At 39.6% G+C, this 70964-nt stretch overlaps 5 protein-coding genes and 1 pseudogene across 9 annotated transcripts in view; 4 read left to right on the top strand and 2 right to left on the bottom strand.

The window, feature by feature from the left end:
- Nucleotides 1-2302, top strand: part of LOC115682217 (triosephosphate isomerase, cytosolic) — a 6807-nt gene extending 4505 nt beyond the window's left edge. Inside the window, exons 7-9 of the mRNA XM_030606370.2 lie at nt 239-317; nt 1929-2011; nt 2092-2302. Of these exons, the coding sequence (XP_030462230.1) occupies nt 239-317; nt 1929-2011; nt 2092-2142 (213 nt within the window). The 3' untranslated portion in view covers nt 2143-2302. The remainder of the gene's footprint in view (nt 1-238; nt 318-1928; nt 2012-2091) is intronic.
- Nucleotides 2303-8733: 6431 nt separating this feature from the next.
- On the top strand, nt 8734-12960 carry LOC115682240 (receptor-like cytoplasmic kinase 176). 2 transcript variants are annotated; one of them, XM_056313436.1, is made up of 6 exons: nt 8734-9317; nt 9778-10106; nt 10949-11084; nt 11205-11347; nt 11439-11562; nt 12116-12960. In XM_056313436.1, the coding sequence occupies exons 1-6, from the start codon at nt 9266-9268 to the stop codon at nt 12565-12567; spliced, it is 1236 nt and encodes a 411-aa protein (XP_056169411.1). In that variant the 5' UTR covers nt 8734-9265; the 3' UTR covers nt 12568-12960. The 2 variants fall into 2 exon arrangements, with proteins under 2 accessions (XP_056169411.1, XP_030462263.1); XM_030606403.2 differs by having other exon boundaries at nt 8735-9317; nt 9778-10100.
- A 1640-nt stretch (nt 12961-14600) lies between these two features.
- On the top strand, nt 14601-18557 carry LOC115682258 (uncharacterized). Its single transcript, XM_030606430.2, has 10 exons — nt 14601-14867; nt 15083-15158; nt 15294-15391; nt 15911-16012; nt 16137-16223; nt 16373-16489; nt 16857-16960; nt 17274-17413; nt 17520-17656; nt 17762-18557. Exons 1-10 carry the CDS (start codon nt 14655-14657, stop codon nt 17936-17938), a joined length of 1251 nt encoding a protein of 416 aa, XP_030462290.1. The 5' UTR covers nt 14601-14654; the 3' UTR covers nt 17939-18557.
- An 8507-nt stretch (nt 18558-27064) lies between these two features.
- LOC115682208 (uncharacterized) lies at nt 27065-28817 on the bottom strand. Its single transcript, XM_030606362.2, has 4 exons — nt 28494-28817; nt 27627-27836; nt 27456-27524; nt 27065-27337 (listed from the first exon to the last, which is right to left on the bottom strand). Exons 1-4 carry the CDS (start codon nt 28815-28817, stop codon nt 27065-27067), a joined length of 876 nt encoding a protein of 291 aa, XP_030462222.2.
- A 7757-nt stretch (nt 28818-36574) lies between these two features.
- On the bottom strand, nt 36575-47466 carry LOC115666934 (uncharacterized; annotated as a pseudogene).
- Nucleotides 47467-61370: 13904 nt separating this feature from the next.
- LOC115682222 (serine/arginine-rich SC35-like splicing factor SCL30) lies at nt 61371-67046 on the top strand. 4 transcript variants are annotated; one of them, XM_030606378.2, is made up of 9 exons: nt 61371-61511; nt 61980-62174; nt 62328-62405; nt 63902-64063; nt 64142-64176; nt 65076-65142; nt 65301-65426; nt 66592-66714; nt 66812-67046. In XM_030606378.2, exons 2-8 carry the CDS (start codon nt 61990-61992, stop codon nt 66701-66703), a joined length of 765 nt encoding a protein of 254 aa, XP_030462238.1. In that variant the 5' UTR covers nt 61371-61511; nt 61980-61989; the 3' UTR covers nt 66704-66714; nt 66812-67046. The 4 variants fall into 4 exon arrangements, with proteins under 4 accessions (XP_030462238.1, XP_030462237.1, XP_056169202.1 ...); XM_030606377.2 differs by having other exon boundaries at nt 66583-66714; XM_056313227.1 differs by having other exon boundaries at nt 65301-65477.
- The last annotated feature ends 3918 nt before the right edge of the window (nt 67047-70964 follow it).

The raw sequence follows: 70964 nt of genomic DNA, 5'->3' as shown, positions 1-70964 counted from the left end.
CCAGAAAAGGATTTTTGTTCCATATCACCTACTTTAGTTTTCCCTTTGAGAGTTATATTCATGTAGGGACTCAGCAGGTATGGCAGAAATTACATGCCAAAACCCTCCTTGAACAGCCTGTGAAAATTCTGCATCACGATTGATTATGACTTTTTAATTTCATTGGCTTTGAATCTTGATTTGATGTTTCTTATTACCGATTGGCACTGCTATCTAATTAAGTGGTTACTCACTGTAGGTTCATTTTGAACTAAGGAAATGGCTACACGCAAACACTAGTCCTGAAGTTGCAGCAACAACCCGTATAATCTACGGAGGTATGTTTGTTGTGCCATGGTTGAATACGCATCATTTGACATGATATATATATTCTCATATAGTCTATAGAGATGTATCGCATTTCAAGGAAGAGAATACATCACTCTTAAGGCCTTTGTGAGGAAGAATTTTGCAGAGCATGCAGTGATGCAATTTTTGTGTTTTGACTCAATTCAAGAAGAGACATAGGATTTGATTTAACAGTGTGAGTGAGTCATAGAAGTGCTAAATTCACTTGGGATGTAAGCAAATAAGGCTACGACAGCCAGTTGAACTACATCCTGGTTGCTATGGGGACTGTGAAGCTTAATGTTTGACTGATGTCTGGCTTAAGCTGAATAGTATCTGATTGAATAGCTTGCCTGACTAAGCTTAATGTTTGACTGCTGTTTCCTACACATTTTATATGAAATGAGTATCACTCCTCCTAAACATATGGAAAGAAAGAGGGGCAAAAAGGTTATGCAGGGAGCTTTTATCTCATTATGATTGATTCAACACTTTGTTTGGCTTAGAGGTGAGTTAAAATTGGACCTGTTCATGGTCTAGACTTAGGCAGGCTTGGGCAGGCCCCATGAGATCTCTAGGCTCAAATTGTCAGTTTGGCTGCTCCCGTATTAGGCCTAAAAACTATGTCACAAATGAGACGAGTTAAATAGCCAAAGTATTGAGCTAGGCCACGTGTCATGGGGGATGCCACTTGCTGAGACCCCTGCCTTAGTTTGATGAACCAAAATGTCGTCCAAGCCTGCCCAAATGTGAGCAGATTGGGTGGCCCATGAACACCTCTAGTTAGAAGCCAGCCTACGCAAGCCAGGAAACTACTCCAACACCCTCCTCTTCGGGGCTGCATTTGAAGTCCAATATTTAAGCATAACATACATACATACTTAGGAAATTCTTTATCATATAGTGTAATATGCAATTAGACCATAACTTATTGCCAAAAGAAAACTAATAACAAAATCCATATTAAATCCAGTGACCAGTACATAGCAAGTGCAAAATCATGTGCGTTGTCCTCTTAATGGCAAAGATGATTAATTGTATTACCTCATTTACCATATTTTCTATGTGTCCATTTTTCTTCAACAGTTCACATGTGCACAACTTGAATTAATATTGTCACCCCATCCAGTCTTTTCCTTCTCTTAGAAGTGTGGCATTCCTGTTACTGTTGTATTCTCGGTGACTAGCCATTGTGCCAAAGCAAAGTCCGATTGATAATGAGGCAAGAGCTACTGCCTTGGTAGTGGCACAACAAATTTTTCTTCTCCTTTGGCTTATCTTTTCTTTTGTTTTTTCCACTTTGGGGGTCCTTGTCAAATCCCTGTTATATGTCGCGTGAAAGCTTTTTATATGTATCTTTGCTTTCATATTGCTATAAACCTTTTAAATATGGTGGACCTTTACAACGTGGCTTTGCTGTCACAGTGTAGATACTACAAACATTGTGTGAGCCATTTAATATAGTTTTCCTCTGAAGTTAAATTTCACCAGTTGATTGGAGGTCTCTGCATTATATGAAGCTTGTGAAGCAGAGCGCATGATCTTGACTCCTCAAATATTTTTCATTGTAAATCGCTTTCATAACTGGGTGTTCTTGGCAGGTTCTGTTAATGGTGGGAACTGCAAGGTGTTGGCAGCTCAGCCAGATGTTGATGGATTTTTGGTTGGCGGTGCTTCGCTCAAGGTATTATTGTTGCCTTTGCATATTGCCCATCTAGTTTCCCATTCTATAATTGTTAGTCATGCTTTTGTTCTATTTTTCAGCCGGAATTCATTGATATCATCAAGTCTGCAGAGGTGAAGAAGTGTGCCTAAGCTCTTTGGTTCTAAGTCGCTGAAGTTTTCTTCTGGAGTGGCAGTGAATTCCTCTTGATATTCAAAAACATGTCTTTGAGGTCGTAAGCTTCCATAGATTTGGTTAGTGCCGTGACGGATACCGTTACTCATTAGTAATAATCATGACTCTTGAGGTTTTTATTACGCCTCTGGATGCTTAATTTTGCTTGAGCAACTCGAATGCATACTTATGTGCACAGTGAAACCTTCGTCGACTCGCAATTTTTCTCAGTACTATAAATCACGAATGGAATGCTTTGAGACACTGGATTTGATGGAACTGCAGAATCGTGGAATTTTTCCTACAGCAATAAAATTTCCCGCACTTCATAGGTTTCTGCTGCGGACTACTTCGTTGTTTTTAGGCCGATCTTCTACAGGATCTTCCTGTGCTTATTACAATTATAGGCTCCACGACTTCACTATTCCTACAGGTTCGTTTGCTGGAGGTTGGCCAAAGGACTTCGATACCTCAGGAAATCATTAAACTCGCGACAAATTCGTGCTATGCGCCATTCCAAAACCAAAGTCGGCGCTCTGAGTCTTGTTGGGATCGATCTCCTGGCGAGAGTTTCTTCCTAACGCGGCCTTTCTAAGTGGGGGTTATGCCTTTCTCAACATGCCCGCAACAATTCCCTACTCATCATTGCACGAGCCGGAGTTCATGCATGCGTAGATATGATTTATGTGATGTGTTGATGCGGTGTCGAGGAACCAAACCGAGTGTCAATTGCGTTGTCAATGGGCAAGATCATCTCCCTTACTAGACAAAAGATTTGGTGGGTACGGACTTGTGACCTCATCTTTTTACTTTTTAATGGGAGGAGAAACGTTGAACCAGCTTGTCCAACGACATCGCCGTATAGATGAAGTGCATCAGAGTCAAAGCATGCCAAACGCAGAGACGTACATTGAATTCGCAGTCTCCAAATGTGAACCCCTCGGCGGTCTGAAGAAGACGTCCTAGTCTCGCCTTAACCTCTAAATAAATATATGTGGCCGCAGAATCAATCCACGTGGGGTTTCTCCTATAATATCGTCCATCGGGATTTTAAATTTCTGCCTTAATTGTTTACTCGTGCAAGTGTGTATTTGTTATGATGATAGGAGCATATAACCAAGGAGAAATTGTACCAATCGTTTGCTGTCCTATGATGCGAAAAAAATAAATGTTTGAGCAATTGGGCTTAGGTCTTTTATAATTATTTTTTGGATGGATGTTCAAATCCATTAATAGATGGTTTGCCTTCAATAGGATTGAGGATATGAACCGAGTGCAAGATCCACCGACCATGGTAGTCCAGTGGCGAATGGATCAACATTGTCTTCGATGACCACGAGTCCGAGTCACATGTCGTGAACAAACCTTTGCCCTGTTTGTGCTTCGGACATATGTTACCTCATGTGGAGAGACTTCTCAAATCCGAGCACGTCGGTGAGGCTGGGGTGATGGACTTGTAAACCTGCGATCGGATTGAATAATTATGGCCCAGGTTGAATATCTGGTAGTGAGTGCTGAACCCTTATGGTAACATTCAGAGAGATAGCTGTGTGCTGGTCAACTCTCCCAGTGGATTCATACACTAACTTAACTTGTCGAGAGACATGAGAATTTGACACGGATGACTTGAAATTCACATAATATGTTTTCATCGATATATTCATAAGAGTAACTACCAATACAAAATGACACGACTTCAATTAGATCTGATCAATGGCTTGGTAACCCATAGGCCTTCTTGGGTCAACGCAATTAGAATATAGAAGTTAACATGAATAATTCGAAACTATCATAGCTTAGACATACTTCCAGAAATAAACTTTTCACTAAACAAAAGGGTAAATGACACAAATGGTCTTAACATTTGGTTCAATATGCAATGTGGTCTCTGAATTTTAAATTTATTCAATGTGTTCCATAAATTTTAGCTCAATGTTTAATATCGTTATGATCATTTAATTTGTTTAATATGATCTCTAGATTTTTTGTACAAGTTCAATTTAGTCCTTAGACAGTATGAAAATATTCAATGCTATCCCTGAAATTGAATTAATGGAAGGACAATATTGAATATTTTCATACAGTTCAGGGACTTAATTGAACATGTACCAAAAGTCCATGGACCATATTGAACAAATTAAAAGATGAGGGACGACATTGTATATTGGGCTAAAGTTCATGGATCGCATTTCATATTACACATGGGGTCAAAGTTCAAGAATCATCTGTATCCTTATCTCAATACGAAATGACCCAGCTTTGATTAGATTTGATCACGAGCTCGGTAGCCGATGGGCCTTCTCGTGGCCGCCCCCCGGAGAGCAATGTGGACAGGTTCTGGATAAGCGTGACAGCAGCACACCAAAAATTGTTGGAAAGTAAAACCATGAAAATTGAAACTACGTTGTTCTTTGCACACGCCATGCTTTCCTATTTATCGCGTCACCAAATTCGGACAGCTTCTCGATTACATCGGAGGGAGGAGGGATGAGGGTCATGCGAGCATCCACATTCACAAACTGACAAAACGAAGAGAGAGTCGGGGGACAAAGAAACGTGAAGACAGTAATGATCTTTTATTGCACGTTACGACGTCAACGTCGCCCGATAAGATCCTGAAAAAAAGGCAGCGATGGATGGATGGATAGCTCAAGTTTTGCTTTTGGAAAAGAAGTCAAACTCGACACCCTCCGACGATGAACAGCAAAGAGTCACGAGAGACTCACTCTCCTTTGTCCTGCATTTCTCTGTCGAATCCATTTTCAAAATCTTGCTGCGTTCCCACTTGCAAAACTCTGCCCAACTTGCCATTGTATTTGACTCGTGTCTCTCTCTCTCTCTGTCTCTGTCTCTCTCTCGCGCAGCAAAATCCCGAATTTTCTCGATTATATTAAAAGAATAGATTAATTGACAAATGGGTTTTCTTTTTATTGGTACGTAAAGTTGTATAAGGTTGAAATTATTGATCAACTCTTCATGCCGAACAAGTTGTGCTTTAATTGAACAAATGTGTCAACGTTGGAGGCTGTTGGATTGGAGGGTGTGAGCCTAAGGCTAATTTGGAATTAAAAGGCTGCGGAAATATTATTTAAATGGAGGATGAAAATTAAAGAAAAAAAATAAAAATGGATGGAGTTTTTCTTTGTTTGGGTTAATATCACAAAAAATCAAAACTGATACATTTTTGATAAATTTATTCCAAATTAATTTTTTGACCACTAAAAAATCTCAAATTAGTACACATGTGACAAATTTACTCTTCACCAGTTTTCGTTCAATTTTACTGTCAAATTACTGAGTTGGATGACACGTTACAGTTAATGGGTGTACCAGATTGGGGTTTTACCCTTCGTCTGTCATAGGTGTACCAGTTTGTGATTTTTCGTGGTATTAATCAAATTTAATGGAAACTAACAGACGATAAATTTATCACAAATGTACCGGTTTGGGATTTTTGGTGATAAAAAATTTAGTTTTGAGTAAATTTATCACATATGTACTGTTTTGTGGGTTTTTCATGGTATTAATTCTTCTTTTTTTTTGGCAAACAAAAAGTGGGTTGAGTTCAATTAGCTAGATTAGGTAAGTTAGCACTGAGAGATCGAATCAGAGACAGCTTGCTCTAGTTGCATAGAAAAAAGGGCATTGCCTCCTTAATTATATTTCAATGAATCCACCAACCGCTGTTTCCACCTTAATTTTGCCAAACTTTAGATTCTTTGTCTCATTGTTGTTTGCACTCACTTAATTTTTGCTTGGACATAAATATTCTCTTCGATGAAAATTAATCGGGTTAGAAAAAAAATGGACTTCATAGCCTTGCCTAAACATGACCTCGAAAAAAAAATTGATCGGGTACCTAAGTCTTATTCTAGGCAACAAAATAATGGAAACCACACAAACTTTGAGCCAAATTATTGTGTTTAATATGGTAACCCTTTTTTCGACCAAACAAAAAAATGGTAACCCTTTTTATTAAACATGATTATCCCTGTGATGCAAAATCATGTGATCTTTCCAAAAAGATTATTAGGGAGCAAATATACAATAAGAGAAGGTGGATGTGTCAAATTGAGAATCTATGGAACATGAGCTTTGTGAAACTCAACAAGAAGCAACTCAAAGTTAAGAAACTCACAAAACTTGGACCCTAATTTCCACAATTATTGGCATAAAGTATTAAACGAAATGAGAACTCGAAGGCAACAACTGACCTCGTTTAAGTTAAACGTGGCATAGCTCCGGATTTCTTATGCTAGTCGCATCTGCTGTCTCCACTGTGATATCCACGCATCGATCACACATCACTCCTCGTCGTACCTAATTCAAATCCCACTAAACCTTAAGACCCGACCCTCCAAACGGAGGAAATGAAAATTCATCAGCCCAATTTTTTCCTCAACAATTCTTCACCTGAGTTCTCAATATTAAAAACACAGTATAAGAGTCAGCCCGACCTATCTCGACTCATGAAGATATCAAGGGTTTCAAATTCATGGTTTTTTTTTTTATTTTTTATTTTTATGAATTATGGAAGTTTCGACATTGGCTTCTTAAGTCAGTACTCAAGTCGTGCCGTACCTTTCCATATCCACCATCCTTGGGCGGGCATAGGTATTGGGAAAGTGAGTTAGAATTCGTGGTCAATTAGTCGCAGCTCTCACAAGATATAGAGTTATGGGAAAAATTACCAAAAAAACCATTAACCTATAATATGGATACCAATTCAGTATCAAAACTTTTTAATTTAACTAATTTAATTATAAACCTTTTGACTAGGGAAGAGCAAAAGAACCAGACCGAATCAGCTGGTTCTGGATGGTTCTCGCGGGAACCGGTTCTGTTCTTAGTTTCTAAAATTTGTAACCAGTGGACATCAGTTTGGTTCCCAGTCCCAGGTGTGAGCCCACCCACCCGGACTAGACCAAAATTTTTTTTTGGTGAGATTTTTTTATAAATTGTTTGAGTACAATTTCTAGTAATTCTAATTTAAAACTAATGTTGAGTGATCATTTATCAATACTTATTGTTGTTTTGATAATCATGTTTAGCTTATCATAAGCTTGTTCTATTAACGTAACTCGTGTAGTAGTTTAGACTATGTAACAACATTTGCAGTCTTGCAGGGAATAGGGAAAAAAAAAAGGAAACATGGTCGGTTCTTGAAGTCACCCAAGAATCGGATCGGACCCATTGGTTCGGTTTTTAGGTGGGTCCATAACCACGTGGGCCGATTCCCGATTCCACAAATTGAGAACCGGTTTTTCTGGTTTGGTTCCTGATTCTAGGATGAGAACCGGCTCACTTTGAAATTGATTACCCATACTTTTGACGATTTGCTAATGCAATCCTTTTGGACTATTTTAGTTAGCAATTGCTGATGTGAACTCTGGCCATCTTACATGATATGGTCGGCGCTGATATGGATAATTTTTTATATTTTTTTAAATTTTTTGAATTTTATATAAATATTTTGAATTTTTTCTTTTCTTTTTCTTTTCCTTCTTCCTTTGCCGGCCTCTAGCAACCTTCGCCAGCCCTCCCCAATGGCCTGTTTCTGGCCATGGTGACCAGTGGAAAAAGAAGGAAAAAAGAGAAAAGAAAAAAAGGAAAAAATTCAAAAAGATTAAAAAAATTGTCTACTACAGTGCCAACCGCGCCACGTATTTGACCAAAAAAAAACCGTGCCATGTACAGTGGCCAGTGTCCACTTCAATAATCTGCTGAAAAATAAAAGGCCAAAAAAACGATTTTCTTTTTTTAACATTTTAGGGAGTGGAAACTGAACTTCCTTTTGGTTCTCCCATAAAACAATGTTCATTTTTTGAACACATGTTTATAAAACTAAGAAAAAAATTATAAAAGTGCAAAAGACTTCTTTTTTAGTTATACATATTTTAAAAGAAAGAAAAAAATGGGTCGTGAAAAACATTCTTAGTTTTCAAAAGGAATAATGAAAGAACTTTCCAAAAGAAACCCAATTCAATGACCGAAAAAGACCACATTGGTAAATTGTTAGGATCTTTAGGACTAAACTAGCAAAATTGACCCACCCATGGGTAGCTCGGTTGGTTAAGGCGTACTTGGGATTGTGTGGTTAGGTGCACTGGTCCCAAGTTCGATTCCCCAGCTGAGCACTTGTGATTTAAGTGGGGGGCCATGGTGGTGGGTTGCTGTGCTAGTCTCCCTCGAGGAACAGTCGAGGTGCGCGCAAGCTGGCCCGGACACCTCGGTTACCAAACAAAAAAACTAGCAAAATTGAAAGGATTTTTTTTTTTGGTAATTATCCCTATATGATTGGGAAAGTAACAACGCAAACCAATACAACCTTGATTGTGTATGTAATTCTTGATTAGGAAAAATGATAACGATCAAGCTGTTCATCTAAGTTTCCTAATTTACTTCACAAATCCTGCATAGAGTTTCGATATTTGATGCAAGGGAGAATCTTAGCAGCCACGCAATGTCTGTCTTATCGTCGTTGCATGAGAGGGGTTTAGACAAGGATAAGCCCCAACCTTATTAAATGCAATGGATGACACCCACCATCGTGCCATTTTCCCAACCCCTCTCTCTCTCTCTCTTAATTGTTCCAAAGTCAACCTGTACACTCTTGCATTCACAATTGAAGTTCTTTTCTCGTTCTTCTGGTTTTGTCTCTTTTGTGGTTGGGGTTGTGGGTAGGCGGGGAACTTCCCAAGGACAAAGTGACGAAGCAGCAAAAACCGATTTCAACTTTGTCCGCTGCTGGTTGGATGCTTTCAATTGGGTCAAAGCATTCAATTGGGCAGTTGCGTTCCTGGGTGACAGCTTCTCTTGAATCACAAAGCCCGCCCAAAGCTTTCACATTGTAGACGATAGACGTCCTCTCTTTCTTTGTTTCTTTCACGGGCTTTGCTTGTTTCCAACCAGAGCTCTCTTTCTTTGTTTTTTCACCCCCCCTTTGGCCTTTTTTTTCTCTCCCTTTATAGTTGTTTCCGAAATTGGGGAGCTTTTTACCGTTCTTGTTCTCTCCTATCTCTTCATCTCTGTCTGAAGAAGTGGTGGATGAGAGAATAGGGGAGATTGAAATCTGGGTCTGTGTTTTCTTGATTTCTAGTGATGGGTCCTTGCTTGAGTTCGCAAATCAAAGCCGAGAGTCCTCTTCATATAGGTATGCACGCCCGTTTGAAGCTTTTGTTGCATGATTTGAGCTGAGTTTATATCAAGAACAGCCGTCATTTTGGCTTTTGAGGAACGATTGCTGCAATTCTTGATAGGACATGCTGTTTTGCTTTCACTTTTTCTTTTGTGTTGATACATTGTATTTGATACTGATTTGGAGGGTCAAGAAGTAGAACTTAGAAGGGTAAAACCTGAAAACTGTATCCTTTAATAGTTGAAGTTAGAGATCCATTGCTACAAATAGCATGCAAAATTGATACCACATGATTGGCAGTTACTGACATCTCTCAGATTTCTTGGATATACATGTCCTTCTCTGGAATGGACTATTTGTAGCTTAAATTTTAGTGTAGTTGGAGTTCCAAAGAAAGAGGCACGGCGCTCACTGGTGCGTGGTAAAATGGTGCATTGTTCTGTTTGATAAATGGAACCAAAATCAACATGTGCAGGGGTGAATTTTTTTAATCGTGGAGAAGGAAACGATTCAAGTGATGCGAGCAGCAAGGCCTCCTCTCTTTCCGTACCTCAAACCCCTCGAACGGAGGGTGAGATATTGCAGTCGTCCAATCTAAAGAGCTTCACCTTTAATGATCTCAAGACGGCGACGAGGAATTTCCGTCCGGACAGTGTGTTGGGTGAAGGGGGGTTTGGTTGTGTTTTCAAAGGGTGGATTGATGAGCAGACTTTTACGGCTGCTAGGCCTGGAACTGGCTTGGTGATCGCGGTAAAGCGGCTTAACCAAGAGGGATTTCAAGGTCACAAGGAGTGGTTGGTGAGTGTCATTGTTAACATTCATTTTATTTATCCATATGTTCGAGAAATGGATATAGTTCTTTTTTCTTGCGAAATCTTAACCTTTCTGGGTAATAGAAATTAATTCAGAGCATCTTGGAATCAATGGAACGCCGCAAAAGTTTACTATTTACTTGTCCCACCGGAAGTAAATCGGCTTGCTGACTGCTAAGTGATAAAAGATAGAGGGGCAGGCCAAAAGGAGGCCTACCTCCACAACCCGTAAAAAAGGGCAATGAAAAGGGATAAAACAACGTATAACTCCAGTTTCAATTGAAGCAATATATTTGGAATGCATGGCTCCGAACTCTTTGACCAAGTGCAGAGTACTGTCTGTCAAAATCATGTTATGCATTTTCACAGCTAGCGAAGAGCAATGTACTTATTTGTGGGTAGTTCACGCGTTACAGAATACAACAGAGCTCTCCATTTAATAGTCAGTAACATGACATACTGTTCAGTAGAGATGGTGTCGCTGGATAAGTTTTATGAGTTATGAGTTACGATTTCCTTGCTTCGCTGAACTGGACCTCCTTGGTGATTGGACAAAGATCTCTTCTAGAAGTCCTAGTACTTGGATGTTTGCTAGTCAATTCTGTAAATATTAGATAGCACATTAGAAATTGTTTATAACAAAAAGGCAGAAGTCTGTCTGTATTGCTCAAGTGCCAAACACTGCACGAGTGTCTTGGAACCGATTTCTCTACCTCGCTTCATTCCGAAAGAAATTCTGCTTTCAAATAATTAGACAATGAAGTTAATGCATCTACTGTTAATTTCAATGAGACGATGAAGTTTACTTATCTGCTGGTGAATTACAAACTGTAGGCGGAAATCAACTACTTGGGCCAGCTGTATCATCCTAATCTTGTGAGGTTGGTCGGTTTCTGCTTTGAGGATGAGCATCGCCTTCTCGTATACGAATTCATGCCTCGGGGAAGCTTGGAGCATCACTTGTTTAGGAGTGAGTTTGTTGATGTACTTCCATGTGTTCATCTTTTCTTTGACCCAACGACATAATTATTCTGCCTTCAAAACAATTTTGTCAGATTTATAATTTGAAACTTTTAGTATTGATGAACAGGGAGTTCCTATCATCATCCGCTTTCTTGGAAACTGCGTATCAAGGTTGCTCTCGGTGCTGCTAAGGGACTTGCATTCCTCCACAGCGACAAAGTGAAAGTTATTTACCGAGACTTCAAAACTTCCAACATCTTGCTGGATGCGGTATGCCATTGTTATGGAATTGTCTGTTTTTGTTGTTTTGCACACTGGATGGTTGTTAATGTTTTTCTTGTCCTACTTCATTGAATGGCAGAACTTTGACGCTAAACTGTCAGATTTTGGATTGGCCAAGGATGGGCCGACAGGGGGTAAGAGCCACGTCTCTACAAGAATCATGGGTACTTATGGATATGCTGCTCCAGAGTACATGGCCACAGGTATCTTCCCCCTCTTATTTTGCAGACTTTGTGTCCATATTTAGATTGTGAAATCCCGATATGTCATTATTAGCATTAGTGCACATGTACTATTTAATACCAAAAGTTAATGCCCCTGTCCAAATTTATAATTTAACATAGTCTCAAGAACCTGTTTATGCTGGATTTGGTTTCCTGTACCTTAGCATCAGATGGGATTCTTAATGTATAACCAGAACCTTTGTCTATGAATACGATACACCCTTATTCACATGCAAAATAGAAACACTCTTTCTGTTTGCGCGCCCATGTGGGAGTTACAAACAACACGGTATCTAACTGTATTAAGGGAAGGTATTTGAAGATTGTGCATTTCAGCTATGTAGTACCAATGTCTCGCTCTATGAGCTGTCTCTGTCACAATTAATTTCAACGTATGGTGCGCCATGATCAAGCTCCTTTTATCTCTCTTGTTTCTAGTGCTTGTTCTTTAATTGATTGGAGTTCTCGTTCTTGACGTGATCAAACTGAACCAGCCCCTTTTGATCTTTGAATCCTTTATGTTTTCTTAAAGGGCATTTGACGGCAAAAAGCGACGTGTACAGTTTTGGGGTTGTCCTTCTCGAAATGTTGTCTGGTCGACGGGTAGTGGACAAAAACAGACCATCCGGAGAGCAGAATCTCATAGAATGGGCGAAACCTTATCTCTCGAGCAAGCGCAAGATTATCCATGTCATGGATACTCGTATTCGGAGCCAGTACTCATTGGGTGGAGCGCTGAAAGCAGCAACTGTTGCAATCAAATGCCTCTCGCTGGAGCCCAAGTCCAGGCCCAACATGAAGGAGGTGGTGAGAGCTCTGGAGCAACTCCAAGACTCGGAAGAGACCGCAATGAACGAAGCCCTACAGAACGCCAACAGAAACACGAATGTCGGTCCCAAGTACCGCCGAAGAAGTGCCAACGACATCAGCGACGTGAAACCTGCCATATATCCCCGGCCATCTCTTTCTCCTGTTCATTCTTGAGCAGACTCGGCAAACTTATTTTCTTTTCCACGTGCACTGATTCGGAGCTACAACTCAACTGATGGTACGGACTCTCACACGCATATATTGCATTCTGTTCGTTGCTGTACAGCTGCTGCTAGTGCTTTTGGTTTCGCATCGACGATTATAGCAGCATTCCCAGGGAGGGATGGAAAGCACGGAGATTCAAGCCAGAGCGGCTACATTCGGATGGCTGTTTTTCCATGGCTGACGAGCATACTACTAGGCCTTTGTTTGTTGTCATTTTATAATGTATCGGTCCTCATCTGTCGTAACATATTCATTAAATTCCCCCATTGCGGGTGTAATCTCCTCTTATCTGTGTACAGAGTCCTTGTACTCCATAATCTTGAATGCCCTGATCACTTTGTACAGAGCAAGGCCGAAAAAAGAAAGACCCGATAACCCGATACTTATAGCTTTCAGCATATACCGTCGTGTGTGGAAGGACTTTTACTTTTTACTCTTTTTTTTTAATTAAATCTAGATCTTTCGACGATTGCACTTTAACTTTCATATGAAATTTTCACAACATTGCAATAAATTCACGGATATATTTTTTTGTAAATTTTAATGGACTTGATATAATGTTTTAAAATTTGGGAATAATAAAATAGCACTTTTTATTTAAACAGGAATAAGCAAATAATTTAAAATATCATCAAAATTTAAAGAAATTATAGAAAACAATTACATATGAATCTACATAGTAATATTAGTATATTGTGAAAGTTTTGGGTGTTTCGGTTTAAATAAATGTCAGAGTGAATCCATCGCAAAATATAAATTTACCAAAACTTAGGAAGGAAAAGTCTATCCGAAAAAACCTTTAGAGCGGATGTAAAGTTAAAATTGCCTATAGTTGTCTTAATTTGCACTTTCATGAAAAAATGTGGCATAAGAAACACAAATAAAAAAGAAAAAAGAAATATTTTGTGCATGCACCGTAAAACTTCTTTCTATATTAGATGTGCTCTTTGAATAAAATAAATCGATTCCCTTTTCAGAATCAACTTTCAATATAATATATCTCAAGAAAACTAATTTCTAATAGGATAAAAGATTTAAAACAAAAGTCAATCTTTTCCTAATATTACATAATACAATAATAAATTGGGACGGTATATGTACATAATATGTTTTTGTCGCGGATATGGATATGATATGATAAAATATATGTTAACTCTAGTATTTATGTCAATTGATATGTTAATAAGTAAATTAAATAGATAGCAAATACTCCTCTATTACTATACTTGGCATCCTCTAATTTTAAAAACATATTTCGTACAATCTAGTTTTTAAATCCTATAATTTGCAATCTAAAGTTTCCTCGTAAGCGATACCTTCTTTGATTACCAAATTTTATTTACTTTTGATATACAATAAAAATAAAACATCATAGTAGAGTTTTTTTTTTTTGAGCAAGAGTAGAGTTAAACGATAAAGAAAAAAACTATTAATTTTGAATGAATGATTAAATGAAGGGAAAATGACACAAACAATCCCTGAACTTTGGTCCAATGTGCAATGTAGTCCTTGAAATTTTAATTTATTCAATGTACTCGTTGAACTTTAACTCAATGTGAAATGTAGTCCTTGAACTTTTAATATATGCTCAATTTTGTTCATGAACTATATGAAAATGTTCAATATATTCCTTCCATTAATTCAAGTTCAGAGACTACATTAAACATTTTTTCATATAGTTCAGGTATTACATTGAACATTTACAAAAAGCTCAGGGATCACATTGAACAAATTAAAAATTCAGGGATCACATTAAATAAATTAAAAATTTAGGGACTATATTAAACAAATTAGAAGTTTATGGATCACATTACACTGTACCAAATTTTAGCAACTGTTTGTTATATGAATGCCTTCATGATATTTATTAAATAAATAATCAAGGAAAATTTATCTCTCCTTTGTTATACGTAGGGTCAGGATAGTCTTTTCCTCTCAACCTAGAGGTTTTTGCTTTTTCCAGCTGAATTTTATCTCGAGGTTTAAGGCGTTTTCAGCTTGGCTCCTTTCCCATCTTTCGTTTCCGTTTTCAAGAGATGAGGATTGCTGCTGCTGCCACTTCAATGGCGATGCTCCAGCAAGCCTGCGCCGTCCCTCTCGCGCGCGCCGCCTCCGTGCGGCCCCTATCCCTCGCCGCGGCCGCCTCGCCCTCCGTCCCGAGCTCGGCGCCCTCGACGGCGCGGGACCCGCGCGTGCTCCTCGGCATGTCGGAGCAGCAGCTCCAGCAGCTCGCCGTCGACTTGGGTCAGGTATCCCCGGACGCCTACACGAGCGGTCGGATGAGAACTTGCTGTTCTTATCCTCCGGCTTTTCTGGGTTTTGTTCATTCGTTCGTAAGTTGTCCGTTGGTGTGATGAAAGTAGATTCTGCTTGCTATTTAGCGCTTGAATTATCCGATTGTTTTTCTTTTCCTTTTCGCTGAATGTGTATTTGTTGGTAATGGTGGTGAATTGCGTGCGGTTAGCAAAGCTATAGGGGGAAGCAGCTCCATCAGCTTATATACAAGAGGAAGGTCAGGGAGGTTGAGGATTTCAGTCAGCGTGAGTGTTTTTTTGTCATTAATTAGTTGCTGCTTTCTTGAACTTGGGTTACTTGTGACTTGTGAGGCATTTTACCTTTCAAGCGTGTAGAATTGTTGGCTTATGCTGTATTTGTTTTGGGAAATATGCGGACAGTGCCTCTGGCATTCAGGAATGAATTGCAAGGAGCTGGATGGAGGGTTGGTCGGTCACCGATTTATCGCTCTGTCACTGCAGCTGATGGCACTATCAAGGTAAAGGCACAAAAGACATACAACGGACTCTTAGTGTATCCCACGAAACGTCTCAGGAAATGGGAGCAAAGAAAATGATTAAACTTGTAGTTTCCTCTGACACGTTTTCTTCTTCCCTATATTTTTATTTGGTGGATTTATGGATGTTGCATTTCTTGAGCAGTGCGGTTGTTGCATTGTTGGAGTTAATCTAGTTGTGTCACCTGTTGTGAAAATTTTGAAACAGAGCTTAGAAAGTGTCTACCTTGTGGGAGTGCACATTTTTTCCTTTCTGGCTTTCTACTGTGAAGCTGCCCTCACTTCTCTGGTTTATGTTTCTCATTTGCCTGGAGTCATTTAACTTCTAGAACTTAGGCTTATATTAGAGATTATAATATTAAAATGGTAAACAATTCTCTCATCAAATGCATCGATGGTTTTTGTATTGATTCAGTAGGGATAAATCTTGTGCTTCATGATTGTTTATGACTCTTTCTTAGTATCTTGGCCTTAGCTCATCTGCAATCCACTAATCTGCAGCTGCTGATAAAACTGGAGGACAACAGACTGATTGAAACTGTAGGTATACCCGTGGAAGATGAAAACGGCTCGGTTCGACTTACTGCATGTGTCTCATCACAGGTACTATGCGAAAATGCTGATCAACTAGTGAACATACTCTCTTGTACTGCTGGGTGAAAATGCATCATGGGAATTGTTTCCTTTCTTTTCTTTTTGGGGTCATTTTTTTGCTTCCATAATACAGGTTGGTTGCGCGCTAAAATGCTCATTCTGTGCAACTGGAAAAGGGGGCTTTTCAAGAAATCTTCAGGCACATGAAATTGTTGAACAGGTTTGTCTTATCTTGTATCATGTCCTTGTGGGAGGACATATTTGTTTGAGCATGGGAGTGTTAGAGTCCAATATGTTTTTCTCTGATGAATAAACATGTATTATGCTATGTTATGTTCCATTCAAGGTTCTTATTAGGGATATATGCAGGTGCTAGCTATTGAGGAGACTTTCAAGCATAGGGTGAAAAATGTGGTGTTTATGGGAATGGGGGAGCCGATGTTAAATCTTAAATCTGTTCTTGAAGCACACAGATGTTTGAATAAGGTCAGCTCATGAACCATGAATCATTATTCAGATCTGTTGCTCTGCTGCTTAATTTTGTATAGTTTTGTCGCTGATAATTTCGATGATATATTCAAATCTTGGAAGCAACAGTTTTCTTCATCTAGATTCCTGTGACATCCTTTTTATAACTCTTCAAATTGAAAAGAATCAAGTTATATAGTCAGATACTTGCACAGGAGGGAAAACAAGAGGGATCTTTTTTCTTTAGGCCATCAAAGAAGAGAGATGTTGAAATTCTGGATTTTCAAGTTCATTGCCTGATGTTCTCTCTCTCTCTCTCTCAATTGGGGTATGTAACATGATGGTGGCTGTACTTTTCTTTACCAATTTGCATTCATTTGTCAAGGATGTGCAAATTGGGCAAAGGATGATCACAATTTCAACGGTGGGAGTTCCAAACACAATAAAGAAACTGGCTTCTCACAAAATTCAGTCTACATTGGCGGTCAGGTATCAATTTGCAAGTAGCTGAAGAATCTGCTGCTCACTTTACTGTCATGATTCTTTTACTTGGTAGTGCTTAATAGTTGGACTGAAATAGACAGCATGAAAATTTTCCTGGTAATGTGTTATTTGTTTTGTATTCACTAGCATATGAGGATATGATGGACGCCTTACACTTGTCAATCTGTTTCTACTGCAGTTTACTTTAATAGTCTTTAGCAGTTGCAGTATAACATTATTTTCCACTGCTTATCTAATTATTGATGCCGCTTCAGTTTCTTTGTCTGTCTTGAATTAGTTTGGCTCAATTGTTTTACAGCTTGCATGCTCCAAACCAGAAACTTAGAGAATCGATAGTGCCAAGTGCCAAATCCTATCCATTGTATGCAATAATGAAGGATTGCCAGGACTACTTCCAAGAAACCAGTAGAAGGGTGTCGTTTGAGTATGCCCTTTTAGGTACTTTTGCTCTACTGTAATCATGCATTATGCCTAGTTTTCCTTTGTCTTGCCTGAAGTTGCGAACTTAAACATGCATAGAACTCATACTCATGTATGTCTGTAGCTGGAGTCAATGATGCAGAGGAGCATGCCATAGAACTTGCTGAGTTGCTGCATGAGTGGGGGCGTGGTAATCATGTAAACCTGATTCCTTTTAATCCAATTGATGGCTCTGATTATAGGCGTCCATCCAAAAAAGCGGTAAGTTGATGATATTGAATTATGATCTGTTCATTTTAGCGTGAAGAGTGCCTCATCAACTGGTCCTATAATCTAATTTTTGACTGAATTATGTGATATGTAAAGGTTTTGGCATTTGCAAGTGTTCTCGAGTCCCGCAAAATAGCAGTTAGTGTACGTCAAACAAGGGGCCTGGATGCAAGTGCAGCTTGTGGTCAATTGAGGAACAAATTTCAGAAGAGTCCTCTGCTTGCCGAAACTGATGAGATGCAATCCCAGCCGGAAATTGCAATGGCGTGTTAGACGGCAAATATCTTTGGTCGCATGGTTCTAGGAATTCGAATACCACATGCTCGACCATTGGTTTCTGAGCGCAAGAGACAAAATGGAAGTGATGAAGCGTGCGCTATGCAATAGTCCATTGCTTTATCTCTGGCATTTATCCTGCGAAGCGGACACTTGACCACCTGAAGCCACTCGAGGGGAGGAAAGATGGGTCAATTTCTAGCAAGATGAGGCGATGGTACCACATAATCCACGAGCAGAGACAAGTCATTTTTGCTGCAAAAGTTATTCAGAGCATTGAACGAAATAGCCTGATGAAGAACTTGAGTGACTAGCTGCTCATGATAGATTTATGAGATTGTATATGTAGATTGTATGGGGATCAATTTCAAGGGAGTAACCTCTTGTAGTTTTAACGCCATGTTTCCTTCGTGCTTAGCTTAGGAGGTAACGTCAATGTGGACGTTGTATACCACAAGAGCTTGTAAGGAATCGCAATATTTTTGTTTTCGTCTTTAGTGTTCTTTTAGATTTTGTCGGTCTAACTTTGACTTTCAAGGTTGTAATATTATTTATTTAATTGCCTCAAGGGTCCAAGTTCCAATCAACTGGACTGGACCTTCTATTTTCTTCTTAAGGTGTGTTTGTTTTATAAAAAAAGATTTTCATGAAATGATTTTTTAAATCTTCATTTGTTTGGTTAGTTAACAATGGATAATCAATTGAAAGAAGTTTACGGTAAAGGAAACAACCAATTGTAGGATATTGATTTTTCCATCTTAAAAAGAAGAAATCGTTTTCCCAAACTCCATTTCCACGTGCATGTTCACGTACAGCTTCAATCTATCTAATCTCTCTCTACACTAATCTTCACTCCTTTTCGGTGCATTCTGTTTGGGCGCTAGCATGGTGTCATTCTTTGAGGGAAAATTGTCAAATCAGTCCTAAACCTATTGTACGGCGGTCAATTCAGTCCTAACCTTTTTAATTTTGCCAATTTAGTCCTAAACCTTTTAAATTCTTGCCAATTGAGTCATTCCGGCCAATTTTGGCCGGCCGGCGCTGGCCGTCCGGCGCTAAAGTGGCCGCCGGCCGTCCGGTCGGCGCCGGCCGTCCGGTCAACGCTGACGTGGCAATTTTTTAATTATTATTTTTCAATTTTTTAATTTTTTTTTTCTTTTTTTTTTTCTGCTGCCTCCCCTCTGGCCGGTCCGGCGACCGGCCAGAGGGGAGGGCCGGCGAGCCTCGCCGGCCCCTGGTTGGGCGAGGCGAGGTCGGCCTCGCCTCGCCGTCGCGACCAAGGCGACGACGAGGGTCGACCTCGCCTCGCCTCGCCTCGCCTTGCCGTCGCGACCCGGGCGACGGCGAGGCTCGACCTCGCCTCGCCTCGCCGTCGCGACCCGGGCGACGGCGAGGCTCGACCTCGCCTCGCCTCGCCGTCGCGACCCGGGCGACGGCGAGGCAAGGCGAGGTCGAGCCTCGCCGGATCCGGGCGAGGCTCGACCTCGCCGTCGCGATCCAGGGCGACGGCGAGGCGAGGTCGAGCCTCGCCGGATCCGGGCGAGGCTCGACCTCACCGTCGCGACCCGGGCGACGGCGAGGCTCGACCTCGCCTCGCCGTCCCCGGATCGCGACGGCGAGGTCGAGCCTCGCCCGGATTTGGGCGAGGCTCGACCTCGCCTCGCCTCGCCTCGCCTCGCCGTCGCTTGGATCGCGACGGCGAGGTCGAGCCTCGCCCGGATCCGGCGAGGCTCGACCTCGCCGTCGCGACCCAAGCGGCGGCGAGGCTCGACCTCGCCTTGCCTCGCCTCGCCGTCGCCCGGGTCGCGACGGCGAGGCGAGGCCGACCTCGCCTCGCCCGGCCCGGGGGCCGGCGAGGCTCGCCCCGCCGGTGGCCGGCGGGGGCGAGCCGCCCGAGGCCTCGCCGGCCTCCCCTCGCCCGGTAGGTCGGTCGCGGACCGGTCGGAGGGGAGCGCAAGAAAAAAAGAAAAGAAAAAGAAAAAGAAAAAGAAAAAGATTAAAAAATTCAAAAAAAATAATTAAAAATTGCCATGTTAGCGTTAACCGGACGGCCGGCGCCGGCCGGCGGCAGCGCCGCGCGCGCAGCCGTGTCAGCGTCGGCGCCGGCGTCAGCGTCAGCGCGCACGGCGGTCACGTCGGCCAGCCGGCCGGCCAAAATTGACCGGAAGGACTCAATTGGCAAGAATTTAAAAGGTTTAGGATTGAATTGACAAAATTAAAAAGTTTAGGACTGAATTGGCAGCCGTACAATAGGTTTAGGACTGATTTGACAATTTTCCCCATTCTTTGATTGCTCTTTTGGAAATGAAGAACCATTCTCACATGAAGTTTATGAGCACCGAGAGATTAACTTTGTTAATTATTTGCATTTCCTTTTTTTCTTGCATCGGTTTCTTTATTTTGACAACAAATATACGGGTTAATACCACAAAAATCCCAAACTGGTACATCCGTGATAAATTTATCCCGAATTAATTTTAGGATCATAACAAATAAAAAACTGATACACTTGTGGCAAATTTACCATCCATTAAATTAGATTAATATTATAAAAAATCTAAAATCAGTAAATCTATGATAAATAAAAGGATAAAATCTTAAACTGAAACGTGTCAACTTCTATGTATCATCCAAATGCAATGGCAATGTGTGGAGGTGAACTACGACTCTTTGGCGGAGTGGATAAGGTGCTGGATTGCTGCGTCGCATCATTGGTCCTGATGACCTTGCGTCTATGATAGAGAACAATTTGACTTCTCGATTCGTGTGCGACCGGAAGCTCTCATGGAAACATTTCTAGTGTTGCACGATCTTATAATTGGAAGTATTGTACATATCGGGCCTTTCACGAAACTTACGTGGAAAAGAAATTCAATGAGTTTATTCAGCAACAACTATTATCGTGTTTAACCCTGTCGGACGTGGGTCTTCCCAAGCCATCTTAGAGTATGCACAAGCTGACCCTAGAGTATGCACAAACAGACCGGGGGTGAGACCTGGGGCTTGGGTGTTCTATGATTTATTTGGCAATAGTAGGTGATGATAACGACCGAGCCTTTTCCATCTAAATGAAGTTGGAAACGCGGATCCATTAATGCTATTCAGATCTCTTTCAAAGTATCGTCCCCCATCTTTTTAGACTTTCTCCTATCCTTTGTATCGGCCATCTTCATCACGTCGTCAAGTCTTCTAAAATTCTCTAGAGTTCGTCTTCACATGTTTGAACCCTTCTCTCACCTTATCCTCTAGCGAAACCACATTGGTGTTTCCTCAATGCACACATTTGCTTTTCCATCTTTTCATGAGTATTTCAATAAAGTCAGGAGGATCCATCAAGTCTTGGCAGCGAGGATAAAGCTTTGGAAAGTCTATGTCGGCTGTTAGAGTTCTTCATCAGCAGAGGAGAGGGTTAGGTCGTATTAGATGAAAGGCATATGTGTGGTTGGGAGGGAGATCTTTCATGCCCATCTAGATCCACCTTATAACATGGGGTCTGGCAGTTCAAACCCATTGTGAAAAGGAATACTCGAGCAGATATTTTGAGAGTTTTGCAGTTTCCACAGAATGATTGTTTCTGAACCATCTATGCTAATGGTTGAGAGTGGAAAGCGCCTCTTGTATATGATTTCTTCGAGAGAATTCATCATACATTGTACTCAAATAGAGCGAGGAACAATTTTTATTAGGGGTTGTACTTGAGAGAAAACACTTGTATGATCTTCTATTCTTTCTTGTGGATTATGGACCATGTTTTCTTGCAGACAAAGTTCATGTTCACCGAACCGCATAATTCTATGTACTCTCTGTTCTCAATGCTTCCGATTTGTTTTTAACAAATGGTTTCAAGGTACCAGAATTTTACTGCTGTAAGGTTTGATAATCCGCTAAAATTTGGTCAGTTAGCTTCCTCGTTGGGCTTTCCTAACGAACTAAATGGATTAACCTATGCTTCAACACCAGTATCAAATCAAGCTAGACTCAAACACAGGTTGCTTTCAAAGTTTTGATAAAGGAGCATCGACTTCAGGAGGACTGATGTCATATGATCTTCAATGCTTTGCTCTGATTGAGCGACTAACGTACTATAGTTATCAAATTCTGCAGCGATTATTGTGTTAATCTATGTATAAGCAGACTCTCATGAAAGTATGCTCCTCTGAAGAGCACGGAGGGATGAAGATGGACATTTCTTAAAGTACTAAACTGACAACAAATGCTACTAGAATACTTCAATTTCCATGAGTGTATACGCTCTTATGAGATCCTCCTCGTGGAGGAATCTCGAACCACAACTTTACCTACGAGCAGGTAAATTTATAAGGAACATGATCAATTAAAAAAGGGCTTTTACACACATCATGGTTGTCTTAACATCATCTGGCTTATTTGTATATTACTAATTGCGATACTCGGTTCCACTCACCTTCAATTGTTTATCACTCAAAATCATTGTGATCCCAGCCACACATCATGTGCCTGCCTTAGATTTTTCTCATCTAGGACTCAACTCACAAAAAGGGTTAATAATCTTCATGGAAGTAGAGTTTTAGCATCTTAAGTGCCACATAAAGATGGGAAGATGTTTTTTTTTGCTAACTTGTGAGAAATCCTAGTCCATCTGCCACAGAGCTCTTTGAAGCTGTTGCGGTCGATCAAAGACATGTTGAAGGCTGATCTAAAGAATTTGACTTGGCTAAGCTACGAAAGGCGTCGCATTTTGAGAAGTTGTTTCGTGCGACGGCTAGGAGCGGCAACATCTATCATGTTTGGAAGGGCCCGTTTGGTTCAGCTTTTCAAATGCTACTTGGGGGAATGCAAATACCTTTAAGTGAAAGTCACTTGAGGAAATGCAAATGGTGTTTGGTGAAAAAAATTTTATGAAGCTACTTTAACCTAAGTAGTGTTTGGTAAAATTTTTTTTGCAAAGGGTCTTGGCAAATTTTATTTTTAATATTCCGGTTTTGCCCTTATTACTGTTCATCTTCTTCACCGGCGAGGGTGACTAGCGTGGGTGGCCGGCGAAGGGCCGGCGAGGTCGCCCGACCCGGGCGACGGCCGCTGGGGTTGGGCGATTGCCCGGGCGACCCAGGGCGGCCGTCGCAGGGTCCGGGCGACCTCAGGCGACGGTTGCTTGGGTCGCACGACCTCAGGCGACCGTCGCCTGAGGTCGCCCAACCCAGGCGACGGCGCCTGGGCAGTAGCTCGACCCCAGGTGGCCGTTGCCTGGGTCGGGCGACCTCGCCGGCCAGATCCGCCCTCGCCGGCCCTTCGCCGGCCACCCTCGCCGGTGAAGAAGATGAACAGTAACATGGGCAAAATCGGAATATTGAAATTTGAGTGAGGGCAATTTAGGAAGGGAAAAATATGCTTCAGCATTCCAAATGCCAGCTTTCGGCTTTCCGAGTTCGGAAAGCTGAACCAAACGGGGCCGAAGTTCAAAAAATTTCCCGATCGAAGTCAGTCTGTTAACGAGGATCAAGTGTTGGAGGACATCATTTTTCATGTCAAGTATAGTGAGAAATTTCGAATAGGATAACTTAATCAGTTCCCCTTTTGTGAGGAATAGAAATTAGGAAGTATGCAAAGGATGAAAGGTTTGTAGCAGGCTTGGCCTTCACCATCGCGCTTTCAGACAAAGTCTGTTCAAGTCAGCTAGACATGCAAACTATCTGAGGCAGGCAGAAAATAGGCATCTTTTATACTTTAAGACACAAATAAAACTTAGAAAGATCTAAATGTACTTGTTTATTAGTGTATTCAAGACATAGCCTTATCTTCAAGGACATATAACCGAAGATTAAGGAGTTAAAGAAAGTCTCAAAGGCCTAAAAGTAATCTTAAGATTTAGTTTCGTAATGGAAGAAGTTATAGGCATCTCCTCAGATCCACAAATTATTAGTGATCTGCCCTAGGAATCAATCAAGGTTGATACTCTAATATTAGTTGTGGATTAGGTTGTGTCGAAAAACCGACCTTCACTATACTTAGGTAGTCATAATGTCTTGCTAGAGACCGCTTATGACTTGTGGGCCAAAAAGGGTTTTAAGCACACTGCTAATGTTTAGTGAACCTACAGGGTCGCACACAAAAGCGAACTGAGTTAATATTTTCTGTGCGCCGGGATCTACTTAAAATAAGAAGTAGATTTTAATTTATTCTCATATTCAACTTATCTACGCAGTCGTGTATGTTATTAGATAACGATTAAACGTACGATTGAAGGTGGATAGTTTGGTGGGCCCAAATCGCCCGGCCCCACTTCTTTTAATTCACGTAGATAATGAGGCTATATATATAGCGTGGGGGTGACGAAAAACCCTAAGTGAGAAAAAACGCCTCCAAGAGAATACGAAGAGAATCGTTCTCTGTTCAGAGATCTTTGAGAGAGTCTCGAAGATCAAAGGCGATCAGAAAAAGAAGTCCAAGATCTTTAGCTAGCACTTGGATCATTGGAGACTTATGTTCGTGTGTGTGGATACCGGTAGAGGCGCAACACTTGGGGCGCTAATCCAGACACAACTGTCAATTTACGTTCGATTTGCATAAGGTATGTATCGAACTTCTGTTTCAACTTCAATATACATATGGATCCTGTCTAAGGTTCTAGGGTTTCGGTTTACAAATATATTCCGCTGCGTTTTAACAACTGTGGAACCCTACGTCGAACCCTACAAAAATGTGGGGAAGCGATTGTGCGGGATTGTAAATGATCTTCTTCTTTTGTTTTCGACTTGGTTTGAGTTGCTGTTTCCTATCCTCAAGTCACGTGACGAGATAATTTCGGCAAGTTAAACTTCCAGTAAGTTCGCAATAAACCGACAACATTAATTACAATCGACCGATAGAATTACTCATAGACGAGGCGCACATGTTACGCGACGCAACCACATCATAATAAGCTTAAGTGTCACAAAATAATTAAACTACTCCATTTCAGCAGATATATTTCACATAACTAGACTACTGCATAGCTAGACTAACTACATATCATTAGCCCACTACTTCAAAATCTTGATCAAGTAAACATAGCTGTGATAAAGGTTGAGCCGGAAGGGATAAATAAAGATCGATAGCATAGATACTTCGATCTACAAGGATAACTCTCAATGCCAAAGAATCATTAAAAAAATAAAGAACTCAACACTAAATGCGCAAGCGAAAAGCTTCACTGGAGTTTAAAGACCACTACCATCTTTCTTGCCCGGACGACTTGCAAGAAAAAGCGACATCACCGTTCCGTTTGATCACCTCCAGCTCGAAGTAAACTACGTCAACCAACAGAAGATCAAAACTTTACCGTCATCCACAGAATTTCAAGCAGATTTTGTAGATTTACTCGATGAGAAAGAACAACATCTAGCTTACCACACAAAAAACCGTGAACCCATGTACAAAGGTTAAAACCTCCGATCAGGATGAACATCTCATGAGTGATATATAGAGAGAGACATGTCGTAGTGACGTACAAAGACCAAGCTCAAGACGATTGTAATGAATTTCGAAGCTTTTAAAGGTTCGGTCATGCACATTTGAGCCCTACTTAAAATATTTCGCAACTTTTCAAAGGAAAATGGAAAGAAAAACTACCGCAATAAAAGTGATATAGTCCACAGAGTGAATAAGTACCTCGGTCGGAAATTGACCAGAGTTGTCGTCGGTGGAATTTTTGTTCAGTCAGAGAGATGAGGACCATTGTATTTGTCTTTGATGAGGAAAATGTATGTGAAAGAAAGTAAAAAAATTTGACCTTTAGGACTCTTGAATTACTAACGGCCAGAGTTTAAGAGTTATTGCAGTACCATCTATGCAATTTTCATTCGCGATCCTAGCTCGGTAATACGTGACTAATTACGTGGGCCCACCCTCCCCATTCATGGAGCCAAATTGCATACCAAGTATGTTGTACGTGAGCTATGCCTTGTGGGATGTTGAGCAGGTATTATTGGATTACTAAGTGTAAATTTCATGAAACCATCATGATTAAACTTACAGAGATTTCACAAACACAAGTGAAGAATAACTGGATCAAAGACATTCAGCATTGTATAAGACCGAGCTTATAATATAATGGGTCAACAAGTTTCTTTTTATTTTGTTTTCGTGTGCATATCATTGTTATTAAATAAACCTCATTACAGATTATTTACATAATAAACCTGTTTCATGATTTAATTAATTGACATGGGCGGTCAATATCTTACGGATTCCTTTTTCTTTTAAATATCCAAAATCTCTAGAACGAGTTTCAGTAATAAATGTTTTTCAAAGAAAATCTTATAGAATTTTCTCAGGCTGTATATGAGATTAGCCAGCTTCTTTCTATATAGCCGATCCATCGATAGCCATCTAGTGATCGGAGAAGCACAAATGGACATGTTCACAATTATGTCTGCAATTCATATTATTGGCGGATACTTTCAATATTAATTATTGCAGGGCAATTATTGGCTTGTTCGATATGCCCAAATTTGATCGCCCTTCAAATATGGCAAAAAAAACAAAACGAGGAGGTATGCATGGTATACTTACGTGCCTTTCGGGCACATAAATATAGAACAAAATCCGACCCTATAATTAACGTCATATGTAGGGGTGAGTTATATTTAGTTTTTTTATCGGAAACTTTCATTTAATTCTCATACATTTATGTGAGTAGTTTTTTAGTCAAATTGAATTTGGAGTGCTATGATTTCTTTCCCCCGAAGATGAGATAGAGCTTCCGTGGAGCTTCAGGAGACTTCGTCCAAAACAATTTATTTATAAGAAGCTTGTATAGACGAACACCTTTATCCTTTTTGGAGCAGAGGATGTTAGCCATGCGATTCTCTCTTTTGTTTTGGACTTCGAATTGAATCTAATGGATTCAATACAGACATTCACATATATTAGTATAACATTGTGAGGAAACAAAGCTTTCACATCGATGCATTACTTTGTCAAAATAAAATTTCTTTTGCTTTTCTGCACTCATGATTGACATGCAAACTGAATCGGGGGAGGAGAACAAAAATTGGACTAGCAGAATTTTATTTCACCAAAGTGAACCAAAGTTGGCCAATATTTTGGACAGTCGCAAAACGAAATCACTTTTCCAAACCGTTCTATCTTGCAGTGTTATTCAACTTACTGCAAAGACTTAAAGTTGGACATCTTAGTTGGGGGAGGTGCCGCTGGAGAGGAGTCGAGATCAGAAGGACCTTTCCAAGTGTTAAAGCTTAGCCAACCAAAAGCGGAACCTGCAATTTCCGGAAGCCGATGAAAAAGCATGTCCTTGGGAGTGGTCCTCACCTCCTGACAGACTTGGTTGATGCTCTTGCCGTTCTTCAAGTAGATGCAAGAATACGGTTTCCTGGTCTTCCCTCCAGCATGGCGCTCAAAGTCGCAGGGAGTGATGTACTGCACGATTCAACATAGAAGACACAAGTTACCTTACAAATCCCCAACTCTTACTGTCTTCTTCAACTATAGGACTGAACAGAAAGAGAAATAAATCAGGGTACAATCAATTGCTTACTTTAGAGTTGTTGCATTCGTTGCAGCTACAGAGAATCTTCGATCCTTTTATAACACCGTGAAGAATTATCTGTGGAACTCCGTGCGTCAAGTGTCGAATAAAGAACCAGAAAAATTAAGAAGAACAAAGCATCAAAGAGACTGTACAATGACCATACGAGAAAGAACTTACATCACGGCTCCTCAAAGTGTACTTCACCGGAGCCCCATCAAATACTCCGGTCGATAACAGACTCTGATTGGATAACGGGTATATGTTAGGGCCAGGCTCACTAGCCATGGCTAACTTCTTTCCTCTGCATGCTTTCTGGTTTTTTGTGTTACCAACCAGATTCGGATTGCTCTCTGAAGTAAGAGGAGCATTTGGCTCAACTACTCCCACCTGACTAGTTGCCCCTGAAGATAGAGTAGAGTTCTGATTGTTTGTCGTCGCCTCAACATTGGCAGTGACCTTGACTCCTTCAGGAACAACGCCATTTCCTTTGTCCTCCTCATTGTTGCCACTTGACGTTTGATGTGCATTGCATCCACCACTGCTAATGACAAGAACATTTATGTTCTCCTGACGAGCATTCGGCTCAACGGTGTTTGTTGGGCTAGTAGCTTTTGACAAATGAGTGTAGTTTCTATAGTCCAAAGTTGCCTTGTTTTCAACAATGGTCATGCAAGATGTATCTTCCATAGGTCCTCCATCAGCTTTGCCAGAGGCAATTGTATTTGTCTCCTCCTCACAGTTGCTGCCTAAAGTGAGACGCGGGTTCAATCCTTCATTGTGAATCATATCCATTGGAGTGTCATTCCCATTTTTAATCTGACACGAACGACCCGAAGCCAAGAAGCTGCCATAGTACTTGTTAGAGCCAACAGTCCTCAACAATCTTCCGTCGCCGACCTTTCTAAAAGAGTTCCTTATTGGCGCAGACACGACATTTTCTGAATCAAGAACGTCATTAACTTTTGCCTTTACGATTTCATTGGGATTGTGAGAATTCGCCAGGGCATCACCTTGACATGCATCCTTGAAATCCTTCCTTCCAGCGCTCGTACCATCAGTACCAAGTGACACACTAGCCGTGTATAGAGATGGTGAGGGCCTTGCTACAAGGCAGCCTTGGACTTGCCCTGGAATTGACGGACAACAGGAATTGGTACCAAGTGACACATTAGCTTTGTCCAATGGATAAACACTCCTTAGCAAAACATTTGGCCCGTTGATGGCTGCTTCAATTGCTTGTTTCTTGTTGCTTGACATTCCTAGACGAGTTATGTCCGTTAGCCACGGATAGGCACGCTTCGGAGAATATTTTCTGGGCATATAATAGCTCAGTCCAGTATATTTGCTGCAACCGTTGTCCTTTGTCATTGGATAGAGCTCCCGCCCGAAGGTCTAGAAAATAAATGAATAATTTCATTTAGTGGAGATAGAAGACTAATGTGCACAAATAGAATCTAAGTATCTTGAAAGAAAAAGAAATGAGTACGGCAAGGGAAACAAGTATACTTTCGCTAGCAGAATGAAAAACATCTAGTCATGCAGACGATGTAAATCACTCTGATATAAAGCCCACCGGATAGGGTAAGGGCAACTATAGCAATTTGACGGAACAAAATAACTCTTATCGTGGTATAATTAAAGCGGACTGCCTACATAAACAAAGATACGTACAGTTTGTGATTCTTAATATTCATATAGACCACAATACAACAAAATCCACCAGCTATAGCGTAACGACATGCCAATTTACAAGCTTTACACGCACATGCATTGTGGTGATTAAGGACATAATGGAAAGACATTGTTCAAGTGAGATCTTTGTTTTCTCTTTTAAGCATTCTACTCTTTTTAATTGCACTGCAAGGCTTGATGTCAAAACAGAAAGATCAGTTTTTCTTCAAGAAATCCCCGATTGAAGAGTTTCTTGAAAAACATCCGTCTTTGTTCTAAACCGTTGCCAAGATTATATGGGAGAAAATGTGGATGTAAAAAGACCTGCCAGTTTCTTACTTAACTCATCATCAATGAGCTTCCATGTGAGTATGGATATGAATATTATCTAAAGCTCTCCGGAACACCTTTGGTAATTCGGTTGAATTGTCAAAGTTGTTTTGTTAACAAAGGTTCCAGGTCGCCTATTAAGCCAACTATGTATAGGGATTAGGGAGTTTATACTTTCAGAAAACTTGAAACTGGCAAAGGGCGACAAATCTGAACATCACGGCAAAATTTGACATGAAAAAGGGAGAGAAACCTTCAAAGCTCTCCAAAACACGTCAAGCGTCTCGAAGAAACCGATAATCAAATCCTCATTAAGTATCTTATCTAGCTTATATGCGAGCATGACAAAATTTGACATGAGAAAGCGGGTGAATCCTGCTTACCCCTCCAGAACACGTTAAGCATCCTGATGAAAGTGTTAATCAAATCCTCATTAAATATCTTATCCAGCTTATATGCGAGACACAAAACATAGGTACAAAGATGAGAAATGGCAAAAATAGTCACACAAATTACCTAAATGCAATATCAGATTCATACCAGTCGCTATTTCAGCATGACTTACCTTAAAGAATAGCATAAGAGAGTTATACGGTATTGGCCAAGTCCAGCAGCATCATAAGAATCCACTCTAAATTAAGACGTAAGTGCATGACTTTTCAAGAAGAAGATATTTATGGCTTACGTGTTCCGCATTTATCAACGGCGAAATGATTTTAGAGAGTTTTAGTATACAAATCTGAATCATGATGAAACTCTGCTAGAGCTTGAGGATTTGAGTTTAGACAAGTATTCTCTCTATAATCTCAACCTTTTGAGATCGGGGACTTGGCTACTCTATGATTTATATGGCAGTAGTAGGTGATGTTAATGACCGAACCTTTTCCATCTAAATGGAGTGGGAAAGCGGATCCATTGATGCTATTTAGATCTCTTTCAAAATATCATGTTTGGAAGTTTAAAAATTTCCCCATAAAAGTTAGTCTTCTAATAAGGATCAAGCGTTCGGCAACATCCTTTTTCATGTCAAAGGTAGACGAAGGAGGATTAGAAACATCTAAGGGAACAATTCGACCAATTCTCATTGTGAGAGGAACAGAAATAGGGGAAGTTTTCAGAAGTTAGATTTCTAGCAGGCTTGGCTCTCATCGTCGAGCTTCCAGACAGTGTCTGTTCAAGTCAGCTAGATGCGCGAACGATATCAGAGGGAGGCAGAAAATTGGCATTTTTTGTTCTTTAAGATACGAAAACAAGCCAGAGAAAGATCTATATGTACTTGTTTATTATTGTGTTCGAGCCATGACCTTATCTTTCTGGACATATAACTGAAGATAAAGGAGCTGAAGAAAGTCTCATAGGCCTTCAAGAGGAATCTAAGATCTAGTTTGGCAACGGAAAAAGTGTTAGGCCCCTCTTCCAATCCAAAAATATTGGAGAGTAATTGTCCGCAATCCTAGATGATCTTCTTATCACATTTCCAACTTGGTTCGAAATGCCGTTTGCACCCCTCTAGTCAGGTGATGAGATAATCCCAACAAGTCAAGTTTACGGTAAGTTTGCAATAAACCGACATCATTAATTACAGCCCTAGGGATAGAAATACTCAGAGACGATGCGGGTGTGTCACGCAACGCAACACGCAACGACATCATGGTATGCTTAAGTGTCACAAGACATTTAAAGTGTTCCATTTCAGCGCGCCCACACACACACACACACACACACATATATATATATATATATATATATATATATATATATATCATATAACTAGACTAACCGCATATCATTAGCCCACTACTTCAAAATCTTGATTAAGTAAACATAACCACGACAAAATAGTTGAGCCGGAAGTGAAAAATGTAGATCGATAGCATGAAACCTTGATCCACTAGGCAAACTATTAGCGCCAAAAATTCATAGAAGCAAAATAGCATAATTCGACAGAAAAATCGGAAGGCAAAAGCTTCACTAGGAGTTCCAAGGCCACTAACATTTTTCTTGCCTGGAAGACTTGCGAGCAAATGCGACGTCTGCTTTTTATCACCTCAAGCTCGAAGAACACTGCGTGAACCACCCAAAGATCAAATTTTTACTGTTATTTAATTATGAAATTTTAAACAGAACTCGTAGATTTACTCCATGGAAAAGAACAACCGCTAGCCTACCACACAAAAAACTGTGCACCCCTGTACAAAGGTTAAAACTTTCAATCAAACAAACTTGCAATGAGTGATCTATAGAGAGAGACATGTTGTAGTGACATACAAAGACTAAGCTCAAGACGATCGTAATGAATTTCGAAGCTCTTAGAGGTGCGGTCATGCACATTTGCACCATACTTCAAATATTTAACACCTTTTCAAAGGAAAATGAAAAAAAAAATCAACAGCAATAAAAATGGTACAGTCCATAGATTGAATAAGTACCTTGGTTGGAAATTGACCAGAGTTGTCGCCGCCGGCACGTTTTGTTCCTTGCTGGAGAGACTAGGATGATTGTATTTCTTTTGGATGAGGAAGATGTATGTGAAAGAAGATGAGGAAGATGTATGTGAAAGAAAGGTTAAAAACTTGACCTTTGAGACTCTCGAATTACTAAAGGCTAGGGTTTAAGAATTATCGCCTTACCATTTATGACATTTCCATTCTCGACGTCCTTATCTCGGTAATACGTGGATAATTATGTGAGCCCACCCTCCCCAGTCATGAGCGAAATTACATACCAAATGTGCATATTGTGAGGTGTGCCTCGCAACATGTTGAGATGGTTTTATTGATTATTGGTAGAGTAAATTTCAAAACAAATTATCCTTATGAATTGCAAATAAAGCATTTTCAGAACACAAGTGAAGAAATATTGGATCAATGACATTTAGCGTCGTATAAAAGAGAGCCTATGATATGATGGGTCGACATGTTTTTATTTATTTATTGTGTTTTGTTGTGCGTACCTTTCTTTTCAAATAGAAGTCGTTAAAGATTAGTTAAATTGATGAACATATTTTATGGTTTGATTAATCGACAAGTGGGAGTCAATATCCTATGGATTCTTTTCCTTTTATATATCTGAAGTCTCTAAAATGAGTTCCAGTAAATTAATTTCTTTCAAAGCAATTATTATATGTACAATTTAGTCGGGCTATATGCGATCAGCAAGTTGCTTCCTATATAGCCGATCCATCGATAGAATTCACACATATTTCTTGCTGAGTTATACTTGTGCCACGGACTTAATATGGCTATTCCAGTGGTCGGAGAAGAACAAATGAACATATTCATAATTATTGCAGGGCAATTATTAATTCCTTCGATAAGCGCTAAATTAATTGCCCCATAATATGGCCAAAAAAAAAAGAGGGGGTATGAATGGTATGCTTACGTGGCTTTCATGCGTGTAGATATAGAAGAGAATCCAACCGTATAATTATTGTCATATGTATCTGTGAGTTATATCTAATTTCTACGAGATACGTTCATAATTAGACTTAATTATGAGAAGTGTACAAATGGTAATAATGACCGGAGGAAGCTGCAGTTAAAGGATAAAATCATTGAATTCCTTGTTCATTTAGGTGAGTAGTTTTTTAGTCAAATTGAATTACGTGCATCCGTTGTCCTTTGTCATTGGAAAAAGTTCATGCCCGACGGTCGAGAAAATTAATGAATAATTTTAATTAGGGGAGATAGAAGACTAATTGACACAAATAGAATCTAAGTATCTTAAAAGTAAAAGAAGTGAGTACGGCAAGGGTAAAAAGTATACTTTCCCTAGCAGAATGAAAAACATCTAGTCATGCATATGAGTTAAATTGTAGCTCTGATATAAAGCCCTATCGATAGGGTATGGGCAGCTATAGTAATTTGATGGAACAAAATAACGCTTAACGTAGTATAATTAAAGCGGACTGCCTACATAAACAAAGATACGTACAGTTTATGATTGTTAATAGTCATATAGACCACAACAGAACAAAATCCACTAGCTACAACATAATGACATGCCAATTCAAAGGCTTTACACAAACATGCATTGTGGTGATTAAGGACATAATGGAAAGACACTGTTCAAGTGAGGTTTTTGTTTTCTCTTTTAAGCACTCAATTCTTTGTAATTGCACTGCAGGGCTTGATGTCAAAACAGAAAGCTCAGTTTTTCTTCAAGAAATCACTAATGAAGAGTTGCTTGACCAAAGTAGTCGCCTGCGGGAATGTTTGTTCCTTGTCGGAGAGATTAGGACGATTGTATTTCTCTTGGACGAGGAAGATGTATATGACAGAAAGTTTAAAAATTTGACCTTTAGGACTCTTAACTTACTAATGGCCAGTGTTTAAGAGTTATTGCGTTACCATCTAAGCGATTTCCATTCATATACTAGCTCGGTAATACGTGACTAATTATGTGGGCCCACCCTCCCCATTCATGGAGCCAAATTGCATACCAAATATGCAGTATCTGTGGCATGACCTGTGGGATGTTTAGCTGGTATTATTGGATTACTGGTAGAGTAAATTTCATAACCATCATAATTATGAATTCACAGCATTTTCACAATACAAGTGCAGAATAATTGGATCAAAGACATTTAGCATCGTATAAGACATAGCGTATGATATGGTGGATCATCTAGTTTCTTTTTATTTTGTTTTCGTGTGCATATCCTTGATTTTAAAAGAACTCATTACATATTATTTATATTAATAAACCTATTTCATGATTTAATTAATTCAAAGGTGAGGTCAAGATCCTATGATTTCCTTTTCTTTTAAATATCCAAAATCTCTAGATTAAGGTTTGGTAGTAAATTTATTTCAAAGAAAATCTTATAGAATTTTTTCAGCTTGTATATGAGATGGGCCGGCTGCTTTCTATATAGTCGATCCATCGATAGCCATCTAGTGGTCGGAGAAGCACAAATGGGCATGTTCATTATTGTTTCTAAAATTCATATTATTGCCGAATACTTTTAAAAATAATTATTGCATGGCAATTATTGGCTTCTTCGATTTGCCCAAACTTGATTGCCCGTCAAATATGGCAATAAACAAAATGAGGGAATATTGCCATGCAAGGCATGCTTACGAACCTTCAGTGCACGTAAATATAGTACAAAATCGGGAAAATTGTCAAATCAGTCCTAAACCTATTGTACGGCGGTCAATTCAGTCCTAAACCTTTCTAATTCTTGCCAATTCAGTCCTTCCGGCCAATTTTGGCCAGCCGGCGCTGACGTGGCTGCCGGCCGTCAGGCCAACGCTGACGTGACAATTTTTTATTATTTTTTTTCAATTTTTTAATCTTTTTTTTTCTTTTTTTTTTTTCTGATTTCTTCCTCTGGCCGGTCCGGCGACCGGCGGCAGGCCAGAGGGGAGGGCCGGCGAGGTCGACCTCGCCGGCCTCGCCGCTACTGAGGCAAGGCCGACCTCACCGTCGTGACCCAAGCGACGACGAGGTCGGCCTCGCGACCCAAGCGACGGCGAGGTCGGCCTCGCCGCTGCTGGGCGAGGCGAGGCCCGGCCGGCGGCGAGCCGACCTCGCCGTCGCTGGGTTGCGACAGCGAGGTCGAGCCTCGCCCGGATCTGGCGAGGCTCGACCACGCCGTCGCGCCCCAGGCGACGGCGAGGTCGGCCTCGCCTCAGCAGCGGCGAGGCCAGCGAGGTCGACCTCGCCGGCCCTCCCCTCTGGCCGGCCGCCGGACCGGCCAGAGGAAGAAATCAGAAAAAAAAGAAAAAAAAAGATTAAAAAATTGAAAAAAAATAATAAAAAATTGCCACGTAAGCGTTGGCCGGACGGTCGGCGCTGGCCGGCGGCCACGTCAGCGCCGCCCGGCCAAAATTGGCCGGAAGGACTAAATTGGCAAGAATTAGAAAGGTTTAGGACTGAATTAGCAAAATTAAAAGGTTTAGGACTGAATTGGCCGCCGTACAATAGGTTTAGGACTGATTTGACAATTTTCCCATACAAAATCCGACTCTATAATTAACGTCATATGTACAAGTGAGTTATATTTGATTTCTATGGGATACGTTCATAATTAGTGTGAATAATGTGAAGTGATAAAAATGGTAATAATGACGGGAGGAAGTTGCACTAAAAGCATTAAATCATTTAATTCTCGTGCAGTTGTGTGAGTAGTTTTTGAGTCAAATTGAATTTGGAGTGCTATGATTTCTTTCCCTCGTAGATGAGATAGAGTTTCCCAGGAGAACATTGGGAAACTTTATCCAAGACAATTTATTCATAAGATGCTTGTATAGGCTAACACATTTGTCCTTTTCGGAGCAGACGTGGTTAGGGGTGGGTTTGGTAAAATAGTACTGATTTTATTCTTTTGTTTCCAAAATTAGTTTTGCAATAGAAATTCGTTTGGTAAATTTTTTGTTCCCGAGCACAAATTTTCACAAATTTGTTCCCAGAATCAGTTTTGGAATAGAATCATTAAGCAAAAAAAAGTTGATTCTTGATTCTGAGAACAAGAATGAGAAATAGAAAAGATTTTTGTTTTCTTTTTCTTCTGTCCTATTCTTCTTTCCTGTTCTTTTTCTTGGCCATGGCTGGGTCGCCGGCGACCGATCACAGGCCAGAGTCGGCAAGAGCGTCGCGGCCCTCACCGGCGAGGGCCAGGGCTGGACCCTCGCGGCCTGGGCGAGGGCGGCCCTCGCCGACCATTTTCAGCCCTCGCCTGAGTTGGCAAGGGCCGCCCTCAAGGCTCGCCCTCGCCGGCCGGTCGCCGGCCATGGCCAAGAAGGAAAAGAAGAAAAAAGAAAGAAAGAAATATTAAAATATTATTAATAAAAAGAAATTTTGTATAGTTACCAAACTCATTTTTGTTCTTTTTCTATTTCAGAAATTGAAATTTTGGACCGTTACCAAATATTTTCAATTGCATAGAAATTATTTCCGAAAACATAATAAAAAAGAATCATTTTTAAGTAAAAATTATTTCGAAAACTTAATGTTTACCAAACGTAACGTTACATGCAATTCTCTATTTTGTTTTGGACTTCAAATTGAATCTAGTGAATAAAGTACAAACATCCGCATATAATAATATAAGACAGTCAAACAAAGCTTCACATCGATGCAGTACTTCATCCAAATAAAATTTCTTTTGCTTTTTTGCATTAATGATTGACTTGACCTTCCCAATTGATAAAGCTTAGCCAAGTAAAAGCGGAACCGGTGATTTTCGGAAGCCGATGAAAAAGGATAATCCTTGGGAGTGGCCCTTAGCTCCCGACAAACTTGGTTGATGCTCTTGCTATTCTCCAAGTAGATGCAAGAACACGGCTTCTTGGTCTTCCCTCCGGCATGGCGCTCAAACTGGCAGGGGCTAATGTACTGCATTGTTCAACGTAGAAGACAAGTTGCCTTACAAATCCTCAACTCTTAGGGCTCGTTCAACAAGTTGCCAAATAGTAAAAATTTCTGTTCCTTTATTTTCGGAATCAGTTTGAGAACAAAAATTCATTTGTTAAAATTTTGTGCCCGGGCACAAATTTACAAAAAATTATTTTTAGAATCAGTTTTGGAACAGAATCAAGAAGTAAAAAAAAAAGTAGTTTTTTGATTCTGGGAACAGTTTTTCCATTTTTTATTCTTCTTGGTTTTCTTCTTCCTCTTGGTTTGTTGTTCTTTGCCTACCGCCGGCGACCGGCCACAGGCCAGGGCGTCACGGCCCTCGCCAGTGGCCGGCGAGGGTGGCTTGCGGCTGCGACGGCGAGGCCTCGCCTAGCCATGGCGAGGCCGACCTCGCCGTTGCGACCCAAGCAAGGGAGATGGGTCGCGACGGCGAGTACGGTGGCGAGGGCCGCGACACCCTTGCCGGCCCTAGCCTGTGGTCGGTTGTTGGCGCCGGCGATCGGCCATGGCCAAAGAAGGGAAGGGAAAGAAAGAAAAAAAAAGAAATATTAAAAAATTTAAAATATTATTAATAAAAAAAATTGTGTAGTTACCAAATGCATTTCTGTTCTTTTTCTATTCTAAGAATAGAAATTTTAGGCAGTTACCAAACGCCTTCAAATGCCTAGAAATTGTTCCCAAGCATGAAATAAAAAATAATCATTTCTGAGCAAAATCAATTTTTTGGTACAGAATCGTTGCCATGCGCACCTTAGAGCATGAATGGTAACCATTCTGCTTCAGAAATCAAATTCATGCCAGAAATTGATTTCCGGAATTCTTGCCAGAAATTGATTTTTGGAGAAGAAATCTGTTTGATAAAACATGACTAATTCTACTCCAGAAATTGATTTCTGGAACAGAAATCTTTTTTTATTTTTTTATTTTTTTGGGCACCTTAAAAAAAATAAATTTCACTCAAAGTAGGTGCCCAAAGGTATTCTAAGCCATTTTGTGAAGTTTTGAAATTTTTGATTTTTTAATTTTTTTGGGTACCTCAAAAAAATTAAATTTTACTCAAAGTGGGTGTCCAAAGGTATTCTGAGCCATTTTGTGAAGTTTTGAAATTTTTTAATTTTTGATTTTTTTGGGCACCTCAAAAAAATTAAATTTCACTCAAAGTAGGTGCCCAAAGGTATTCTAAGCTATTTTGTGAAGTTTTGAAATTTTTGATTTTTTGATTTTTTTGTGCATATCAAAAAAATTAAATTTCACTCAAAGTGGGTGCCCAAAGGTATTCTAAGCCATTCTGTGAAGTTTTGAAATTTTTGATTTTTTTATATTTTTTGAAAAAAATTCACCAAATTTCCTATTTTATCGAAATCTGACTTTTTTTTATTTTCTGAAAATTTTTATGAAATTTTCTGGAATTTTTCAATTTTTATGCATTTTCTGAAAAAAAAATTAGTGAGAAAAAGAGAGAAAATAGGGAGAATGCATTCCGGAAGAGAGAAGCTACAAAAAGTAGCTTCTTTTTTTATTGTCCAAAACTCATTCTGGAATAAAAAATGCATTTTGTAATCAAGAATACATTCTGGAATCAAGTATTTTTAACAAACGCATTTTTATTCCAGAATGCAAAAATTGCTCCAGACTGCATTCCGTAAATTTTTTAACAAACGCAATTTTGTTCCGGAATGCATTCTGGAGAGAATTTCTACTCCAGAATGGATTCCAATCGCGCCCTTACTATCCCCTTCAACTCTATGATTGAATAGAAAGAGAAATAAATCGAAGTACAGTCAGTTGCTTACTTAGAGAGTTGTTGCATCCGTTGCAGCTGCAAAGAATCTTTTGACCCTTTTATGACACCATGAAGAATTATCTGTGGAACTCCGCGTGTCAAGTGTCGAATAAAGAACCGCAAAAATTAAGAAGAATACAACATTAAAGAGACTGGGCAAATGACCATACGAGAAAGAACTTACATCACGGCTCCTCAAAGTGTACTTCACTGGAGCCCCATCAAATACTCCAGTCGATAATAAACTCTGATTAGACAATGGGTATATGTTAGGGCCAGACTCACTAGCCATGGCTAGCTCCTTTCTTGTGCAAGCTTTATGTTTTTTTGCGTTACATCCCAGATTCGAATTGCTCTCTGAAGCAAGATGAGCATTTGCTTCAACTATGCCCACTTGACTAGTTGCCCCCGAAGTTTGAGCAGAGTTCCGATTGTCTGCTGTTGCCTCACCATTGGCTGTCCTCAACAATCTTCCGTTACCGACCTTCCTAAAAGAGTTCCTTATCGGCATATACACGACATTTTCTGAACCAAGAACGTCATTGACTTTTTGCCTTTAGGATTTCGTCAAGATTGTGAGAATTCGCTAGGGCATCACCTTGACATGAATCCTTGAGATCCCTTCTTCCAGTGCTCATACCATCGGTACCAAGTGACACGTTAGCCATGTACGGAGATGGCGAGGGCCTCGCTGCAAGTCCAACTCGAACTTGCCCTGGAATAGACAGACAATTGGAATCGGTACCAAGTGACACATTAGCTTTGTCCAATGGATAAACACTCCTTAGAAAAACATTTGGCCCTTTGATGGCTGCTTCAATTGCTTGTTTCTTGTTGCTCAACATTCCTAGACGAGTTACATTCGTTAACAACGGATATGCACGCTTCAGATCATGTGTTCTGGGAATGTAATAGCTCAGTCCAGTATATTTTCTGCACTCGTTGTCCTTTGTCATTGGAAAGAGTTCACGCCCAAAGGTCTAGAAAACAAAATAATAATTTTATTTAGTTGAGATAGAAGACTAATTGACACAAGTAGAATGTAAGAATCTTAAAAGTAAAAGACGTTAGTACTGCAAGGGAAAAAAGTATACTTTCCTTAGCAGAATGAAAAACAAGAAGTCATGCATACGATGTAAAGTGTGGCATTGTTGTAAAGCCCTGCTGATAGGGTAAAGGCAACTATAGAAATATCACGGAACAAAATAACTCTTATCGTAGTATAATTAAAGCGGAATGCCTACATAAACAAAGATACTTACAGTTTATGATAGTTAACATTCATATAGACCACGACAGCACAAAATCCACCAGCTATAGCATAACGACATGCCAATTTACAAGCTTTACACACACATGGATTGTGGCGATTAAGGACATAATGGAAAGACATTGTCCAAGCGATATCTTTGTTTTCTCTAGGATAGCTTACTGATTTTCTTTGGACGATTCTGTTCTTTTTAATTGCACTGCGGGGCTTGATGTCAAAACGGAAAGCTCATGTTTTCTTCAAGAAATCCCTAGTGAAGAGTTTCATGAAGAACCTTCGTCTTCTTTCTAAGCCATTGCCAAGATTATACAGGAGAATATGTGAATGTATGAAGACGTACCAGTTTCTTACTTAACGCATCATCAATGAGCTTCCATGTGAGTACGGATATGACTGTTATCTATTAGATATCAGAAGAACTTCTCATTCTTAAAGCTCTCTGAAACACGATGCACAATTCGGTTGAATTATCAAAGCATCTCGATGAAACCGTTATAATCAGATCCTCATTAGATATCTTATCTAGCTTATATGCAAGCACGGCAAAATTTGACATGAAAAAGGGGGAGAAACCTTCTCACCTCTCCAACACACGTTAAGCGTCCTGACGAAAGCGTTAATCAAATCCTCACTAAATATCTTATCCAGCTTATATGCGAGACACAAAACATAGGTACAAAGATGAGAAATGCCAAAAATAGTCATACGAATTACCTAAATGCAATATCAGATTCATACCAGTCACTATTTCAGCATGACTTACCTTAAAGAATAGCATAAGAGAGTTATGCAGTATTGGCCAAGTCCAGCAGCATACATAAGAATCCCCTCTAAATTAAGACGTAAGTGCATGACTTTTCAAGAAGAAGATATTTATGGCTTACGTGTTCCACATTTATCAACTGCGAAATGATTTGGGTGAAGAACACTAGAAGTGCCAAAACTTATGTACGACGCTCACTTTAATGCCAAAAGTTTGTTTCGGATCACTTAAGTGCCACTTTTTTTAAAAAACGATCACTTAAGTGTCAACTCCGATTTGGGTAGCCAGAAATCTGACGTGGCCATATTTTATTAATTTCTCAGTCCTACGTGGCACGTCGGAGCTGACGAGGATAATATTTAATAATATTTTAATAATTTTAAATTTTTTCTGATTTTTTTTTTCTGTTTTTTCTTTTCTTTCTTCTTCTTCTTCATTTAGCCGGTGACCGGACACCGGCCACCGGCCATGGCCGGCCGGTTGGCCTCGCCCGGACGAGGCCGCCATTGCCCGCCACGGGCGAGGCGAGGCCGGCCCTCGCCTCGCCGAGGCTCGCCCTTGCCCGGGCGAGGCGAGGCGAGGCCGGCCTCGCCCGTGCCAAGGTGGCATCGCCGGGCATCGCCCGGGGAAGGCGACCCCGGCCGGCCGCCGTGGCCTTGGCGAGGGCCGGCCCGCCGGGTCCGGGCGAGGGCCGACCCGGCCTCGCCCTGGGCAAGGGCGAGCCCCGGCGAGGCGAGGGCCGCCCCGCCGGATCCGGGCGAGGCCGGCCTCGCCTCGCCCGGGCAAGGGCGAGCCCCGGCGAGGTGAGACCGGCCTCGCCCGTGGCCATGGCGGCCTAGCCGGGGTCTCCCTTGCCCAAGCGAGGCGAGGCGGCCCTCGCTAGATCCGGCGAGGCCAGGCCGGCCCTAGCCCAGCCACGGCGGCCTCGCCGGGGTCGCCAGGGGAAGGCGACCCCGCCGAGGCCGCCGTGGCCTCGGGCAAGGGCCGGCCTCCGCCGGATCCGGCGAGGGCCGACCTCGCCTCGCCGGGGCTCGCCCTTGCCCGCGAGGCGAGGCCGGCCCTCGCCATTCGGAGGGGCCGACCCTCGCCCGAGGCAAGGCTAGGCCAACCCTCGCCGGGGCTCGCCCGCCCTTGCCCGGGCAAAGGTCGGCCGGGCCTCGCCCGTGGCGGGCGACGGCGGCCTCGTCCGGGCGAGGCCAGGCGGCCGGCCATGGCCGGTGGCCGGTGTCCGGTCACCGGCCAAATGAAGAAGAAGAAGAAAAAAAAAAAGAAAAAAAATCAAAAAATAATTAAAAATTCGAAATTTACACGTGGAAATGCCACGTAGGACTGAGAAATTCGAAATATACACGTGGAAATGTCACGTAGATTAAAATTTTAATTAAAAAGCCACTTATTAATTTGGCCGGAATTTCTCGCCGTTGGTACTTAAGTGATCGTTTTTCTCCGATTTTGGCACTTAAGTGATCCGAAACAAACTTTTGGCACTAAAGTGAGCGCCGTACACAAGTTTTGGCACTTCTAGTGTTCTTCTTGCGAAATGATTTTGGAGAGTTTTAGTAAGCAAATCTGAATCATGATTAAACTCTGCTAGAGCTTGAGGATTTGAGTTTAGACAAGTATTCTCTCTATAATCTCAACCTTTTGAGATCGGGGACTGGGCTACTCTATGATTTATATGGCAGTAGTAGGTGATATTAATGACCGAACCTTTTCGATCTAAATGGAGTGGGAAAGCGGATGCATTGATGCTATTTAGATCTCTTTCAAAATATCATGTTTGGAAGTTTAAAAATTTCCCCATAAAAGTTAGTCTTCTAATAAGGATCAAGTGTTTGGCAACATCCTTTTTCATGTCAAGGGTAGATGAAGGAGGATTAGAAACATCTGAGGGAACAATTCGACCAATTCTCATTGTGAGAGGAACAGAAATAGGGGAAGTTTTCAGAAGTTAGATTTCTAACAGGCTTGGCTCTCATCATCGAGCTTCCATACAATGTCTGTTCAAGTCAGCTAGATGCGCGAACTATCAGAGGGAGGCAGAAAATTGGCATTTTTTGTACTTTAAGATACGAAAATAGGCCAGAGAAAGATCTACATGTACTTGTTTATTATTGTGTTCAAGCCATGACCTTATCTTTCTGGACATATAACTGAAGATAAAGGAGCTGAAGAAAGTCTCATAGGCTTTAAACAGGAATGTAAGATTTAGTTTGGCAACGGAAAAAGTGTTAGGCACCTCTTACAATCCAAAAATATAGGAAAGTAATTGTCCGCGATCCTAGATGACCTTCTTAACACATTTCCAACTTGGTTCGAAATGCCGTTTCCACCCTTTAGTCAAGTTATGAGATAATCCCAGAAAGTTAAACTTCAAGTAAGTTTGTAATAAACCGACAGCATTAATTACAACCCTACGGATAGAATTACTTAGAGACGATGAGGGTATGTCACGCAACGCAACGACATCATGGTATTTTTAAGTGCCACAAGACAATTAAAATGTTTCATTTCAGTAGATATATATCAGATAACTAGACTAACTGCATATCATTAGCCCACTACTTCAAAATCTTTATTAAGTAAACATAGCCACAATAAAATAGTTGAGCCGGAAGCGAAAAGTGTAGATTAATAGCATGAAACCTTGATCCACACGGCAAACTATTAGCGCCAGAAATTCATAGAAGCAAAATAACAAAATTGGACAGAAAATTCGAAAGACAAAAGCTTCACCGGGAGTTCAAAGACCGCTAACATTTTTCTTGTCTGGAAGACTTGCGAGCAAATGCGACGTCTCCGTTTTATCACCTCGAGCTCGAAGTACACTGCATGAACCGCCAAAAGATCAAATTTTTACTGTTATATATGGAATTTTAAACAGAATTCGCAGATTTACTATATGAAAAAGAACAACGGCTAGCCTACCACACAAAAAACCATGCACCCATGTACAAAGGTTAAATCTGTTGATCAAACAAACTTGCAATGAGTGATCTATAGAGAGAGACATGTTGTAGTGACACACAAAGACCAAGCTCAAGACTATCATAGTGAATTTCGAAGCTTTTAGAGGTTCGGTAATGCACATTTGAGCCATCCTTCAAATATTTCTCACTTTTTCAAAGGAAAATGAAAAAAAAAAAAACCAACAGCAATAAAAATGGTACAATCCATAGATTGAATAAGTACCTTGGTTGGAAATTGACCAGAGGTGTCGCCGCCGGCACGATTTGTTCCTTGCTGGAGAGATTAGGATGATTGTATTTCTTTTGGACAAGGAAGATCTATGTGAAAGAAGATGAGGAAGATGTAGGTGAAAGAAAGGTTAAAAATTTGACCTTTAAGACTCTCAAATTACTAATGGCTAGAGTTTAAGAGTTATTGCCTTACCATTAATGCCATTTCCATTCTTGACGTCCTTAGCTCGGAAATGCGTGGATAATTATGTGAGCCCACCCTCCCCAGTCATGAACCAAATTACATACCAAATGCGCATATTGTGAGGTGTGCCTCACAACTTGTTGAGATGGTTTTATTGATTATTGGTAGAGTAAATTTCAAAACAAATTATCATTATGAATTGCAAATAACGCATTTGCATAACACAAGTGAAGAAAAATTGGATCAATGACATTTAGCGTCGTATAAAATAGAGCCTATGATATGATGGGCCAACATGTTTTTTTTTTTATATTTTATATTATTGTGTTTTGTTGTGCATACCTTTCTTTTCAGATAAAAGCTGTTGAAGTTTAGTTAGATTGATAAACATATTTTATGGTTTGATTTATTGACAAGTGGAGTCAATATCCTATGGATTCTTTTCCTTTTATATATTTGAAATCTCTAAATTGAGTTTCAGTAATTAATTTCTTTGAAAGCAATTATTAAATGTACAATTTAGTAGGGCTATATATGGGATTAGAAAGTTGCTTCCTATATAGCCGATCCAACAATAGATTTCACACATATTTCTTGCTAAGTTATACTTGTGCCATGGACTTAATATGGCTATTCTAGTGGTAGAAGCAAAAATGAACATGTTCATAATTGTTACTGTAATTCCTATTACTGGCCGATTATTTTAAAAAATAATTATTGCAGGGCAATTATTAACTCCTTCGATAAGCCCAAATTTGATTGCCCTTGGCAAAAAACAAAATGATGGGGTATGAATGGTATGCTTACGTGCCTTTCACGCATGTAGATATAGAACAGAATCCAACCATATAATTAATGTGATTTGTAATTGTGAGTTATATCTAATTTCTTGCATGTAAATATAAAACATAATCTGATCCTATAATTAATGTCATATCTACTCGTGAGTTATATCTAAAATCTATCTATACGTTCCTAATTAGACTTAATTATAAGAAGAGGTTAAAATGGTAATAATGACCGGAGGAAGCTGCACTAAAAGCATAAAATCATTGAATTCATCGTACATTTAGGTGAATAGTTTTTTAGTCCAATTGAATTTGGAGTCCTGTGATTTTTTTTCCTTTGAAGGCGAGACGTAGCTTCTCTAGAGAACTATAGGAAAGCTTGTCCAAAACAATTAATACCATGAGAGGCTTGTATGGAAGTTGAAGTACTTAATGACTTTCCTATTAAATTTTAAAAATATTTATAGTTGAAAATCCGCATTAACTTTGATTGACTTTGAATTGTGTATATGAAACATAATTGCTAATAATTAAATCATTGCATGTATTCATGCACACCCCAGAGAAGATTGTGCCTATCCATGCAGGAACATAGCTCTCTTACCATATTTACGAGTTGTAAAAACTAACAGATTGATTATGCAACTACTAATCAAATTGACTGACTAATAAGCAGGCTCTTGCTGCTGCCGCGCCACCATCGTCGGAAAGGGCTTGCGATGGGGGGATGGCTAACTAGGGGTTGGCGAGGGTCGCGGGCTCCGGCCAGTGGCGGGAGACCCTTGCCCAAATTTGGGAAGGGTCGCAGCCCTCCTCAAGATTAGGCGAGGGTCACCGGCCCTCGGCTAGATCTGGCGGAGGGCCGCCATTCACAGCCAGTGGCGGCCCCTACTAGATTTTGACCAAAATGACGTCGTTTTAACCTTATGTTTCATGTTTTAGCTACGTCGTCACCATATAAGAGAAAGAAAATATTATAAAAAACCACGTCAACATTTTCCATAACCCATAGACTAAGTAAACGGAAGGACTCGATTGCACCAATTTGGCAAGTTGTAGGACTTGATTGCATATTTTGTATGTTTAGGACTCAATTTCACTCTCATAACCAGTTTTAGAACTTTCAGCGCACTTATCCCTTTAATTAATTGATAAGTGGGGGGTCAATATCCTATGGATTCTATTTCTTTTAAATATCCAAAGTCTCTAGAACGAGTTTCAGTAATGAATTATATCAAAGAAAATCTTATAGAATTTATTCAGGTTGTATATGAGACCATCTCGCTCCTTTCTATGTAGCCGATCCATAGATAGCCTTCTCGTGGTCGGAAATTCACAAATAGACATGTTCATAATTATTTCTGTAATTCATCTTATTGGCGCACACTTACAAAAATAATTATTGCTTGGCAATTATTAGCTTCGTCGATATGCCCAAACCTGATTGCCCTTCAAATATGGCAAAAAACAAAATTAAGGGATATGCATGGTATGTTTACTCGCCTTTCTTGCATGTAAATATAGAACATAATCTGACCTTATAATTAATGTCATATGTACTCGTGAGTTATATTTAATTTCTATCGGATACGCTCATAATTAGTATTAATTATGAGAAGTGGTAAAAATGGTAATAGTGATTGGAGGAACTTTAACTAAAAGCATGAAATCATTTGATTCTCGTATATTTATTTGAGTCGTTTATGAGTCGAATTCAATTTGGAGGGCTACGAATTTTTTCCCTCATAGATGAGATAGAGCTTCTCTGGAGAACTTTAGGAAACTTTGTCCAAAACAATTTATTTATAAGAAGCTTGTATAGACGAACACCTTTGTCCTTTTTGGAGTAGACGAGGTTAGTCATGCAATTCTGTATATTGTTTTGGACTTCGAATTGAATCTCACGTATTTAATACAGGCATCCACATATATTAATATAACACTATGAGGAAACAAAGCTTTCTCATTGATGGGGTACTTTATCAAAATAAAACTTATTTAGATTTTCTTCGCTCATGATTGACATGCAAACTGAATCGGTGGAGGAGAACAAAGTTTGGACCAGCAGATTTTAATTTCACTAAAACAAGCAAAGTTGACCAATATTGGACAGTCACAAAACGAAATGACTTGCTAAACGCTTCTAAAGCGATCAATCTTGCAATGATATGCAACTTTTTTTTTTTGCTAGAAAGCAATGATATGCAACTTACTACAAAGAATTAAAGTGTGACATCTTAATCGAGGGAGGTGCCGATAGAGAGGAGTCGACGTTAGAATGACCTTTCCAAGTGTTAATGCTTAGCCAACTAAAAGCAGAACCTGCCATTAAAGGAAGCCGATGAACAAGCATATCCTTGGGAGTGGCGCTCAGCTCCGACAAACTTGGTTGACGGTCTTGCCATTCTCGAAGTAGATGCAAGAATACGTCTTCTTGATCTTCCTTCCAGCAGGACGCTCAAACTTGCCGAGGCTAATGTACTGCACGGTTCAGTGTAGAAGATAAGTTACCTTACAAACTCCCACCTCTTACTATATTCTACAACTCCATGATGGAACATAAAGAGAAATAAATCAAATTACAATCAGTTGCTTACTTCAGAGTTGTTGCACCTATTGCAGCTGCGAAGAATCTCCGACCCTTTCAAAACACCATGAAGAATCATCTGTGGAACTCCGTGTGTCAAGTGTCGAATTGAGAACCAAAAAAATTAAGAAGAATAAAGCATTAAAAAGAGCGGGCAAATGACGGGAAAATTACCAAAAAAGTCCTAAACCTTTTGCAATTGTGCCAATTCAGTCCATCTGGCCACTTTTGGTCGGCCGGCGCTGACGTGGACGTCGGCCGGCTGACGTGGCAATTTTTAATAATTTTTTTATTATTTTTCGAATTTTTTTATTTTTTGCTCTTTCTTTTTTTTTTTCGCCTATCTTCTTCTCCGGTCGCCGATCCGGCGAGAGGCTGAGGCCGACGAGGCTAGCCCTCGCCGGCACTGGCGAGGGCCAGCCTCACCATCGCCGGGCAAGGTCGACCTCGCCATGGCCAAGGCGAGGTCGACCTCACCAGATCTGAGCGAGGCCTCGCCCGGCGACGGCGAGGTCTCGCTAGATCTGGGCGGCCTCGCCGTCGTCATGGCCAGGCGAGGTCGAGCTCGCCAAATCTGGGCGGCCTCGCCGTCGCTGGGCGAGGCATCGCCCAGATCTGGCGAGGTCGACCTCGCCGTCGCTGGGCGAGGCATCGCCCAGATCTGGCGAGGTCGACCTCGCCGTCGCTGGGCGAGGTCGACCTCGCCCGGTGATGGCAAGGTCCACCTCGCCGGCCTCAGCCTCTCGCCGGTTGCCGGATCGGCGGCCGGGGAAGAAGATAGGAAAAATAAAAAAAGAGAAAAATAATAACTATTATTATTAAAAATTGCCACGTCAGCGGGCCGGCGCCAGCCGGCGTCCACGTCAGCGTCGGCCGGCCAAAAGTGGCCGGATAGACTGAATTGGCACAATTGCAAAAGGTTTAGGACTGAATTGACAAAAAAAAAGGTTTAGGACTGAATTTGCACATTTGCAAAAGATTTAGGACTTTTTTGGTAATTTTCCCAGCAAATGACCAGACGAGTAAGAACTTACATCGCGACTCCTCAAAAGTGTACTTCACCGGAGTCCCATCAAATACTCCAGTTGATAATAGACTTTGGTGGGATAACCGGTATATGTTAGTGCCTCCTCTGTTTGGATAATAGACTTTAGTTGGCTAAGCTTTAACAATTGGAAAGGTCATCCTAATCTCCACTCCTCTCCAGCAGCACCTCTCCCAATTAAGATGTCGTACTTTAAGTCTTTGCAGTAAGCTGCATATCATTGCAAGATAGATATGCTCGGATGCATTTAGCAAGTCATTTCGTTTTGCGACTAACCAAAATATTGGTCAACTTTTCTTCAATTTGATGAAATAAAAATCTGCTGGTCCAAACTTTGTTCTCCTCCCCCGATTCAATTTGCATGTCAACCATGGGTCGAGAAAAGCAAGCTCAAGACTACTGCGTAGCTGTACTATCTGCATATCATTATCCCACTACTTCAAAATCTTTATTAAGTAAACATAGCCACGATAAAATAATCGAGCCAGAAGGGATAAACAAAGATCAATAGCATACATCCTTCGATCTACAAGGATAACTCTCAATGCCAAAAAAATCATCAAACCAAAATAAAGAATTCAACACTAAATGCGCAAGCGAAAAGCTTCATTGAGAGTTAAAAGACCACTACCATTTTTCTTGCCTGGAAGACCTGCAAGCAAACGTGACATCACTGTTTTATCACCTCGAGCTCGAAGTATGCTGCGTCAACCACACAAATATCAAAACTTTACCTTCATTCATAAAATTTCAAACGTAACTTGTAGATTTACTCCATAAAAAAAAACAATAGCTAGCGTACCCTACAAAAAATCGGGCACCCATGTAACAAGATTAAAACCTTCGATCACGATAAACATCTAATGAGTGATATATAGAGAGAGACATGTTGGAGGGACATATAAAGAACAAGCTCAAGACGATCGTGATGAATTTCGAAGCTTATAAAGGTTCGGTCATGCATATATAAGCCCTACTTCAAATATTTCACGTTTTTTCAAAGGAATATGGAAAAAAAGCTACCGCAATAAAAGTGATGTAGTCCATAGAGTGAAAAACTACCTCGGTTGGAAATTGACCAGAGTTGTCGCCAGTGAGATTTTTTATTTCTTGTCAGAGATTAGGACGATTGTATTTCTCTTGAATGAGGAAAATGTATGGGATAGAAAGTTTAAAACATTGAGCTTTAGAACTCTTAAATTTCTAATGGCCAGAGTTTAAGAGTTATTGTGTTACCATCTATGCAATTTTTATTCACGATCCTAGCTCGGTAATACGTGACTAATTATGTGGGTCCACCCTCCCATTTATATAGCCAAATTGCGTACCAAATATGCATTATCTGAGCTATTCCTTTCTGGAATGTTGTACTGGTATTATTGGATTACTGGTAGTCTAAATTTGATAACCATCATGATTATGAATTGACAGCATTTTCACAACACAATTGAAAAATAATTGGATCAAATACATTTAGCATCGTTTAAGATAGAGCCTATGATATGATGGGTCAACATGTTTCTTTTTAGTTTGTTTTCTTGTGCATATCATTGTTTTTAAATAGATCTCGTTATAGATTATTTATATTAATAAGACTATTTCATGATTTAATTAATCGACAGGTGAGGTCACTATCCTATGGATTCCTTTTCTTTTCAATATCCAAAATCTCTAGAATGAGTTTGACTAATAAATTAGTTTCAAAGAAAATCTTATAGAATTTTTCAAGTTGTATATGAGATCAATTAGCTGCTTTCTATATAGCTGATCCATCTATAACCATGTAGTGGTTGGAGAAGCACAAATGGACATATTCATTATTGTTTCTGTAATTCTTATTATTGGCATATGCTTTAAAAATTAATTATTGCAGGGCCATTGTCGGCTTCTTCGATATGCCCAAACCTGGTTGCCTTCAAATATGGCTAAAAACAAAATGAGGGGGCATGCATGGTATGCTTACGCGCCTTTCGTGCACATAAATATAGAACAAAATCCGACCCTATACTTAATGTCATATGTACACGCGAGTTACATTTATTTTCTATCAGATACCTTCGTAATTAGTGTTAATTATGAGAAGCGGTAAAAATGGTAATAGTGACAGGAGGAAGTTGCACTAAAAGAATGAAATCATATAATTCTCGGCCATTTATGGTAATATTTGAAGTGCTATGATTTCTTTCCCTCGAAGACCAGACGGAGCTTCTCGTAGAACGTTAGGAAATCTTGTCCACAACAATTAATACCATGAGCAGCTTGTATGGAAGTTGAAATACTTAATGACTTTCCTATCAAAATATTTTAAAAAGATTTATTGATGAAATTCCGCATTAACTTCGAATGACTTTGAATTGTATATTAAAAACATAATTGCTAATAAGTAAATCATTCCACGTATTCATGAAAAAGATTGACTAATATACTTTTAACAATAAAGACCTTAAAATATAAGACTATTTATCACGAAAAGCCGGATGCTTATTAGATAAAAATATAAGGTTTTTTTTTTTTCATTTTGAATTTCTATCTCCAAAGTTTCTTGCAATATTATAAAACGTTATGGATTTCAACAAAATATAATTGTCACCTTGCTTGTTCAAAACTAGAGTTTTTCATAAAGAAATAGGTCATTATTCTGCTGTAGTAAATTTGAAGAATACCATATCTATAGTTTTTATTTTGCAAATTAAATGGAAGAAATTTCATATTATCTCATCTTATGAACCTGACAAAGAGCGATCTAAGCTTAGAATGGGTACAAAATTATCAAAATTAGGCCATTCTCGATTTTTCTCTCATGATTCGATTTCTTAAAGGATATGTATCTATCAGGTGCATTGTGATTTATGAATCATAAGAAAAATCTATAGTTCACTAACAATTTTACGTCGATATAAATTTATTGGTTCTCTCGATTAAAAATTTATTATATCTTTATCTATCAAAGGAGGATATAGCTTTGTCGCATTTCTTTCTACATAGCTATGTACACAACCTTTTGGCGTGTAGAATTCACTTGTCTATAAAACGACACATAGAGATTTGTCATAACAATGAAATGCAACTATTTTATTTCTTCACAATATTTTTTTAAGCATAAAATCGTAAGCCTAAGTATAAAATTATCGTCCCATTGGCAGAAGGCATGGATCTCACTCAATATCTCGCATCTTGTAATATTTCTTACTTGATTTAAGTATTTCTATGATGGGTAATACAAATTTTAGGTGTTTCACTTAATCCTACTATTCCATTTGATTCGATTTTTATTCAGAATTCACAAAATTTTAAATTTCGATTCTCATTTTGTGTCCCGATTTGACAATTATAGATGTGGGTGATCCAAATATTGATTGGATTGCATTTATAAGAATCAAGTTATCGTATAGAAACAGGCAGTATATCTTTTTTTTTTGGTAAGTTAGAATTGCCTTTATACGTATATAATCGTGTCCAAGTATGTTTAGGTGTCGTGTTGATAGAAAGGACACGTTATTGTTGCATTGTGAGTGGTCTAGAAGGGTAAATTACCACAATACTCTTATTTTCGCGAATTAATTAATTGATATGAATTGACTAGTAGCGTAAATTTCATAACTAACATGATCATGAATTGACAGCATTTTCACAACACAAGTGAAGAATAATTGGACCAAAGACATGTAGCGGCGTATAAGACAGAGCCTATATGATAGGTCAACATGTTTCTTTTTTATTTTGTTTTCGTGTGCACATCATTGTTTTTAAATAGAACTTGTTACATATTGTTTATATTAATTAACCTATTTCATGATTTAATTATTTGACAGGTGGAGTCAATATCCTACCGATTCCTTTTCTTTTAAATATCCAAAATCTCTAGAACGAGTTTCAGTATTGAATTTATTTCAAAGAAAATCTTTTAGGTTGTATATGAGATCAGCCAGCTGTTTTTTGTATAGCCGATCTATCGATAACAATCTCTTGATCGGAGAAGCACATATAGACATGTTCATAATTGTTTCTGTAATTCATAATATTGGCGGATACTTTCAAAAATAATTATTGCAAGGCAATTATTGGCTTCTTTGATATGCCCTAAGCTGAAAGCCATTCAAATGTGGCAAATAACAAAATGAGGGGGGATGCATGGTGTGCTTACACGCCTTTTTTGCACGTAAATATAAAACAGACCCAATAATTAATGTCATATGTACTCGTGAGTTATATTTAATTTCTATCGGATATGCTCATAATTAGTGTTAATTATGAGAAGTGGTAAAAATGGTAATAGTGACAGGAGGAAGTTGCACTGAAAGCATGAAATGATTTTATTCTCGTATATTTATTTGAGTAGTTTTTTAGTCAAATTGAATTTGGAGTGGTATGATTTCTTTCCCTTAAAGATGAGATGGAGCTTATCCGGAGAAATTTAGGAAACTTTGTCCAAAACAATTTATTCATAAGAAGCTTATATAGACGAACACCATTGTCCTTTTTAGAGTAGACGAGCTTAGTCATGCAATTCTCTAATTTGTTTTAGACTTCAAATCAAATCTCACACATTCAGTACAGACATCCACATATATTAATATAACACCGTGAGGAAACAAAGCTTTCTCATTGATGCAGTACTTTATCAAAATAAAATTTCTTTTGATTTTCTGCACTCATGATTGACATGCAAACTGAATCAGGGAGGAGAACAAAGTTTGGACCAGCAGCCTTTATTTTCACCAAAATAAGCAAAGTTGGCCAATATTTTGCATAGTCGCAAAACCAAATGACTTGCTAAATGCATCTAAACCGATCTATTTTGCAATGATGTGCAACTTACTGCAAAGACTTAAAGTTTGACATGGCCTTCTAATGATAAATGCAAGCCATGTGTCTCTCCCAAAGTGAGACTCGTGCTAACTTGACACCTAAAGACAAAGTGTCATCACTACAAGGATTAGTCATCAAATTCTTCTTCCATTTGACCATCCACTACGTGAGACATGACCACATGTTCTCTTCTAATCTTGCATGAATGGATTAGTTGTCTTCTTAAGGTGAAGACACTTACACATATAGGCTAGGCATCATTTCATCTACTACTAGCTGATTCACTCTTTATGTTCTATTTGTACAACACATGGTAACGAAAAGATGAAAGTTTTGTGAGCTTATCACGTGTAGCCTTCCTTCTGCATGCAAGCTTACACTTGTTTTCTTTCACTTAAGAGTTAAAACATTAATTCTAAGAAGAGGAAGCATAATCCTTACCATAGCATAACCCTTTTTACCAAAAAGACTTCAAAGGGAAATGCTTCGCTACTTTTGAAATTATAAGTATGAAAGGAACAACTTCATCTTTCAAGAGAAAACTCAAGGTGATTTGAGCTTTGCATTGATTAAGTTCCGTTTGAGGTAAATGAATACTCTAGATATTAAGTTAGTTTAATCTACTCGACACTTTTAACTTGGATGATTGTGATATGCCATTTTGATGTGCTATGATATTGTAGGTTTGGTGGTTGTTGTTTTGTTGGTCTTGTACATGTTCAAAATGTGTGTGAATTGTTTTCTTAAAGTGTGATATTGTTGGCAAGGGCAATTGTTAAATCTGAACATGAAAATGTTATCCTTGAGCTGGTTGTTGAATTCGCCTTGCTGGTCTTATGCATGTTTAAAGGGTAGTTAATCATTTTACTTAAAGTGGAGTATATTTGGTGAGTGGAAATAATGAATTTCAACTCGGAAAAGTCATTTTGGTAAGTTCATATTTAACCGTCGTACATAAAATCTATTAATTTTTTAATATGTACATATTGATCTCTAAACTCGAGTAGAGTTTATTATTTAAATCTGGCTATATGTATTTTTGAACTCTAATAGATTTTACTCTCAGAATCTGGACATACTTATTTCTGAACCGGAACAAATTTTACTCTCAGAATCTGGACATACTTTTTTCTGAACCCGAGCAGATTTTATTCTCTAAATCTGGATATGAATCTAGACATACTTATTTCTGAACTGAGCAGATTTTATTTTCTAAATCTGAATATATCTACTTCTAAATCTGAATCTGGATATATCTATTTCTTAACTAAGAAAATTTTACTCTCAAAATTTGGATATATATATTTTTTAACCGAGTAGAATTTACTCTCTAAATATGTATATATGTATTTCTGAATCGAGTAGATTTTACCCTTTAAATCTAGATATATTTATATTATGAACCCGAACAGATTTTACTCTTAAACCAGAATATATTTACTTTCTAAATATGAATATATTTACCTTATGAACCGAGTAGATTTACTTTGAGTAGATTTTTGTCTTTTTGAGTCTAATCACATATTGCTTCATACTTATTTGCTTGAATAATGCATTTCATTGTTTTAAGGGATATATGATGTAAAAAGAAGGTGAGTACATGCGTGCAAATACTTATTTATCATGGCTTGTATGAGAATAATGTAATTTTCGTCACCCACAAATCAACGATGACGATGCCCGTGTGTCGGGATGCCCATAGGTCGGGATGCCTCGGAGGGTGTACCGAGATGCCTCGAGAGTCGAGATGCCCCGAAAGGTATACTGGGATGCCTCAGGAGTTAAGATGCCTCGTAGGTCGAGATGCCCTGGGAGTGTTCAAGAAGAGAACTAACGAACCTAACACATGAGTATGAATGCTATATATCAAATGCTTGCATCTGAATGAAAATATTATGGAATAACGAAATGATCAGATTATTGTGGCATATCTAAATGGAAATGGTATAACATTTATTCAAGTTCTCTACATACTGTTTGTTATGCATGTACGTTGTTTGTGCCATGTGAAGTGGTAAGATGATTTTCCTAACTTAAAACTAGAGATTTCATTTACTGGTTCTCGGCTTATTCCTTTATTTTTTAGACGTGTAGGAATGACAATTTGCCGCCAATGCTTGCTGGTTTTCCTAGATACTATGAGTGCTAGTTTTTGATTGATACGACGGCGGCGATGTCTGTGACTCATCAGTGGAGAATATAGATGGTCCATGATGTAAAGTCTGCCTATGTATAGGCAGACTTTTGAAGTATAATGTAATATGGAGATAGGCGACCTCGACATTTATCCGAGGACTTTGGTGTTTTGTCTTTTGCTTGGATGATGTAGTAAAGTTGTAAAATTGGTGTTTAACAAAAATAAAATTAATATCCATGTTTAACTCGTGCGATTTTCTTGTACGGGATTTTATTGAGGAAAAATTTAATTGAGCTTCGACATGCTATTACTGAATAAACAATATAATTAGGAAGGACACGTGTCACGAGTGACGTTCTGGGGTGTCACACCAATAGGCTAAAGTGAAATTTTGTCTATAAATGAGACCACAAATCATAAAAGCGAAATTTCTAATATATTCTCTAATAATTTTTATCATTTGTTAATCTATCTATTTGTCTTTTTTTTTTTTTGCTATTTTTTCTTCATATTTTGTAAGAAATATTATGGATATTAAAAATCTTATCTACTTTTATCCCACCTTGTATCCGGGCTATATCCCTCCTATATCCGACTATATCCTGTCTTGGGCAGGCACCGAACACGGGATAGGATAAAATCTATCATATCTCGAATTTTATCCCGATTACCAAACATAGCCTAAGATTATTTAGCCGGAAAAGCCAAATGCTTAATCTACACACATAGGTGCATTCCTTAACTACTAAAGCAACCCATACGAAAAATTATGCTTAAGCAAATATATAGAAAGTTTTATTTTTTGCAACTGTTCGAAAAATATATAATTGATAATTGACTATTATGTGATTTTAGAAGCCCATATTTTACCTAAGCCTTTTGAATTTAGAGCAACTTTGACCTGGCATAAAATTCATAGAAAGGTCGATCGAAGAGCTTAATTGGGTAATATTCATAAATATCTTTCCATCAATGCCCAATTTACTTGAACCGGACGACTAGATCTCAAGATATCACACCTTTCAACAAAAATTGTTTGATCTTGAGGGTGTTTGAAAATTTGTGGTCTTACATATTCCAATAGTACAGATCAAGCCGCAACTCTTTTCAACTCCCTAAGAATCACATCGACCGGATTTAAGAGAAAAAATAAAGAATATCACAATTTTTCACCACAACCTCCTATTCGGCCTATTCCCTATAAGCATACATATTTTAACACTTTTCGATGATTGAATCACATTTTCAGTAAGATTGGATCATAGGCTTTTCATGGGTGCAAAAATCGTAAAAGAAGGGAGTGTTGCAAGGGAAAAAAAGTATACTTTCCATAGCATAATGAAAAACATTAAGTGACGTATACGATGTAAATTGTCACACTGATAAAAAGACATCTTGATAGGGTAAGGGCAACTATAGAAATTTGACGGGACAAAATAATGCTTATGAGATAATGAAAGTGGACTGTCTATGTAAGCAAAGATATGTACATTTTGTGATAGTTAATGTTGCGGAAGCCAAGCGATCAAATAACAAATTTGACAGAATAAGAAAATAAATCGGACACCAGATTTACGTGGTTCGGTCGTAGTGACCTACGTCCACAGGGAGAGCAGCACAGAATTTCACTATAGATCAAGCGATACAACGGAGATTACAACTACACTCGAGTCACTCAAACACTCTCGGTGTTTTCCAAGCCTTAATTATATCTAATAACTCACGCAGTGTTTAGCCCACAATTCCTCACGAAATAATCTCTCAATCTCGCGAAAGAATTATACACAAATCTTACCACAAGATTTAATCGCTAAAAACACTTAAACTCTTGATGTAATTTCACGAAGAAAACCCACGGAGTTAATTCACAAGCACTCGATGAAACGACGCTTCAATATTTCTCCCTCTCTGTCAACAGTCGCGGAACAACAAGCACTCACGAATGCGGCGCTTCAAGAATACCCCCAAAGGTCTGCACCAATCTTGCGACTATATATATAACATATTTGGCGAAGGAAACCAAATATAAGTCTGATCCATCCGTGAAAAGGAATATCGCACGAAAAGAAATCCTCGCATAGCATCCACTAAAATTCGGTCAATTCAGTCAGCAAAGGCCATGGTCAACTTTCCTTTTCTATTTGCCTTGGCTGACTTCACAAACTGAAACAAATATGCGCCCCTCCTTTTTTTTATTTTATTTCCTCTTCTTTCAACCAGACTTTCCTTTTCTTGTTTTGTTTGGAATCCTTGACCAACGAAACTTTTACACCGAAAAGAAAACTCTGGATTTCCATGGCTTATATTTGGACGTCCGCAAACACTAATTCATCACGGGTCGGGTTTCGTTCATGTGCTCAAACTCGAGACATATTTTAACAGTTAATATTTATATAGACCACAACACCACAAAATCCACTAGCTACAACATATCAACTTGCCAATTTACAAGCTTTACACGCACATACATTGTGGTGATTAAGGACATAATGGAAAGACATTGTTGAAGTGAGATCTTTGTTTTCTCTAATATAGCGTACTGATTTTCTTTTGAGCACTCTATTCTTTTTTATTGCACTGCAGGGCATGATGTCAAAACTGAAAGTTCAGTTTCTCTTCAAGAAATCCCTAATGGAGAGTTTCTTGAAAAGCCTTCGTCTCTTTCTAAACCATTGCCAAGATAATAATGGAGAAAAACGGAATGTAAGAAAATCTGTCAGTTTCTTACTCGACTCCTTCTCAATGAGCTTTCATGTCAGTACAAATGTGACTATCATCTGTTAGATAGCAGAAGAGATTCTCATTCTTAAAGCTCTCCGAAACACGATGCACGACAATTCGGATCAATTGTCTAAGGTGTCTTGCTAACAAAGGTTCTAGGTCGCCGATTAAGCCAACTGTGTAGAGTACGTCAACACTTTTAGGAAACTTGAAACTGGCAAAGTGAGACATATTTGCACATCACAGCAAAATTCGACATGAAAAAGGGGGAGAAAACCTTCTTTACCTCTCCAAAGACACTAAATGTCCCGATGAAACTGTTCATGAAAGATATGTAATATCTTTCCTAGCTTATATACGGAATAGAAAGCTCGGGGGCAGAGATGAGAAATGCCAAAAGTAAATTGAAAAAGTAAATTGGGTGAAGCTCTGCTAATACTTGAGCATTTGAGTTTAGACAAAGCATTCTCTCTATAATCTCAACCTTTCCATTTCTAGATTCTTGGCTTTGTCCTCGAATGCGCAAATCTCTCTGTACACAAATAATTTTCAAGTCTAGAATTAGCGAACGAATTTTATTCATGCCAGACGAAGTGAGCTCAATCTCTAATTTTATATTTGAATTATAAGTAGCTCCAATTCTCTCCTTCACAAAAACGTTAATTGGAATTCCTTCACAAATCACAATGGACATTGGCTTGTATGCTCTTCCCGTCTTAATTTGATCAGACACGTTCTTGCGGTGAATTTTCTTTCTTGCTTTATTTTTAAAAAAGAAAGCAACCTAATAAGCTGATTTCCTTTTTGATTTGACAGCACCAATTTATTTAAGGGCAGAAGCCACTAAAAACCCTAAACTATACCCACCGTGGCACATTTATAATAAACTTTTTTTTATCACCAAAAATTCCAAACCTATATCAATGTAACACATTTATCTTTCATAAAAAATCTGTCAATGAGAACCGTTAAAAAATTGCCTACATAGATGTCAAAAAGCAAATAATGTTGACATGGATAAAAATAACGTTGTTTTGGCTGAAAAATCATCTAAAGAAACTTTGATGGAAAGTAAATGTATCACATAAGTACAAGTTTGGGATTTTTTATTTCACAAGAAAAAGTTTAGGGTAAATGTGTAATAGTTGGTGTAATTTGAGGTATTTGATGTTATAAAAATAAGTTCATGGTAAATTTATCACGATTGGTATAGTTTGGGAGTTTTGTGGCTTTTTCCTTTATTTACATTTATTGCAAGAACATTTGTTTGTTTTTTTTTTATGGACAAAATTCCAAACAAAATTTCTTTGTTGGATATGCCAAAACAAACGGGGGATCTTTTGCTGTTTATGTTATGAAATTCTTTTTGTTAAGAAGTCTCCTTTGTTGCTTAGATTATTTCACATAGGATCAAGTTCTCGGCTTAGTTGCGTGAGTTTACGGTTATTCCCTTATTCCCTTTTGATTTCCTAACATACTTTACATTACGTCATATGATGCGTCCCGCTTTACTCTTTGCACAATGCATTTTGATTCGTACATCTCCTTTTTTCGATAAATTAAACGTCTACATGATAGCGATGACGACGTTCCTTATTGTTAGTGGCGTCGTGTTCTATCACATGGTGGCTATTCCCATAAAAATATTCTGGCGATGTCCATTGATCATGCAACAACGTTCCTTATTGTCAGCAACGTAAAGAAAATGCTGGTTTGAAGATTGACACTTTCATATTCCAAATTTGGGTGAATGCCATGAAAAATTACACCAAACTAATTTTTTAACCATCAAAAACCTCGAACTGGTGACCTGTGACAACCTCCAAAAACCCCAAATTGATACACCTATAATCACAAAAAATCACAAAACTGGTAAATCTGTGACAAATAGAGGGGTAAAACCCTAAACTGACACACCCGTCAACTGCCACGTGTCATTCAACTTAGAAATTTGACGATAAAATTTAACAGAAATCAACAGAGGGTAAATTTGTCACAGATGTACTATCTTGGCGTTCTCGATGGTCAAAAAATTAGTTTTTGGTAAATTTATTACATGTGTACCAATTTCGGATTTTTTGTGGTATTAACCGTTCAGATTTTAGTAAAGAAAATTCAAGTATATAAGGGCGCGATCAATAACCATTCTATTCCTGAGAATAATTTTTAGCTAGAAACTATTTCTGTTCCCTGAATAAGTTTCTGAGCATAAAATAGCATTTGATAACAACACAAAATTTCTATTATCGGAATAGAAATTCGTTTGATAACATTGATGTAGAATTCGTACATTGGCTAGACGCAACCGCCGGCTGCGGGCGACAAGGGCGAGCAATGAAAAGAGTTTTTATTTCTATTTCTAGAAAAGTAGAAAATTAATACTTCTCATTTATGTTCCTAACCTATTTCAAATTTATACTTCTCATTTCTGTTCCTCACCTATTTCTATGCTAAAAATTTGTCTCGAAATAGAAAAATGAAATTGCGTTACCAAATGAATTTCTATTCAAAACCTGTTCCTAGGAATAGAAAAATAGAAAAGCAGAGAAATATAATGGTTATCATTTGTGTCCTAAATAAATGAGCTAATGCCACCAAATTCTCAATCTGGTATATCTGTACCACATTTACCTTAAATTAATTTTCGTGTCACAAAAAATCTCAAGCTGGTACACTAGTGCCACATATACCCCTACTAATTTTTGTGTCTAAAAAATAAATCCAAAATCGGTATGCCCATAAAAAAATTATTTAAATCTAAGGGCAAAATCGCAAGATTCCAGCAGATTTTCCAATCTCGATTCATTTTCTCCATATAAAGCTTCCCCCAAACAACATCATTTAGAACACCCATTTATGTTAAATTTCCGCGTCAAATCCACATCACGCACCGGTCGTCCGAGTTGTTTGCCGCTATGTTTCCATGTCAGCTATTTAAAGGGATATAAAAAGAAAGCTAATGTATGGTAAATTTGTCGTCGGTGTAATATTATGGGATTCTTTGTGACACGAGAATTAATTTGCGTAAATGTGGCACGAGTCTACCAATTTGAGTATTTTTCGTGATAAAAAAATTAATTCGAGATAAATATGGTACGGATGTACCAATTCGAGACTTTTGGTAGTATTCCAAACACGGGAAAATTATTTGTGGAGATTAAAAAGGTTTTAATCCCATGAAAATAACATGGGCCCAAACGCTCCATCTGAAAAGCCCAGTCACAGGTCAAGTCAAGAGCGTGCCCCCCGTTGACTCGTTGACCAATTGCTAGGGCTTCTTTTTTATATATGCCTTCGCACGGAGGGGAACAGATCGAGCTTCGCACTTTTACCAGTTCGTCGAGACTCTTCGAGATCGAAGAACCGAAGCAAATCTCGCAGGGGAGGACGAAGCTTCGGGTCGAAGCAAGAGGTTCGATTTCTCCATCCTTTTCGGTTCTGTTCTTCGTTTGAGTAGTCTCTCTCTCTCCAGATTCTTAGCCGTTTGAGGCGTTTGAGATTGCCCTATGGTTTTTGGTGATTACGATGATGATGTTGACGATGATTGTTGCCGGAATGTATTTTCCCCTTCTTGTCACCTCCCCGATGTGCCATGAGTTTTTTTTGCTGCCATTCTTTCCGGGTTTTTTTTCTTTTTTGGTTTTGGGTTTATGTTTCTTCGATTTGGGAAAATGGGAGCTGCGGGGTTTTGCCTGGTTGATATGCTGAGATGTGAAGCTTTTTACCTTTGAACCTGCATTGATGGCCATTCGGCCGTGGCTCTGCTGAAGCTTGTGCTTTTAGTGGAGTGGCGAGCACAGATCGAGCCTCGGAATTGTTGGATTGATTTGCGTTTTTGGGGTTTTTGCTGCCTTATTTTTTCGGTTGGAATTCTTTTTAGGCTGCGCGATATGAGGAGGTACAGTCCACCGTACTACAGTCCTCCGAGACGGGGATATGGGGGTCGAGAGAGGAGTCCTCCTCGGAGGGGATATGGTGGCGGCAGCGGCGGCGGCGGCGGGCCTGGTGGCTATGGGAGGCACAAAGAACGGATGCATGGGAGCCTTTTGGTTCGCAACATTCCTCTGGACTGCAGGTATTTGTCTAGTTATCGAATTTCTCTCTTATGCAGTTTTAACTGAGCGCTTAGCTATCGATCTTTCTTTGGAAGGAAATGTGCAAATTACGGCATTTTTAGATTTCTTTGTGAAGGGTTTTTTCACCCCTTTTCACTGGTGATTGGTTGCAGGGCGGAAGAACTCAGGATTCCCTTTGAGAGATTTGGTCCTGTAAGGGACATTTATCTGCCACGGGACTACTATACAGGGTGAGGAGTTGTCCTGGTTGAATAATTTGTGGGGTGCTTATTTTTCTGATCGGTTTCTAACCTGCAAGCTTGTGCTTCTTTATTCTGCTACGTATCTTTAATTTATTCTGCTTGTGCTTGGTGTTCTGAATGTTATGCTAATCAAGCATATGAGTTTGCCTTGTTGTTACCATCTGTTCTGTTGATGAATATAGTAAAAGTTATTTAAGACTACACCAGACTAGCCTGTTTAACAGGTTGGACATGGAACACTTAGACAAAACAAGAACAAGAACAACAGCAGAAGGGGACTCTTAGGTATATATAAGAAAAGGGTATGGTTTATAACTGCATCTGAGTCCAGTTACATCCAATGATTGGGCTCATCATAAGTAAAAAAATCTGACCGAAGCAGTATTGATCTGGTTAACCAGATTGCGTATCTCCTCCAACATGTAAAAGTGATAATACCAATGTGGGATATGGACTTCTTAATGAAGTTTTATGTGCCAAACATACTACTACTGAGCTACCATATCCTTTTTGGCATTTGAAAGATTGTTAATATTCTTGTCTTCACACACTTTTTAAATGTAGACTAATAGATGTAGTGCGAAGATTTAGAATCTGCAATTGAATGGTACGTTAGCACATTCTATTGCACTTAAATGTTTAGATCTCTGTCTAATCAAGACAATATTGAGCTCTAAGCTGATTTTTTTTTTTTTGGCGAGCCATGCTACATGTTGGCACATAGCAATATTCTCATGGCTTTTCTGTTTCTCTCATAGTTCCCACTTTGACTGGTTTATCAGGGGTTGTTAGTTTGAAGTTAAAACATGGTGAAAGCCTACATTTAACGGAGGATCTTTGTCATTGCCTTTCAAATTCGTTCATGAAGGTTTTAGAAGATGAATTCGAATGAAGAATGTTCCTAGTGAAGAGAAATAGAATTATACTACCAGTAGAGTTTGGAAGCAGAAGAATACTCTTGACCCATTGAAGACTGCAAGAAGAGAATTTAAGTGTGGGAAGTGTTGATTTCTTTGTTAGAAGATGTTCATATGAGGAATGTTCCTAATGAAGAGAAACATATAATTACACTATCGATAGAAGTTTGGCAGAAGAAGATTCACTGTTGACCAATTGAAGACTCACGGAGACAATTTAAGTATGGGCAGCTTTGATTTCAAGCGCATCTTAGTTTTACAAGTCTGGAGATTTTTGAAGTCATTTTGCTCTTTTGAAGTGTCATTTCATTCATCATTCATAACAAAAGCGCAGCCAATAAGCTTGGGTGTGCGAGCTGCTTTTCGCAAGTGTATCCATTTATCTGTTGGTACTTCGAAATGGATATTTATTAGATTCAAAAGACACATGCACTCAGATGACAGCATTGAGGTAACAATTAGTACGCTTGTTTTAGTAGATGCTTGAATAATCTGTGCTAAGTTGAATGTTCTAAACATATCTCGTCCAAATCTTACTGCCTATGGTTTTTTTTTTTTTTTTAATAGGCAACCTCGAGGATTTGCTTTTGTGGAGTTTGTGGAACCTCATGATGCTGCTGATGCTCAATACCATATGGATGGACAAAATTTTGCGGGGCGGAAAATATCTGTGGTTGTTGCTGCAGAGAATAGGAAGAGGCCAGAGGAAATGCGTCGAAGAACTAGAAGGTAGTGTTCTTATCGGTAAGAGGGTGCTTTGCTCATTGTTAGGCTGCTTGTCTCATGGTTATTCTTAATATTGTGCAGGGAACCTTCAGGCCATGGAGGAAGATCTTACCATGGTGAGATGATTCTTCAATTAAAATTTTGCCAGACGAGCCTAGATTTGTATAGTCTGAAGATGTTGCCATGTTTCTGAGTGTGGGAATCATATTGTATGAGAGATCATGAGAAATATGTTGTCCCAGTAGTATTGACCTTTATTGTCATGCCATGCTTTAGCTTTTCAGGGTTGACCTAGGAACTCTAGAAAAGCGTTTGTGAGAACTATTTTCTTGCTCATAAATTTTGGTGGCAGGTGTCATTTGTTAACTCGGTAGTTGGTTGCCATCCTTTCATTTCGCATATATGAATTACCACCAGTCTTTTTCATTTCAAGTCTCAAATTTGAGCTATGGCTTACTTATTGAGTGCTACTGCTAGATTCCTACCTCAGATCTGGCCATTAGGAATAATGGTTTTTGTTGCTTCAAGATCTGAAGCTTTGTCCCAAAAAGAAAAGAAAGATAGAAAGTTTGTGTACGGGCTTCCTTTTGTAAGAGTCTACTTTGCTGACATATGGGAGACGAAGTGCTTATTTTTCCATAGAATGTTTATTTATTTTGAGTCACTAGAGTCCAGAATTCCAGATTGTGATCTTGCATATTTAATTACTGGCGAGTCTCTTAGGCTTTCTACCTTATGCGTAATGGTTCTCCATCACTATTGCATTGTTGATTTATCTCTTCCATATCCATTTTGATTATAGAAATTTCTGTTTGGAAAAATGCTTGAAATTGTAAAATAGTATGGAAGGGATACTTTCATCTCTTCAGCAATGGTCTACTGAAAATCTCATATTCTTAGTTTAAAACACTATTCTTTCATTTCTTTAAAATGGTAGAGCAGGACTATTTTGAACTTTCATCTGTAGAATGCAAAACAATGCTTGTAAGAAGTGAGGCTTGGTTTTAAATTGCAGGACGTTCTCGTTCACGTTCGCGATCTCCTCGTCGCCCATCGGCTTCTAGGAGTCGGCATCGCTCCAGGTATGGATTATGTAGAAAGGCATATTATGATTATTACTGGGCTACGCAATTTGGTAAGCCAGATTATTTGTACATGTGGAGAAGCAAGAATAGAACAACAGTAGTTTTGCTGGCAATAAATATTGCTACATACTCCATTGAAAGCATAATGTTAACAGGTCATACTCTCCTGTGCCAAGAAAGCGTGGGGATCATTCTGTATCACCTAGTAGAAGGCATGCTGATGACCGCTCAAGATCGCCGCGAGCCCCTTCACAAGAGCGCGAAGGAGGACGGAATGGCAGGTCATACTCTCCCGATTATGACAATGGATACCATAAGGGAAATGAAAATGGGTAGGAAATTTATTCATTCTTTTCCGCTTGGTTACATCATCATTTTTGGACTGAGACCCTCCTAGGATGAATTAGTCTTCTTTACCTATGCAATCTAAAAGGGGGATCAATAAGAAGCAAGCAGTAACTAGGGCTAGTGTTGGCATAGATGATTTTCCATGACTCATTTTTCTCCTGTCATTTCGTTTGTTGAGAATTATCAGCATCCCTAGGAGGGTCATATTTCATTTAGTGATGAATTTTTAAATATAGAGGAGGTACACAGTCATAGCAGTTCACATAGTTCTGTAGTTCATTTGCCACCTAGCTCCTTGGGTTAGCCTTGAGGATTGTGTGGGGATGGTTAGTGGGTGCATATGCTTTCTTGTGTGGGGTGGTTGTCACTGGTTATTCATAATTGGCAGATAGCATGTGGGCATGAATGCATGATTTCTGAATTGAGAGTCGATTTGTGCAATAGTGAGTCTTATGAGGCAAAAAATACCAAGCGCTAATGTCATTGATCGAAAGTTTGTAGGATTGCAGTAAGATAGTGTGAAGTTGTTTAAGAGTTTTGCAAGGAAATTGGTCTTCAATGGAAAATCAAGAATGGCAGCTCTAAGAAAGAGAAGTCTGCAGAAGTGGGGTAGAAGTTGCTAGAACATAGGAAACAATTGGGCAATTGACCCTTGTCTCATTTCACCAAAAATTGACTCGTCCTGATTTAAAGTTGTGGTGATAGATGATTTTAATGTTTAGAATGATGATTCATAACCATCACAGGCTTCAAAAGAATTTCACGTTGCATATAATTAATTATGTTTGTTACAAAAAATAATGCCGGTCATGACTTTGACATCGATGATGGAGATGCCTTTAGCCTTATGAAACAATTAAGCTACTAATGGCTGGTTAATTTAGTTTCATCTATCTTTTCATTTGCTGAACTTTGAATATGCAACTGCTGTGTAACTTTTTAACACCTTGACGGTATGCCTTACAATGGACATGTTTTTGTTTGATTTTATAATTGATGCCAAGGATCAATAATTTTTGTTTCGTTTTGGTTGCCGTAGCTGATGTGTGATCTATGCAATGCTTGTAGTATGACACTGTCAATTTGCAGAAAATCCAGGTACGAGTCAGGGGAAGCACATGATCGTAGGAGTTCATCTCCAGCTGCTGACGCATCAAGATCACCTTCTGGATCGAGATCGAGGTCTCCGGACCCATCGCCCAGCAGATGAGGAAATATGAGGTCAATGGTCTTTCTACTTTGATAAACGCAGTTGTCATTTTGTACTATCGGGGTTTATAGCACTTGTTAATATAATTTCGACATGCACATATCGCAGATGTTCCAGCAGAAGTTGCAGCAGATGTGTTGTATCTTATCTAAACAGTTCCATCTTTTTTTGTGTTTTCAAATTAAAGAGATTGTTATTTGCTTGAATTAAATAGCTGACGCTCCTCAACTCTGTTAGTGTAGTTCCCAATATGTCGAGCGCTGCATGTGGGGACTCTTACCTTTGCTTGCTGTGGGGGTTGTGGATCTGTCTGAATAGAATTCATCCTTTTGATTAACATGTATCTGCGGGATGTGAAAAAACTTGTAGCGATTGCAAGTTGCTCCCGTGAAGTCCTACTTCGTTTGGATGTGATTGATCACGGAGTCCTCTGAATTTATCTCTTCATTTTCATGGTTACTCTTCTATCAATGAAGGAATGTTTTTGGAGGGGAGGAGGAAATATTGTTCTTTGCTCTGCAATATCAACAACCGCATTGAAGTTCCCGTTTCCCCGTCGGCTGTATTTACGTGGACCCCTTTGTTATGTTTCGGCCTTTTCAAGTGAAAAGACCAACCTCCCTCTCTCCTGAAGTCTGGATTCGTGTAGTTTTTCGACGTAGCCCACTCGCCCCATCCACTACTCCCAACATCCACACCCAAATGAGACCTTAGCCCCATCAGTCCACAGTTTGCCCCTAAATTTTCGAAACCCAAAAATTTGTGGGTTGTACTAGCTTTACTCGTTGCGAATAGAGCTCCCTTCATCCATATTCCGCTTGCTGTTACGCTGGAAGGAACGGTGCTTTTAATGGCGGCTCTCGTTATTCCTGTGGCCGGCTGCTTCTCGGTCTGTTAACCCTGCCGGTGACCAGCATTGGTCTCGAAGTCTGTCTTGCTGCTGAGGCTAGGTGTTTTCATGGTGGCTACGTCCAGCTCCTGAGGTCGGCTTTATCTCGGCCTGGCTTCTTCCCTGTTAGAGGTTTGCTTTGGGCCTCCGAGTCTGTCTTTGCTGAGGTGAGGGCCTGCTATGAATACGTATGGTTTAAAATGGAGAGTGAGATAGAAAAGGAACAAAGACATGCTGCACTTTGTAGATTTATGGGTAGAATGTGGTCCGAGGATGTTGTAGCTAATGTGTTTGAGAAAATTCCTGAAGAAAAATTGAAATAATGTAACCTTACTTTGTTGAGGAAACTCTGCTCTAGACCAAATGTAAACTTCCATGCATACCTATCTACAATGAGAAAGATTTAGAAAACTGAAAACGTGGTGTGCGATTAAATAGAGCCGGGTTTGTTTTCCTTTACGTTCAACTCAGAAATTGACGAGATGAGAGTTCTTGAAGCTAGCCCGTGGTCTTTTTCAAGCAACTTGATTGTTCTCTAACAACAGAACCCCGGGATTCCTGTTCTTTTTTTTTTTTTTGGTCAAAAGGGATTCTTGTACATCGAAACAATTCACGCATTGTGCCTTCTTGGTGCAAATGCTTGGCTTGCCATTAGCAAGGATTATAGAATATGTGTTGTGCGAAGTGGGTTCAAAAATGGGGAAAGTGCTGGAGTTGAAAATGGAAGCGAAAAGGGGCAACCCATGTAAAGTGGGTAGAGTACAAGTACTCTTAGATTTATCGACCCCGCTAAAACCTAGGGGTTGTGGTGAATTGTGAAGACGACCAACTGTGGGTAGATTTCAAGTATGAATGTCTTCCTCACTTTTGCTATTCATGCGGGAGAATTGGCCATTATACCGCTAGCTGTGAGGAAGTGCCATATAAAGAATTCGGACCAAAGGAAAATGGCTCTAGTAATTTTGGTTATGGTTATTAAAAACGGAAGCACGGAGGCAAGCTCTTTCTGGAAGTTGTTTCATGGGAAAGAATTCCCAGTGCCTGAGGAGGAAGAAATCGTATCAAAAACACCAGCACGGGCTAGTAGAATAGAGGACTTTATAACCAACCGAAGGTGAAAATCAGCAAATACCAATAGAGGTCCAGCAAAAGGAGTTGTCGAAGCTGAAAGGTAAAGGAGTTATTATTATTATTTTTGGTCATAAAGCTCTTGTAATTTCATTTACTTAGAAGATAGTTTGTTACAAGAAATCATGATATTCGAACAAAGTATTGATAAAAGGAAAGAAGGGGGGTGCAAGAGCCAGTTCGGTTTGAGAAGGCCTTTTTGATGGGCCCGGGCTAGGCAATCGGCGGCTTGATTCGTTTCTCGGCCGCAAAAAGAGATTGATCCGTGCGGTAATTGGATTAATAAGCTTTGGCAGTCTTGGACGACCGATTGGATTGACCATGGGCTAATTTCAAGGCTCATTATCCACTTAATACACGTGGAACAGTCAGAGTTGAACTCCACTGTTGTACTTCTAAGTTCGTGGACTTCGTTGTACTTCCCCTCCTTTAGTTTGTGGACGTCTCTATGCTTCGCCTTATTGAGCTCGCATTGCAGGCAATCTCGAACGGCTAGGGTTTCGGTTGCGGAGGAGTCCGGTGCCCAGATACCCTTGGCGAACCCGTCGATCATCCTCCCTTCGTGATCTCGGCATAGTCCCGCAACAGATCCGTTCCCCGAATCGGCGCTCCAGGCCGCATCTACGTTCCATTTACGGCTCCCCTTCTCCGGCGGCTTCCAAAATTCGGGGGCTTCCTTCAGCTTCTGCCCTCCTGTTTTCTCTTTGATGATGGCAAACTTTGTGTAGCTATTCCCGGTATTAATGGCTTCCTCTACCACCAGCCACGGGTTCGGCTTCCGCTTGCAAAAAATCAGGGTGTTTCGCCCTTTCCAGATCTGCCATAAGCAGTCCACTATGCGTGCCGGTGGGGAGGATGTTCCACTGTTCAGATCGATTGCGAGGTATGTTGCTAGCCATGCTTGATGCGGTAATTTAGGCAGTGTATGTTGATGTATATTCCGTAATCGACCGGACTTGGGTTGTCCATTTACATATCAGGAATAGGTGCTCTGTGTCTCAGGATGGTTGCGATAGATGGGACAAAGAGGGTCAGGTACGCACTTGCGTTTGTAGAGGTTTTCCCGAGTTGGGAGAGCATTTTGACATAAGCTCCATAGGAAGAAACGTATTTTTGGGTAAACTGGTAGCTGCCAAATTGAAGTCCATAGGTTTCTAGGTGGCTGGTATGATGATGAGGCCTGGTTGTTATTATTTTGCATGCTATCTGTCATTCGGATGCGGTTGTAGCCCCCTTTGACCGTATAACCTCCTGATTTGGTGCCTGCCCATATCAATTTATGTTCTACTGGAGATGTGCTGATAGGGATTAGCAATATCTGATTCACCACTTCCTCTTGAAAGATTTCTTTCAATTCTTGTTCTTTCCATTCGTGGGTTTCTGGTTGATAAGGTCGCCCACCGTTGTGGTTCATTACGCCTTGCTTGGACCTCCAATCTTCCCTATAGGGAGTCATACATCCTCTCTAGTTTTAATTTTCCTACCATCCCCGACTCTCCATCTGGCTTCCTTTTCTATAACTTCTCTTCCCACAATCAGACTTTGCCAACCCCACGATGGTCGGTGGCCTTTTTTTTGCATGCAAAACTGTCCTTGTGGGTAATAGAGGCCTTTCAAAACTTGGCTCCATAAAGCTTCAGGTTCATGCACCAGTCTCCAGGCTTGTTTCCCCAAAATGGCTTTGTTCAAAGTGATAAGGTCCCTGAACCCCAGTCCTCCCAAGTCTTTTCTTTTCTTCAAAGTTTCCCAACTTTTCCAGTGAATCCCTTCTTTGTCAGCTTTCTGCTTCCACCAAAATGCAGCAATTCTTCTCTCTATGGCCTTGCAAACGGAGATCGGGATTTTAAAAATTGACATCGCGTATTGAGGGAGCGCCTGGACTACTGTTTTAATGAGGATTTCTTTGCCAGCTTTCGACATTAGCCTTTCTTTCCATCCTTCTAGCTTGGAATGCACCCTTGCAAGCAGCCATGCAAACATTTCTTTCTTTGATTGGCCCCAGTCCGATGGAATGCCCAAGTATTTCCCCATTTTTTTTCAATTACCGGCACTCTAAGCTCCTCGGCTAGTCTATTTTTCACCTGCTGTGGACATCCTTTGCTAAAGAAGATTCCTGATTTATTCAGGTTAACCGCTTGTCCCGAAGCCTGGCAATATTGATTCAGGATAATTGCCACATTTTGACATTCTTGAGTTGACCCGTCAAGGAAAAAGATAGCGTCGTCTGCAAAAAGTAGGTGCGAT

Source organism: Syzygium oleosum, unplaced genomic scaffold, assembly GCF_021117445.2.
Source record: "Syzygium oleosum isolate NSW1041296 unplaced genomic scaffold, Sole_v2.1 Sole_v2.07, whole genome shotgun sequence".
In the NCBI taxonomy this organism is placed as follows: domain Eukaryota; kingdom Viridiplantae; phylum Streptophyta; class Magnoliopsida; order Myrtales; family Myrtaceae; genus Syzygium; species Syzygium oleosum.
The sequence above is the reverse complement of the archived record's forward strand: the minus strand, read 5'-3'. Positions and strand labels throughout refer to the sequence as shown.

Bases quoted from the DNA above. Each gene is read 5' to 3' on its own strand.
- LOC115682240 (XM_056313436.1), top strand. From the start codon at position 9,266: ATGGGTCCTTGCTTGAGTTCGCAAATCAAAGCCGAGAGTCCTCTTCAT. The intron at 11,085-11,204 runs GTGAGTTTGTTG...ATTGATGAACAG, and splicing joins GGAGCATCACTTGTTTAGGA to GGAGTTCCTATCATCATCCG. The intron at 11,348-11,438 runs GTATGCCATTGT...ATTGAATGGCAG, and splicing joins CCAACATCTTGCTGGATGCG to AACTTTGACGCTAAACTGTC.
- LOC115682258 (XM_030606430.2), top strand. From the start codon at position 14,655: ATGAGGATTGCTGCTGCTGCCACTTCAATGGCGATGCTCCAGCAAGCC. The intron at 16,490-16,856 runs GTCAGCTCATGA...TCATTTGTCAAG, and splicing joins CACACAGATGTTTGAATAAG to GATGTGCAAATTGGGCAAAG. The intron at 16,961-17,273 runs GTATCAATTTGC...ATTGTTTTACAG, and splicing joins CAGTCTACATTGGCGGTCAG to CTTGCATGCTCCAAACCAGA.
- LOC115682208 (XM_030606362.2), bottom strand. From the start codon at position 28,817: ATGACAAAGGACAACGGTTGCAGCAAATATACTGGACTGAGCTATTAT. The intron at 27,837-28,493 runs GCTGGAAGGAAG...GCAACTAGTCAG, and splicing joins TTGGTACTGATGGTACGAGC to GTGGGAGTAGTTGAGCCAAA. The intron at 27,338-27,455 runs GTAAGCAATTGA...TGAATCGTGCAG, and splicing joins ACGAATGCAACAACTCTAAA to TACATCACTCCCTGCGACTT.
- LOC115682222 (XM_030606376.2), top strand. From the start codon at position 61,990: ATGAGGAGGTACAGTCCACCGTACTACAGTCCTCCGAGACGGGGATAT. The intron at 62,175-62,327 runs GTATTTGTCTAG...GATTGGTTGCAG, and splicing joins AACATTCCTCTGGACTGCAG to GGCGGAAGAACTCAGGATTC. The intron at 64,177-65,075 runs GTGAGATGATTC...TTTAAATTGCAG, and splicing joins TGGAGGAAGATCTTACCATG to GACGTTCTCGTTCACGTTCG.